Consider the following 72089-nt stretch of genomic DNA (forward strand, 5'->3'; position numbering starts at 1 on the left):
AGATTAACCAAGGGGCAACCAAACAGAAGAGAAATAACATAGTACATTAAGAACAACAATCATAAGATAAAGCTCTTGTTCCCATATCCTAGAGATCCTTTCATTTAGTCTTATCCTATATTACGTCATGTACCTAGATTTTGGGCTATTGTTTTCCTCTGTTAGGAGAGTTCTAAGTGAAGTAAGCCAGACCCAAAGGAACATAAGCTCAGTGGTTTCCCTTATTTGTAATAATTAGTACACATCAATTTTTATTTTCTAGCCAAGAAAGATTATGAAAGTATTGCTTAGCCTCTCAATTTTCTTTTTTCAGTTAGCAAGAAAATCTGTCAGTTTATTTGGCCTGTGTAGTTCTCCCTTCTCTCTTACATAAAATGAGATAAATATTACAGCATAGATCCTAAGATTTTGATGACCATGAAAGGAGCTGATAATGTAAACTTGTATCCATTATTGTTTATAATAAATATACCTCTGATTTGATTTTGGTAATCTTCAGTTTACTAGCCTGAGACATCAGCCTATGCTACCATTACTCATTTGCCAGTTTATTTAACACAAGTATTTTCTGAATATTTTTCTGAGTTAAGATATGTGTGGAATACACATGACAGGACAAGTTTCTATGAATTTTATTGAATGTCAGCACACATTTAAAATATAAAATAAAGGAAGATAATTATGGAATAAGAACACATTCAAGTATTACTTTTTAATTCATTTTAAGCTCTCAGTTTTGCTTTTACTTATTAATGTTATTTAAATTGATAAGTCATACTTGGTGACATTTATGATATACAATATATTTAATGTATCTGTATCATTTAGAATAAGTAAGCCAAGCTTTTGAACACACCCATTACTGTCCATATTTTGCTGGCCATATTTTGTGATCAATTGGCAAACCCACTCTAGGCCAACTGTCAAGCTACTAATAGCACAACTACGAGACAAAATAGTAGACAGAAGTTTATTGTTTACAGAAAGAGCGAAGGACATTGGAGGTTAAATCCGAAGCAATGTCTCTTCATGAACAAGGAAATTAAGGAGCTTTGATTATTTGTATTCATATTGGAAAACTCCTCTCATCACATGAGAATGCCCAATTTGAGTTCATGGTTCTTCAGCTATTGTCATCAAAACGTGGTAGATGGACTGTTTAGTATACTGTTATGAGAAAAGCTTGCCCTAAGTGACATAAAAGAGTGAGTTAAACTTGACCCAATGTGTTTGTCTGTTTACTTAAGGGTTCCTTTGGAGAGCCCTCTTTCCCTCTCTCCTATCTCTCTCTTCTCTGTGTCTGTCCGTTTCTCTTTCTCTCTCTCTCTCATGCATACATACATACACACATATGTTGAAGGAGTATTCACAATCACTTAAAGACTCAAGAGCTGTTCTCTCTGTAGGCACAGTGACCTATTTCTCCACTGTTAGTCATTTGAAATCATTATTAACTCTAATATGTGATTGATTTTCAAAAACATTTTTCTCCTAACTGTAACTTTGTAGCATTTGACAAATATGAATTCTTCATTCTCTCCCTCCCTACCTGTTCTCATCACCAAGTCTTCACTTCCATGAGTTTAGTTTCAACCAATCAGCATGAGTGATATCTTGTGGTATCACTTGTCTGTACCTGGTGTTCATCACAAGACTTGAAGGACCATTTAAATAAATGTGGACTTCATATTTAAAATACTTATTTTTTCTTCTCTCTTTTTATCAATGTTTATTAATTATTCAAAGGAATTTCATTGTTTTATTTCCCCACTGGATATAAGTCACTTCAATCAAATTCATCCCTCTCATTTTCTTAGCCTTGTTTCCTACCTTAAACATTTCAATGAGTTTCATTAATCTGTTGAAGTACTTATTTTTGAAAGAAAGATAGTAACATTGACTAACAAAATTTGATAAGTCTTGATCAATTGACCAATTACCTCATATTTAGATAGTGAACTTTTATAATGTTTTTGTTACATTTTCTTTTGCAGGCAATTAAAATCCTTTAGAAAATATGAAGCTAGGTTAGAAAAGAAAGCACATACCAAGTTAATCACTTCAGACAAGTAGTCATAAATTAGAGACTTATATTAATGAAGCATCACATAAAAATAAGGAATAGTACAAAAGGGACAGAAAAATCATGATTAGAGGTGATTTGAATAGAATGTTAACTGATTTGAACCACATCTTGCTTCAGCTTAATATTAAGAATGATATAATTTTCATCCTGAGATGTTTTATCTCTTAGAACTATTATCCACTGAATATTTTCCCCTAATCTACATGCTATAGTCCCAACACAATGAATATTTTAATTGTCTGCATTACCTCTTCAGTATCTGTGGTGGAAATCAGCATTCTTTGTTAGAAGAGCTTTGTGTCTACTTCAATTTTATAGTTAAATGAGTGAATATGAATGTTTATGTCACCCGTATGCTAATCAGGAAAATTTTATTCATGCATTCTCTCATGCTCTACATTTATTAAGGTTCCTGAAATCATTTCTGAGGTTAAAGCTGTTGGATCATGAGGAAGGGACACTCAAGGTCTTCAAATTCAGTCCATTCTTATCTTTAAAACTGAGTTCAGAAATTTCTCTTCAATCTTCCTATGTATACTGCAAACCATATATTTATTTTTTTAATTACACCAGCAGAACTGGTCTACTGATACCATGTTGGGGCCTAGCCTCCATCTCTGAGGCCTGATTCTGGCTCAGCTGCAATTAAAGGGCTTTGACCAGGCATTCGGTCTTTTGCATACCTCTCTTAAGGCATCTCTGTGTATGTGACTCGATTGAACCCCTCCGCAGTTTCGCGGGTCTCGCAGCAGCTCAGGTCTCCCGAGCTTTCCTGCACCTGTCCTGCCCAGTACCTGAAAGCCCCACCCAGACCCTTAGTGGTAGCACAGAGGCCCTCTTCCTATTGGCTAGCTTCCCAGTGCCCACCTTCTCCTACCCTAACAGTATATAACTAATTGTCTGACGCAATAAAGTGATGAGAGCATCAGAGAACAAGAGATCAGCAAAGAGATCTGATGCGCTTTCATGGTTAACATTGCTTCTGACTCAGCATGGTTTTTTCTTCCCCGGTAACTGGGGGAGGATTGGGTCTTCGACACTTACCATCTCGCTCGGCTCCCGGGGGACTACAGGCTGGCCTTGTGTGTCCCTCCCCGTTCCCATGTTGCTGCCCCGGAGAGGAGCAACAATACCATAGGCCTTATGGAGGAAAGCTATCTAAAAATAATTTAAATCTAGAGTAAAATCAGTCTAATAGCACTGGCAATTCTAAATAAGTTCAATAACAGCATTCTCTAGCCCCATATATTTTTTTTGTGAAGATAAATTCTCAATCATTGCTGTAATGATAGATGTTGCATATATATGCTTAAATAAGCTAATTTTAATATTTAAAATATATATACATATGAAATATACATATTAATATTGAGAACTCCCATGTAAACAATCATCTGCATAAGTCATAGCTGCATGGAATGATTTTTATCCATACTAATTCTGAATCATTTCTTAACTGAATGGTTTCAAATTCATGGGGTTTTGAAATGCTCGGGGCTATTCAAGTTTAGTTCAGGTACTTGCATATGTCTTTGGTCATTTGCTTGTATTACCAATGAAGTTTGATTCAATTACTATATGGAGTTATATTGTTAGACATGTGTATTTCTCACATTTCATGTGGTAGATCCCTAACACTTCCCTCACTGTATTGTTAACAAAGCATTTGATTTAATTTGTTGTGCTTTGACTATAACTATAAGATGTTTATTCTGTAGATTCATGCAAGTTTGAGGGAAAGAAATCATTTCTTCAATATGTCTTAATTTTGAAAACAAAATAAAATTCAATCTAGCAAAAGTAGACAAAGAATCCAGATTTGGTGAATTCAAGCTGTTATTTTAAGAATCTTATTATAAATGATCTCTTCAGAAACTGCTGGATATACTTTCAAAGATATGCAATATTTTTAAACCTCTACTCTAGAAATATTTCCAAAAAGCATGGTTCACGCTAGTAATGACTTTAAGTAAAATTCTTTAGTCTGCTTCCAAATTTCAACTTAGATTTCTGTTAAAATACATTTTGAATAGCTGTTTGTTCCAAGAAATTTGCTTTATTGAGAGAAATCACTGCTACCTACCATCTCCCACAATAATGATTTCCAAGTTTGTGGGCTAAAATTAGTGACAATTTATACAAGTTATTTGACGTGATTGATTCAGTGGAGTGAATTGAACTGTAAGATTAGCTTAAAAAATACTTGGGAACAAAATAATTCAAGTGCCAGTAGTTCAAAATTTTTGGATAACTGTCTTCTAAATAAGAAAAGTTATATTGCTGAAGAAATAGAAGCATTTTCCAATATGTTTCTAATATCACTAAGAAGTGTTAAAGCTTTATGAGTAGTGGTTTTGTCAGATAATATTTTAATTGCTTTATTTGCATTATGTTCTTTGTTCCTTATTATCAACTCCATGGACTGGGAACATTCCTGTTCTCATTTTTATGGAGCAAATTTAGAGGCTAGGATGTGAAGAACTTGCCCAAGGCAAGTTTTAAATAGTTGAGATGAATTCAGTGTCTGCCTCCAAAGCCAAGTATGGCCTGCAATCATCCTACAATAAATAGATCTTCATGGTTAACTGCTGAGATTTCCCAGGGTGATACTTCAATGAAAGAATGTTCGTTTGCTATTATTTGTATTAGAGTTATTCATCAGGGAAAAAATAGTAGTCTCTTCAAGCACTGAATAAAACTCATTAATTAGATGTCAGTACATCCAATTGTATTACATTAAAATTACAAGTCAAGATATATAATAATTCTGGGTAGCTGAAAATAATAGAAGTTACCCAGTTCTGTCTCTCTTAATATTTTGTCCAACACCACACCAAAACAATAGGAAAATGAATAAGCATGTTCAATTAAATAATAGGACTAGAGTTAGTCCTGTAAATAGAAAGGAAAGTTCATCCTAAGCATAGAGTAATATTTCTGATTAAATCCAGATTAGAATCTTATTTTGTTACAGGTAAATTTTAAATTGATCAAGAAAATAAGTGAGAAAACAAATTAAAAAGGAGAGATGCCAGCACAAAATGTTATTAGAAAAGAAAACTCCATAAAAGTTGAAAGACTGCAACAATTACACAAATAAGCTTAAGTGATGATTAAAAATAAATTGCAATTTTGTGAACACCACGCTAAAAATAGTGTCAGGCAGGAACAGTACATACAGCTTTGATGGGATAAGAATAGCAATTTATAGGCTTAAATATTTCCTAATGTTTTCCTTCTAAATCCAATGAGAAAAATGTGATTCAATACTGGAGTGGCATATACCACACCACTTCTTCAAATGATCAAAATTAATATCAGGAAAAGGCAATTTCGTGTCATGTTGGCTTTATAACAGGTACTTGTAATTGCTTTTGAGAGTAAGCACTTATTACTTAGGGAAATGAGTTAAATAAAAGCAGCATGGAAGCTTGGTATTTCCACCTCTTTCTCTGAGCCATTCTCACTGCAATCACCTAGCCATCACCTTAGAATTCAGGAAGCACATGGCCGATGATAAAATGTTTACAAGGAGGGTAGCTATTTCCTAGAAAAGCAGATTTCCTTCTCAGGTCAAACCTGTCAGCAACCAAAATTGCTCTCCTCAAATGATGATAACTCTCATAGAAGCCCTCCATAATGATCAATCAAACTATATTTTGGCCATGACTGCTTTATAATTATGTATTCCTCTTCCTGTCCCCCGTTATTTGTCTATTTAATCCTAAAGCTCATATTTATATCCCAAAGGTTATTAGAGACGGCTTGAAGTACTATCTTTCCATGGCTGTGTAGACCAGGTAATGGTTATTCAACTTAAGCTAAAAAGCTTTGTTAATGTTCAAAATGTAGGTTCTCACAAAAACAACACACTTAGTTTTGTATTTTGGAGCAATATTTATCTAAATATATTAAAATAGTTAAAACAACCTATGAAGTACTCTTTGCATATATATAAAAACTATATTTTCTATTTGGTAAAGTATATAGTTTTATTTCAGATTTTAATACAAAGAAAGAAAGGATTCAAGGATGAAAATATAATAATATACAATAACTAACTACATATGAACAGTTCAGATAAGATATAAAATTGTTTTGAAAGTAGAAAAAAAAATTACTAAGAGAATATTAACCACAGATTGCTTACTGAGGTTATTGGTTATTACCTAGGCATTTCAATTTCTTATTGAAAAACTCATATATGTAAGAGTTAAACATATATACCCATATAGCATCTTTTCATCATAAAAAAACTATCTTACATCATGTGGTTGTTTCTGTGTTTCTGTAATTTATAGGAAAAGAAAGGGTAAATTGGAAGAACAATTAAAAGTTTTAATTATTCATTTGCTTGTAAAAGAAATACAGTATAGAAGATTCATAAATTTTTCTTGAGGCAGCTGTCGCTCATGCATCTTTGTTTAAATTACCATTGTGATTTAAGAAAACAATACACTTCTGAAAATAATAGTAAATTGAGCTGCCAACTAAGGTAACAAAACATCTGAAATCTATATTTTAAAAAGTGATAATAAAGGGTTATCTCTGGCTCACAAATTATGGCATGTCAGCTTAAGCAGTTAATTATGCTAGAAAACAAAGCCTTTGTCTTGGGCACACTGACAGCCCACCTGCAGGTAGCTAAGACTATCTTCCTTTTTTTTTTTCTCTTTAGACTTAGAGGAGTGCATGACATCAACCCTAATGTAACATACTGCAATGAAGGCCTTGTGCATGAAATCCCATCACAGGATTTAAAGGTCAAGCACTTGATAAAAACAAAGATGATTTTTAAATAAACCCTTTTGTTGACATTGTTATGAACAAGGACTTTTTTCCAAAGGAGTTCAAGGAGCACAAGTATATAAAGTGAGCATCTAAAGTCTGTCTTTCCATTTCCTTACAAATGAGACAATGTCATTCTTTCTGATGGCAGCATAGTTAATATATTATGTGAGTGGGGAATGCTGAATACATAAATGACACATCATCTACCTGCACATTATGAGACTACTACCAAGATGTGAACAGGGCCACATAGAAGCACATCACCTTGGATTTTGTACATAGGAATCAAAGTTATAATTCTTTCAGTGCATAGGAGAAAACTTGTATCCAACAGTTAAGGAATATGACTCTTGCTTTCTAGAGTCTACTAACAAAATTTAATTCTAATAATATTATGAATGCTTTGACTGAGTTACATTGTAAGTATGTTTTAGAAAAGTTGGGATTATAAAAATGCATATATATAAAATATTTTTATCTGAATACTTTTAAACATGTAAAGAATGCAACAAAATTTATAAGCATATAAATCTGAGAAATAATAGTAGGTTAGTTTTTTCTTTTCATTTTTTAATTTTTTTTTTGTTTTTGAGATATTAGTTTTGAATAGGGTCTCACCCTTTCTCTTTACTCTCTTTATTACCTGAGCTACACCTACAACCCTGCAGGCTATAATTAGTGTTGTAGAGTCCTGGTGTTTCCCAGTCAGACTGGATTTTGATCCTACCATTTAATCTTTCTGGGTAGATAATATAATAGGCTCTTATCAACGTGCCTAACTTTTATTAGTTAAGATAGAGGCCTGTGAACTCTTTGTCTGGATTGACCTGGAATCATTCTCCTCTTAATCTCCTCAGTAGCTAAGAGTACATGATAGAGCTTCCACACCCAGTTTGTTCATTTTCACCATTAATTTTTTGTATGATAAAAGTGACATAATTGGCCCAGAGCTGTCTCACATCACACTGATTCAGTGAATGTCTCTTGAGGGCGTTATTATGTTAGCTTAACTATTGAAAACATACTTTTTTTTGTCAGCTTTAATTCTGGCCCTGGGTGCTGTCCCTGAGCTCTTCAGCTCAAGGCTGGTGCTCTATCACTTTGAGCCACAGTGTCACTTCCAGTTTTCTGTTGGTTAATCAGAAATAAGAGTCTCATGAACTTTTGTGCCCAGGCTGGCTTTGAACCAGGATCCTTGTATCTCAGCCTCCTAAGTAGCTAGGATTACAGGTGTGAGTCACCGAAGTATAATTTTTGTTCCTAGAATTTCCATTTTAGACAAATTAATGTTATGATCTCTGTACTGTAATGGATAATACTGAGGTACACAGTGACTCATCAGAGTTGATCTTCCAACTGTTTAACAGCCTGTTACCATTCGAGTGAGGAAAATACTGTCGATTTTATCTTATGTGACTCATAGAAAATATGTTTACTTTTTGGAGAAATTGACAACAAAATATCAGGTGCAATTGCTAATATCTGTAATGCTAGCTACTTAGAAGACTGAGGGTGATAACTCAAGACCAGCCAGAGCAAAAAGTCTGCACCAGTTTATTACATGCTTACCTAGCATGCATGAAGCCCTGGGTTCAGTTCCTCAGTATCACATAAACAGAAAGATCCAATGTGGCACTGTGCTCAACTGATAAAATACTAGCCTTGAGAAAAAGAAGCTCAGAAACAGTGTCTAGAACCTGAGTTCAGTCCACAGGACTGGCAAAAATGAAAGAAGGCAAGAAGGCAAGAAAGAAAGAAAAGAAAGAAAGAAGGAAAGAAAGAGAGAGAGAGAGAGAGAGAGAGAGAGAGAGAGAGAGAGAGAGAGAGAGAGAGAGAGAGAGAGAGAGGGGAAGGAAGGCAGGAAGGAAGGAAGGAAGGAAGGAAGAAAGAAAGAAAGAAAGAAAGAAAGAAAGAAAGAAAGAAAGAAAGAAAGATAGAAAGAAAGAAAGAAAGAAAGAGGAGAAGAGAGGGAGGGAGGGAGGAAGGAAGAAAGAGAGAGAAAGAAAGAAAGGCACTAGTAGTAAATTTGAAAATTGCTTCTAATCTAAGATGCATGTTAGATTTTTTTCCTTTTAACTTATAAATATGAAGACTTTATCCAGCCAAGGATTTACAATCACCTTTCAGGAAATCCACATGAAGAGATATCAGTAATTCAAAAGAAAACATGACAGCTCTATGTAAGGCATTTATTAGCTAATGAGAAGAAAATATATTTCCCTGATCAAATGGAGTTAATGGATGCAAAATGTAGCTAAGAGAGTATATACTATGACATTAGAAATAAGTAATACTTTGCTTTCTTATTTATTTTATTTATTCAGTCATTTTAATTTAATTTATTAATGCTATTCACTAATTAAATTTGTTTCTTTTTTGGTAAAATTCTCATAAAAAGTTGAATTAAATTTATATATGTTGATAATAATTACATAGTTAATATGAAGCCAAAACTCTTGCTAAGGCGGTCCCCTATTCTAAGTGAGTAAATAAACATGCCTCAAATGCTAATATGAAAACAATATCCTAAACTGTAGCACTTGAAAACAATGGGCTGCAGAAACTATATGAGACTCAAAAATCTCTGTAGAGGAAAGGAGCATAGAGAAAGACAGTAAAAGTTCACCACTATACATAGAGCCACCAAAGTTTTGTCCCAGGTCACTGTCTATACTCTGATCATTTCTCTTTCCTAAATATCTTCATTTCATTGCCCCAAATTGTCTAGATCTCTATGTACTTTCTCATGAGGAAGTTATTTAAACTTTGATCATCTGACCCCATCTTTGAATTTCCTACACTTGTATGATTCCTGTGCACATGTCCTTTACTTCTGTCTCTTAGAGAAGTTAGTCATGATCCTCCATGCTGGGAATGAAAAGAATCACGCTTATATTACCATCTAGGAAGTGGATATCTGTAAACTTGTCAGTTTTATGATCACTTTGAATGTAATTATTATACTCATTAAGTCCAAAGTTAGACACTGTGCTCCTATATTTGAACATTTAACTTTTTTTATCTGGTGGCCATTATGATTTAGATAAATAAAATATAAATGGATTGCCTTAGAAAATTCAAAATATTTTTTGGTCAGTGTCTGAGGTTGAACTCAGGCCCTGTGTGCTGTCACTGAGCACTTTTGTGCTCAAGCCTACTGCTCTACCACTTGAGTCACAGCACTACTTCCAAATTTACTTATTACTTTACTTATGTAACTATAACCTCTCTATATATCACCTTTAAAATAAAATACAATAAAATAATTTAAAAAGAAACAGAAGAAAAGAAAGGAAATTCGAACCAAAAAGTACTGATTTCCCTTGGACAGTTTAATATACAGTCTTAAATTGCTGAAAGTTTTATTATTCAATTTGGAAATTCTTTGAATATCTGAATCAATATTATTGCAGTTGCTTTCCCAGATAAAATATTAATATTTGCTCTGCTGTCTTGTGTCAGTTTTAATAGGAAGAGAATTATATTAAAATCTGTGTTAATAAATGGAGAAAAGATGAATGATGGGAGAGCACTGGGAATGAGGACAAAGTGATTTGTTAAACTAGTATAATAAAGGGCTAAGTAACTCATTTTATGAACTGTACATAGGATTATAAAATTCAAAGGACGTTTTCCATAATATCTACATCATTAAGAAAGAAAAAAAGGCCAGGAGTTTAGCCTAGTGGTAGAGTGCTTGCCTAGCATGCACAAAGACCGGTGTTGGATTCCTTGGTACCGCATACACAGAAAAAGCCAGATGTGGTGCTGTGGTTCAAGTGGTACAGTGCTAACCTTGAGAAAGACTAAGGACGATGCTCAGGCCCTGAGTTCAAGTCCCAGGACTGGCCAAAAAAAAAAAAGAGAGAGAGAGCCGGGGCACTGGTGGCTCATACCTGCAATCCTAGATACTCAGGAGCCTGTGTCTGAGGATCACTTGTGGATCAAGTGGTAGTATGCTAGCCTTGAGCAAAAAGAGGTGGAAGGAGGTCTGAGTCAATCTCCATGACCAACAAAAAAAATAGGAAGGGAAGAAGAAAGGAAGGGAGGAAGGGAGGAAGGAAGGAAGGGAGGAAGGGAGGGAGGGAGGGAGGGAGGGAAGGAGAAAGTCAGGGCCTTGTAGCTCATACCTGTATTTGTAGCTACTTAAAGGCTGAGATCTAAGGATTGTGGTTTAAAGACTGCATGGACAATAAAGCTCATGAGAATTTTATGTTCAAATAAGCAGCAAAATTCAGAACTAGAGGTGTGGTTTATGTAAACTATCTTTGAGTGAAAAAAAAATCCTGAGTTCAAGCCCCAGTACTAGCACACACACACACACACACATACACATACAAATGAAGGAAGGAAGGAAGAAAGGCAGGCAGGCAGGCAGGCAGGAAGGAAGGAAGGAAGGAAGGAAGGGAACAGAAAAAGAACAGAAACAACTTTTGTTTTTTTTCCCTTTTTTTCCTTAATTTTATTGTCAAGGTGATGTACAGAGGGGTTACAGTTACATAAGTAAGGTAACGTACATTTCTGTCCAACGTTGTTAAACACTTCTTCGTTTTCTCCCTATCTCTCCCCTGGACTTATGTAAAGTTAATTTTCCACCTAGTGTCTTGTGAGTATTGCTGTAACATTGGTTCACCCTTTTTCCTCTGTCTCACTACTTTGTCATTTCCCTTACCTTCCTCAATCAAATAAATGAATATACGAGACAAAGGGTAGCAAAATCTAAAACAATGACTACCAATGATAAACCAAAGGGGGGAGGGCTTAAAAAAAAAGAACTTAAATACAATTAATTGTTTAAAAAAAATCAACAAAAAACAAATAGGAACCCTCGTGTTTCCAAATGCTGGAGATCATTTCAATTAGCATCATTTAATATGGTCATTTATGCATAGCTATTGAGCTGTTGTGATCCTCTGCAAGGGCTATTCCAGACATATAATAATTATTAAAACTGAGTAAAATCTTGGAGACTATTTTTCTTTGGCTCTGGCTTACTTCACTTAATATGTTTTTTTCCAAGGCTTTCCATTTCCTTACAAATGCGGTAATGCCATTCTTTTTGATGGCAGCATAGAATTCCGTTGTGTATATACACCACATTTGGTTTGGATGTGTTCCATATATTAGCTACAGTAAGTAAGGCTGCAGTGAACATAGTTGTGCTTGTAGTATTACAGTGGCCTTGTTTATGATCACTTATATAAATAAGGAGTGGGATTGCTGGATCATAGGGGCATTGTATGTTTAGTCTTTTGAGGGATCTCCATACTGCTTTCCAGAGTGGCTGAACCAGGGAAGTAGTAGCCTTGCCTTTTGGCCACATTCTCATCAGCATCTGCTAGTATTTGTTTTCTTGATATCAGCCATTCTAACTGGGGTGAAATGGAATCTGAATGTGGTTTTGATTTGCATTTCTTTAATGGCCAGAGATGTTGGCTATTTCTTCATGTGTCTATTGGTTATTTTTATTCCCTCTTTAGAGAAGTCTCTCTTTTAATTCTTTAGCCCACTTATTAATGATGTGGCTGTTTCTTTGAGGATTTGTTATTGTGAAGTTAAATTTTTTCAGCTCTACATATATTTTTGATTTAAGGCCAGTGTCTCTTGTATGGCTAGTGAAGATCTTCTCCCAATCTATGATTTGTTGTGATTCTGGATCTTTAGGAAGTTTCTACCTTATCCTTTTCTGTAATACTTTCCAGATATCTGCTCTTACCTAGAGGTCACTGATCCATTTGGAATTAATTCTTATGCATGGTTGTATGTACAGATCTAACTTTTCTGCATATGTATAGCCAATTATACCAGTAGTATTTGTTGAAGAGGCTGTTTCTTCCATCCTACTTTTTTTACTCCCTTATTAGAGACGAGGTGGCTATAGGTCTGTGGGATTATGTCTTCAGTTCTATTCCATTGCTCCTGAGGTCTGTTCATGTGCCAGTACCAAATCATTTTTATACCTACATCTTTATAATTGAGTTTGAAGTTTGGTATTGATATTTCTCCAACAGTGTGCTTTCTGCTAAGGATTGTCAAGACTTTCTACATTGTTTTGTATTTCCCTTCCTTCTAGTTGATCAGCTTTTATAACTTAAGTTACTTTGTCAAAGTTTGTTTAGATCTTGTAAGAACTTTACTTCCTTGATTTGGTTTTCAGTGTTCACTCTTTAGTGGCTATAATTTCATTGGACTCCTTTCCTACCACTGGAATTCATTCAGCTTTCATGAATTCTTCTATAACTTCCTCTATTATCTTTGGTTAACCTCATCAGTCTTTGGCATAGCCATATACTGATTTTCATGACACCAATTAAAGGCTTCTCCAAGAAATCACTCTGATACATGGTCACATACAAAGGAAAAGGAGTTTTAATGACAAATTACTGACAGGCTACCGCTTGGGGAGAAAGTAGCAGCTGGGTAAGACTGTAAGCAGATTTATAGGGCTGGGTTCCTGTGTAATGTGAGAGCAGAAACCTACAATTTGGAAGCTGTTAACATTTAGTAGTAGCTGCACAAATAAGGGAGAGGGAAATTGCATTGTGGGGTGGGGCTACCATTTGAGATTGCAACTACCTCTGTCACCTGTTTTCAGGTAAAGGCCTGTGTCATCTGTTTTCAGGGAAAGATCCGTATCACCTGATATTAGGTAGTGTTTATAGAGCATTTTGAGAGCTATCCTCTAGGTCTTTTCCTTAACTGCTCTGTTTCCAGTTTATCATGAGTGGAAAGTGAGTTTGCTTGATTGGCCATTCTTCTTGTGTTTCTATGGCTTATTTTGTCAATTTGGAAATGAGAGCAAATCCAATTCCACACTAAAATACAGTTTTAAGACAAGCACCAACCAAGAGCTCTATAGCTGCACAGACTTTGGAAGTTCAAACTCAAAGATTATTCTTTCTTTCTTTCTTTCTTTCCTTCCTTCCTTCTTTCTTTTTATTTTTGAATATTGCACAGAGGGGTTACAGTTACATTTGTCAGGTAGTAGGTGCATTACTTCTCACACACTGATACCCCTTCTCATGATTTTGTCCACATTCCCCTACCCCCACTCCATTCCAATCAATATATAGGTGTTTCACTGTATCTCTCCTTTTTTGGACTTTTTATACTTTCCATACTTTTTCGGAACTATATCTACTTCCACATCAGAGCACTATTTTAAGACAAACACCAAATCACAGCCCTGTAGTAGTGCAGACTTTTGAGGTTCATAATCAAAGGTTGATAGTTTCACTCTGTCTCTCTTTTTTTATTTTTATTTTTTGGATATGTAATTAGATCCAATACCACCACAGAGCACAGTTTTAATACCAAATCCAACCCAGGCCCTGTATTTCTACTGATATTAGAGGTTCAAAATCATAGATAAGTATTCCTCTATCTCTGCTTTTCTGTTAGGGGAGGGGTATTATGTTTTAGGAGTGGGGATTATATTCAGTTATAATTGATGAGCAAGTCTGTCATGAGGTTTAACGTGATTTGGACCAAAAGGATAACTAAGCCACTTTGGCACAGTTTCACTGAATACAGATATGGTTTAGCTGAAGGATACACAACTAGGAATTGACAGAATAAAGAAAACAAAGAAGGAGAAAAGTATCAGAAATAAAGGAAAATGAGTTGAGGTGAAATTAGAGGAAAGATTAAGAGATATAATTTTACAAATAGGAGAAAAATCAGAAAAAAGGAACAGGAAAGAAACAGAAAGAAGAAAACTAAGCCCTAAATTCAGAGAAAGATAAAAGAAAAAGAAACAAAGAAAAAGAAATAAGAAAAGGAAAATATATAAAAATAAAGTTAAAGTAAAAAAATTATACATGTATAATAGTATTAAAATTAAAAATACTAAGTGTGCAATAGAAGATGGGTAATCAACTTATACTCTGAATTAGTATACACGGACTAGTAATCACTATAAGCTGTTTCCCCAGGAATAAACAACACAATGTGGAATAGAAAAAATAAATCGATAAAATAAACAACATGGGGAAGAAAGGAAAAAGGGGAAAAAAGAAAGAAAAAAATTAAAAGAAAATAAAAAGAAGTCTCATAATGACACCTTTGATTTCATTGTGGTGGTCAGTTCACTTTTTCTTGTGACTCTGTTGTTTTTTCAGGTCTCTTTGAGTGGGCAAAACAAAGTTGGGTGTTACCGTTTTGAGGTCTTAAGTGTCATCCTCCCAGATTGATTTAGTGGCAACACAATCTGCTTTGTGTTTAATGCAGGGAGGTGTTGGCTGGTTCTGTAGCTTGTTGCTGTGAGTGAGCCTGAGTGTGGGTGGTGTTTTGGCCTGTCTGGAATCAGCGGCTTTTCCCAGTGGGGACAGACCCTGACACTCTCCTTTGGCCTAACCTGGGGGGCTTTCACCTTTTGTAGCCTGTCCAATTCATTTTTTATTTAAAATGATTTTCCCGTGAGATTTTTACAGATTTTTAGTTTTTTAATTCCTGTAGCATGCTGAAAGCTGCTGGTTTGGCTCCGGTATAAATTGGAATGCTTTTGTTTGTTGCAGAGGAGCAGGGCTGGCACTCCCTGAGCTGGCCAGTAAAGAAAGTTGACCCTCCCTAAGAGAAGCTACTTCCTCCAGGGTGGGGCAGCCTTCCCCTGGGCAGAATTGACTCTCGCAGGTCAGATTCTTTTCACCTACTGAAAAATGGTGCCACAGTTTCTCCTTCTCTGGCCTGAGTTATCTGCGAGCAGCTCTGCAGAATCTATGCCAATATCAAAAATGGCGATTTTCTTGGGTGGCAGAGAGAGGGTTGGGGATGGAGGCTGCTACTTTCCAAATGCAAATGCTATGCTGTGGGGAAAAGTGAGGATGTCTTTTTTTTTTTTTTTCTTTTTGGTCATGGGGCTTGAACTAGGCCTGGGCGCTCTCCCAGAGCTCTTCAGCTGAAGGCTACAATCTGCGATCTGTGTGTGTCTGTGGCCAGCAATATGTGGATTTCCACTCCAGTCATCCATGTTGCACTGGAGGTGAGTGAAAAGTGTGTGCACTCTGTCTCTGGCACCTCTTCCCTGCTCTGTCTGGTCGCCATTGTGGCTGCCATTGCCACTGGCACAGATATGGGCTCAAATCTGTCATCTTAAGCAGGCTGCCTGAATTTTTCCTCTCTGGGCAGAACCTCTGTACTATTACCTCACTTGTGATTTTCTAGTGGTGGTCCTTCCACTGGAATGCATAACCTGGTTTTGTGGAGGGAGCTCAGTTAGTCCCAAGGTGCACCTCTGCCATCTTCCTAGACTCCTCCAGAGATAACCTTTAAAAAAAGATTTCTTTACTAAAATTGTGTAAGTTGAAGAATTAGGCAGTATAGGGTTTCTCTGGGGAAAGAATAGGAATGAATGTTTCTAAAAATAAAGAAAGAAAAAAGACCTAGATTCTAGGTCAACTTGTACTCTAATGTAGGTTACTAAAAAGTTTGTTGATAGTATGAGACATAAATAATAGTCTAGAGTGAGTATCAAGGCTGAGAATGAAAGAGAATCCCCTGACTTTTGTCATGATTGTAGTGTCTTTTTGCTTCCTTTATAGAATCACAGGTCCCTGTCCTACTTTTTTACTCTTTTAGGCTCAATCCTTTTAGTTCCATGCATTTTTACACCTGCCCTGCTTCTCCTCACATTAACATTATCCCATTTCCTATAACTTACAGTAGATGTCAATCTTATGCCACTATCTCTTCTCCAGTTTCTTCTAGTAATCCACTTTCAGTCAGAAACACATTACCACAGCTCCAAAAGAGAAATGTATACACACACACACACACACACACACACACACACACACACACCTGAAATTCTGTGCAAGGAATCAGGTTGCTTTACCTTCCTGAAAGCCTAGTTCATCCCTTGTTTTTAAAATGCAAACTAAGTTCCAAGGAGGGCTAATTAGAAACAGATAACATGAAAAGATGGCAGCCAACTGATGGAAAATTCTAGTACTGACTGATGAAGGGAATTAAACTCATTTTGAGGAGGTATAATGATTTAATTATAATGATTTAAAATGTTATTATCAAATAACATTTATCAAGTTAGTTTTTACTACATGTTATATTTTATCCTTGCATAAAGTTATTTTTTCCTGAGAAATGAAAGTAAAAACAATCTGGTTCTTTGCTACATATATATTTTAAATTATCTTTTGAAATAGCTTCTGCTATAATTTGATGTCTATTATTATACATTAAGCTTATTTGATGATTAAAAATGTTTTCTTACTAGAAGATTCTTAGGCTAGGGGCATGGCTCAAGTGGCAAAGTATTTGTGCAGCAAGCAAAAGCCCAGTTTCAAAATAAAATAATATTTAAAGTAAAATTATAAAATAAAATGAAATTAATCAAGCTACTATAATGTTCTTAAAATAGTAACATTCTGAGAAATTAACTATGCTGAAAGGTTATTAGTATCTATTTTATTCATATTGAAAGATTTAGATTCGTTTTCAAATTTTTTTGTGAGTCATAGGGCTTGAACTCTGGGCCTGGGCACTGTCCCTGAGCTCTTCAGCTTGAGGCTACTGATCTACCCTATAGCCACAGCACCACTTCCTGTTTTCTAGTGGTTAATTGGAAAAGAGAGCCTCATGGTCTTTAGTGCTCAATTTGGCTTTGAACGGCAGCCTAGATCTCAGCATCCTGAGTTGCTAGGGTTACAGTCATAAGCCATCATGCCCAGCTCTCTTTTTCAGTTTTAATACCTGATTTTTAATTTCAGTTTCTAATGGTATGCCTAAGTGGACTGTAGGTTATTATATTCATACATTTAAGAAATCTTCACATATATTAATTTTGTTTTTCAAGTATATTCAGGACTTGACACATAATATCTACATCATTCTTTGTTATTGAGAAGAATTCTTCAGTAATTAACTTTCCTATGTTTTAAAAGTTGTATAGGTAGGACATACGAATTGATTCTGTATGTTATAATAGAAAGCAGATTTATTAAATGGACTGCAATGTGTTTGATTTTATTTGAGGATGTGACCAATGACTTTGGCCTCTTTTGACTTTGACTTTCCTTTGAAATCTGTACAGAAGCAAGATTTTTATTTTAAGATCTACAAGAGAAATATCAAAGTTGAACCATACCAGATAAACCAATTGGGCCCAGAAGAAGTCACTTAACATTTCATCCAACATCTTCAGAACTCATATTCTTTCCATGAGCGGGTAGAATATTCTCTAGGATAAGCACAAAACAGAAGATGGTCTACAAAATTGTACTTGGGATAGGAGTCTAGACTAAAGCTTGGGATGGGCAAAAATGGTGAAAGAGATCATGCATTAGCCACTAGTGCGGATGCCAGTCTGACCTCTGGCATGGCACACAGGTGTGAGAGAGAGGAAGCAAATAGAATCACAGTAACCAGCTAATTGCAGAGGATGAAGAACAAGGCAGTCACTTAAATCATCTGATCATGTAAGAGACATTCAGACTATTCTACCTGTGTAAAAGAGATCTCTCAGAATAAAGTCACATCCCTTTTGGGAGGAATGATGGGGAAATTCTAGGAGCTTGGACTGGGATCATACTATTTTCACTTGCTGATCTTCACCAAGAAGATCAGTAGAGAACCCCAGACACCATGCACCTCACTATTCCATGCACACATTAAGGCCATACTGTCTGTCCAGAGCAACCCAGGGCTAACCCAGGGCTACAGGCTGCAGATGGCATATTGTGGGGCACTTCAAATCAAGGGTAAAAGGCCTACCTCATGGCCCACTGCTCACTTCCTGGTTTTGGAGATGTGACCTGCCTGTCTCCTGGTTGGGAGGTTTGGCCGTGGTTTGTGATGTAAAATAAGGCTACCTCGAACCCATGGATTGGACCAGCCACCCTCTCTGACCGCACCTACTTCCCCCTGTCCTGCTAATTCTACGTTAATAGATTCCTGCTTCTTACTTTAGCCCCTGGTATCTTCCCATTAAACGAGTCTGCTGTGACATTCTCCCTGGCGCGTCTGTGTCTTCCTTCTGGAGAAGGGAGGGCTGGGTGAAGGTGGCCAGCCAGCCCTATCCTTTCTCAGTCTCGTCTTAGTCGGGGCGTGTTCTCTTTGCCATTCCTGCTGGTCAGGAGGCAAAGAGTGCTAAAAACCCCGACAGCATATCTTCCATGCTTGTTTTCAAATAAATCTTTCATGAGCTTTCTTTTTTTCATATATTTTTTATTGTAATTAATAGAAGGGTTACGTGATATTTGCCAGATAGATGGTGCGTTAATTCCCATACATTGATACCCTTTCACATGTTTTGGTCCCCATTTCCCTTCGCCACACCCCCACCCTTCATCTTGTTTTCCACGTTCCCTATCCAATTTCAAATAACCAAATACAAATATATCCGATATATCAGGTAACAAAGTGAGATGCTGTAACAATATGAGATAACCAAGGGACAGCAAAAGAGATGAGAGATAACATAGTACCTTAAGAACAACAATCATTCATTATATGGCTTTTGTTTCTATATCCTGAAGGTCCTTTCATTTAGCTTCATCCTATATGGCCTTATGTACCTAAGTGTTGTTCTATTGTACATCTCTGCTAGGAGAGCCCAAGGTTTCTACTGATTAGGACAAATGAGGGAAACCATTGAACCTAAGTTCCTTTGAGTCTGGCTTACTTCACTTAGTATGATTTTTTCTAAGTCTTTCCATTTTCTTACAAATGGGGCAATGTCATTCTGACAGCAGCATAGAATTCTATTGTGTATAAATACCATATCTTGTTGATGCACTCATCAACTGAGGGGCATCAGGGATGGTTCCATATCTTGGCTGTGGTAAATAGTGCTGCAATGAACATTGTGGTAGTGGATTTAGTATGTCCTTGTTTCTGGACGATTGGGTAAATGCCAATTAGTGGAATTGCTGGGTCATAGAGGAGTTCTATGTTTAGTCTTTTGAGGAACTGCCATACTGCTATCCATAGTGGTTGAATGAGTTTGCACTCCCACCAACAGTGTAGTAGTGATCCCTCCTGGCCACATCCCCTTCAGCATCTGTTGTTATTCCTTTTCTTGATCCTGGCCATTCTAACTGGAGTGAGGTGGAATCTTAGAGTTGTTTTGATTTGCATTTCTTTTATGACCAGAGATGTTGAGCATTTCTTCATGTGTCTATAGGCCATTTTTGTTTCTTCTTCAGAGAAGACTCTCTTTAAGTCTTTGGCCCATTTTTTAATGGGATGGTTGTTACTTTGGAGATTAGTTTTGGAGTGATTCAATTTTTTGAGCTGTTGATATATTTTAGATATGAGGCCTTTGTCCGTTGTATGGTTGGTGAAGATCTTCTCCCACTATATAGGCTTTCTAATTAGTTTATTAGCTATGTCCTTTGCCATACAAAAGCTCTGCAGTTTAATGCAGTCCCACTTACCCAGCCTTTCTCTGATTTGTTGTGATTCTTGGTCCTTATTAAGAAAGTTTCTACCTGTGCCAAGGAGGTCTAGTGAATCTCCTATTCCTTCTTGTAAAGTTTTCAGTGTGTCAGCTTTTACCTCCAGGTCTTTGATCCATTTGGAGTTAGTTCTAGTGCAGGGTGACAAAGAAGGATCCAACTTGAGTTTTCTGCAGGAGCTTAACCAGGTCTGCCAGAACAACTTGTTGAAGAGGCTATCTTTCTTCCATTCTATGTTTTTGGCTTCCTTGTCAAAGATTAGGTGGCCATAGGTCTGTGGTTTAATATCTGGGTCTTCAGTTCTATTCCATTGGTCTTCAGGCCTGTTCTTGTGCCAGTACCAGGCTGTTTTGATAATTATAGCTCTGTAATAGAGTCTAAAGTTTGGTATTGAAATTCCTCCTGTTCTTTCTGCTAAGAAGTGTTTTTGCTATACGGGGTCTTTTATTATTCCATATGAAATTTTGGATTGCCTCTTCTATTTCTTTAAAGAATGCCATTGGGATATTGATGGGTATTGCATTGAGTTTGTAGATAGCCCTTGGCAAGATTGTCATTTTCACTATATTGATTCTTCCAATCCAGGAGCATGAGAGGTTTTTCCATTACCTCAGTTCTGCTTTAATTTCCTTTTTCAGGGTTTTAAAGTTTCGTATCATGAGGGAATACTTCTCAAACCTTACACCAACAAATTTGAGAATCTAGAAGAAATGGACAAATTCCTAGCCAATATTACCATCCTACACTGAATCAAGAAGAACTAACTCAACTAATCAGGCCTATTTCAAGCACTGAAATAGAAAAGACAATAAGAGAACTTCCACCTAAGAAATGCCCAGAGCCAGATTGATTCACAGCTGAATTCTATAAGGTCTTCAAAGCATAGCTCACACCAATACTCCTCAAACTCTTCAACGAAACTCATTCTATGAAGCCAGTATAACCCTCATCCCCAAACCCGACAGAGATTAATCAAAGAAAGAGAACTATAGACCTATTTCTTTGATGAACATTGATGCAAAACTTCTCAACAAAATACTGGCCAACCGTCTACAACAACACATCAAAAAAAATTATACACTATGATCAAACAGGTTTCATCCCAGGGAGCCAAAGCTGGTTGAACATATGCAAATCAATTAATATAATTCAACACATCAACAGGATCAGGGACAAAAATCACATGATTGTCTCAATAGATGCAGAAAAGGCATTTGACAAGATCCAACACCCCTTTATGTTAAAAGCTCTGGAGAAACTAGGAATCCATGGAACATTCCTCAATATAATAAAGGCTGTGTATGACAAACCCACAGGTAGTATTATACTTAATGGCGAAAAGCTAAAGCCATTCCCTCTAAAATAAGGAATGGGACAAGGATGCCCACTTTCTCCACTCCTCTTTAACATAGTATTAGAATTCCTAGCCAGTGCAACAAGGCAAGAAGCAAGCATAAAGGTGATCGAAATAGGGAAAGAGGAAGTAAAACTTTCCCTCTTTGCAGATGACATGATCCTGTGTTTAAAGAATCCTATAGACTCTACTCCCAAGCTCCTTGAGCTGATTCAAAACTTTGGAAGGGTAGCAGGGTATGAAATTAACCCTCAAAAATCAACTGCCTTCCTCACGCCAATAGTAAGAGGAATGAGGCAACAATCAGGAAAGCAACTCCTTTTGCAATAGCCTCAAAGAAAATAAAGTAGCTAGGAATTACCTTAACTTTCATGAGCTTTCATTCTCAACACCCAGGCAACTCTTGTCTAATCTGCCCTGAGTTTCTTCAGACTATAAGCATGACCTGCAAGCTACCTTACCACTGTGATACTAAACTGCTGAAAATAACCTTGATGTATGTCAGTTCCTGTTCATCATCAGCAACACCCCATCTCCTCCAAATCTGTCCTATGAGTTCTTCTCTTTCTCACTCTGACAAAAAATTCGGCTTTCACCTAGAGACACTGTTGCTCCTGTTCTCCCATCAAGGATCATTTGTATCACTTACAGGCATTTCTTTTTTTCCCTCCTCCAGGTTTAAATCCAACATCTTCTATCAGTTTGTCTTCCATCAACTTTGCTTTTCTGCCATTTATTGGCCCTCATCCTTGAGATCATTTTTAACTTCTGTCTTATTGTCTTTCAGTCCAACATTCTTTGAGATTTCAACATGCTCTGGGTGGTATTATGCAGCTTTTTTGAAGCTCTATAGACTCCTCTTGTCTGACAGATCATGTCACTTGTGTTATATTGTCTACTAATTCTCATGTCATGGTCATTCCTCACATCTTCTAAGCCTCACAATTTTGATTTCACAAACTGCACTCGACTAATCTCAGTTGCAGTTCTATTTCATCTTCACATAATAGGTCATTTAAAGATTGGTTACTCTAGCTCTCAGTTGTTATTTCCTACTTACTGAAAGTAAATCCATGACTCATGCAATTGTCAGCTCTAATTTGCCCTCATACTCAGTGGTACACTCTTCTTGGCTTGAAGTTCCTCTGTGGAAACTCATACCTATGCCCACCATGTCCACCTATTTGCTTATCTACCTGCAAATCTTTGAAGAAAAGCATAATTAGAATTACTCTCTTCATTTTGTCTTTGTGATTATGATGTAGTGATTCCTAGTTAATGGTAAATAGCCTTCATACTACATTTACCTAACATGTCATTTTCATCCTGTTTACTCACATCTCTAAACCTAACCACTCTCATTCTCCTTCAGTGATCTTGCCTCTAATTTTGCTGATAAAATTGAAATATACAGAAGAGAATTTCAACAAACACCCAAATATGTATCTACATACTGCCTGAACCTTAATATCGTATTTCATCAAAAAGCAGCTTAGCACATGCAGTTAGTGCGTCAGCCATTTTCCCTATTGTGCTCTTCTCTCCTGGGTCATAGTATGCTATCATTTCCCCCTTCTTTCACTTGAGCTGATTCTTCTTGCCATCCTTTCCCTTTATTAAAGAAACAAAAAAGTAAGAAATCCTTCAAAATCTACCTGCCCTTTATTCTCCTCATGTTTAAGTAACACATCTTCACTAAGGCTTAGCCTTATAATCTTATTTAAACCAGAATTTCCTAGTCTCAACCCAGTACTCCTGATCCCCTGTGTTTTGGTTGTTGTTTTGTTTATTCAAAGCATGAAAAGTCTTCTGACATTCTCTTTAGCACATTGTTAACAACAATTGTTACAATTAATTCCAATTTAACAACAATTGTTGTACATTTATTGTTAGAAAGTTAACCTGTAATGTTTGAAATTGTTATGTGTCCATGTCAAGCAGAATTGTACCACTCAATAACTGCTTACAAATGTATCTTAATATTTTAATGTTTCAAAAAATATGAACAGGGCCGGGAGTTTGGCCTAGTGGTTAAAGTGCTTGCCTAGCATGCACGAAGACCCGGGTTCGATTCCTTGGTACCACATACATACAAAAAAGCTGGAAGTGGTGCTGAGGCTCAAGTGGTAGAGCTCTAGCCTTGACAAAGTCCAATGACAGTGCTCAGGCCCTGAGCTCAAGCCCAGGACTGGCAAAAAAAAATGAACATATTTCCAGTCAATGCTGCAAGGCTGAATACTGCAAGGCTGCAATACTGAATTCCAGCAAGAGCAGGACAATACAAGAATGTGAAAAAAATGATGAAGTAATTTATTGAAGTGCAAGTATAACTAAATGGAAAATGCATTATGTTTTACATCAGAGGCATCTTCTTTTATCTGTGTATTAACATCAATGTAACAATAAACTGTTCATGTAAAATTTCTATATCAATTGATATTATGATAATAAAAACTGAATGAAATAAAAGTAAGAAACACTGAAAGTCAAAGATTATTCTCATTTTTCTATGTATTCTCTAGGAGTAAAACCACATCCAGGAATGTATAGAAGGCAAGTGTGAGCATGCTTAGTACTTCCAATCTGAAGTCTGCAAGCAGAAATAATAAATGAATAACACAAGGCTGCATCTTTATCAATTCTAATCAAGTCAAACACTAAAAGGACAAACTAGAGTTTCATGATGAAGCATAACATAAATTTTAAAAGATGGCTTTGACCTTTCCTCATCAATGAATTTATGTCATGTAAGTACTGTATATACATATTATTTTTTATAGGTTAGTTGGCTTTTATAAACAATAAACTTGTTCCTAATTACTGTATATAATTATAACTAAATAAGTTCATAACTAAATACCTTTTAGACATAAAAGATAGTGATGAGCCTATTGGTATTTGGATTGTAATATATATCTTCCAAATGAATTAAATTTATCATAAAATTTACCATATATTTATTATTACTTGCTGCACAATAATATTTTATATTATATACTTTAATATATAATATATTTGCCAGTCATAAATATTAAAATCAAGGATATTTTACAAATTTTAATAAATACATGCTCACTAAATATTTATATTTTGAATAAAATCTTTACAACTATGATATAAATAAATATGATTCAAATTTGGGACTTCATTGAGTAATTGGTATGCTTAGAATGCTTTTTGAATCACTGGAATATAAATTCCTAACAAAGAACATATTGTAACACCCAGTTGTCTATTGTATGAGCTTCAAAGCTGGTATTAATGAACTATATAACTTGAGGGAAGGGGGGAAATACTGGGAGAAAATGAGAGAAGGGTGTCACTGTTCAGAAAGAAATGTATTCATTACCTCTCTTTGGGGTGGTTAATTGGCAGTAACAATCTAATGGACTTTTCTTGCTTGGATATCTTTGAATTGTGAACCTCCCGAGTAGCTAGAGTTATAGGCAGGATTCATTAGTTTTCAGCTACAGATAGTGAACTCTCATAAAGGAAAAGTAACTAAAAATGTCTTATTAATGGTCTTTTATCACTCCAATTAATAGACTATGTGACTATCAAGATTATGCTTCTAAGGAAGTGAAGACTACATAAAGAATAGAAGAGACAGAATTTACAGTTCAGGAAAGTTGTAAACAAATCTGCAATCTGGATATTTTAGCAATGATATTGGTCTTGGCTACTTTTGGGCTATATGAAATAATATATGATAATATGTAATATATAATATATGAAGTAATATATCTTTAAAAAGTATTCTATTCTTCAATCATAAATACCCATGAGACTACAGTTTATTCTAGAGGTAATTGAAATGCTTGCAAGATTTTGTTTAATAAAATGATAGCTATGGGCTTAAGAAGTATGAAAAAAAAGGAAGAGCAATAGCTGGATATGGAAAAAGAGAGGTTTCATACAAAAATCCAGAGCTATAAGAATGCAGGGCTAAGGGTCAGAGAGAAAGATATTTATTGTTGAACAGAAAATCAAAAACAAAACACATCATGCTTGGATAGTTTAGAAAATAAAACCTGAGAATTAAGTTATTTGCATATTGCTTAATTGTAGATTTCTAGGAGGAAAAAAGAAAATATGTTGAAAAGATATAAAAAAATTTAAGAAACTATGAACAAAATGATGGATAACTGCACTATTTCTATCAAGAACAAAGCTGAAAACAATGTGGTCTCAAAGATAGTATCAGCTGATCTACTTAATAGGGCAAAATCTGAATAAGTTAAATTTTACATTCATGGTATTCAAGAAAAGCTAAATGAAACAACATTCTATATTTAAAAAGAAATATTTGGAAAAGCTAAGTAAGGCTCAAAATAATAAGAGAAACCTAGCTCAATAGTTCATGTCTATTATTGAAGCTACTCAGGATGCAGAAATTGAGATCAAGTTTTGATGTCATCCCAGGCAAATGAGTAAGTAAAACTCACTCCAGCAAAACTGGTTGTGGTATTTTATTTCTGTAATCCCAGGTACATGGGTGGTATAAATAGCATAAAAAATATTGAAGCCAGTATGGATAAAAAGCAGTGACCTTATTTGAAAATAACAAAATGAAAGGGCCATGGGTATACCTCAAATGGCTGTGTAGCAAATATAAGACTCTGTTCAAATTCCACTTTTACAAAAAAATAGAATAAAAGAACAAGCCTTAAATATTAAATATGTATGTGAGAATTGCTAGTAAAATTCTTGAAGTTGTATTTTAATTAGCAGTGGTCATTTATAGTCTTAGGGGTTTTTTTGTTTGGTTTTTGTAATGCATTTTAAATTAACTATCAACACAATGAAACAGGACAAATGCCACTTGAGAAAACTAGTGTTCAAATTATTAGTATTTATTGAGAATAAGAAAAACATAAAAAATAATTATTTATATAAAAATCATATATTTGAACATTGTAGAGAGTTCAAAGTATCCTTAATAACTTTACCTTTTTTTCAATCAAATCAGCATAATTTTGTAAATGGAGAAAGTGTAACTTATGAGGGAAGCTCATTCTTTGCTCTGACTTATTTAGCTGACCATCATGATCTTACCAATTTTTCTTCAATTTTCTTCCTAGATATGGGAAAGTTGGAAGTTAAACCAAGAGGGTTAATATTCATTTATACCCAGTGATAGGGATTCCAACTAATGAAAAAGATAAAGATGGCACTTACATACATACATACAGGTAACTTGGATATCAAATAATATTCTCAAATAAAAATTGATATCTCAATTTGCTTTCCATTAAAATTTTCTTCTCATGAAGACTTACTCATGTTATTTGATATATGTAATTAGTTTTCAGTGACATTTCCCCACTTGATATTTATGTAATGACATTTCAAGTATGTTGATAGATTTGACTATTGATTGCTCATATTATCTATTGTAAATAATTAAAGGACATACACAATTAATCCATTATTTATTTGATATATTTCATAAATATTTGGAATGCTTCCACATTTTCGAATCTTCTAAATGTTTGCAAGTTTCTTTAGGTAAGAGCTAAATAATGATTTGTATGCTATAAATCTTTTTTAGATTAACTAGGTAATAACAATCAAATTGCAATATTACTCTTTGCAAATTTTTTAAATTACAAGAGAAGAATGTTTATTTAAATCACAAGGCTTGTATTTGTCAATGGTTGTGCTACACAAATTTCCAATTCTGTAATTTATGGGAAAACTAAGAAATTTTCTTAACAAAAAACTAGCTTAATTTATCTCTATAAACATGTATGTAATTGACTATTAGGTTATCCATTGGGGACTATCAATCTTGAATCTTTATTATTTTTCATTAATTTTAAAGTATGTTTTATTGATATTGCAGAGGTGAGAATAAAGGGGTTGCAGTTTCATACACACATCTATTTGTTGCCTTTTCAATGTTTACTTATAATATTTTATCCATAGAAATTATATATTTTCAGAAGCAAGATGGTGCCGAAACAATAGGAACCTAGCCTAACTCTCTCCCACAAACGAGAGAATAGGGGAATCCCAGGAGCCACCGTGCGAAAAAACAGGAGTAGCAATCTTAATCTCTGACAAAATTAACTTCTCAATAAAATCAGTACATAAAGATAAAGATGGCCACTACATATTTAAAAAGGGTATAATTCATAACCATAATATTACAGTTATGACATTTATTCCCCCAACATGAGAGAACCTAAGTATGTCAAGAAAACTCTTGTAGACTTACAGAAGAAGATAAACTCAAACACAGTCATAGTAGGAGACTTCAATATACCACTCTCACCAAGAAACAGGTCAACTCAGCAAAAGATAAGCAAAGACACCTCTGACTTAAATGATACCATAGGCCAGCAGTGCTTAACAGATACACACAGTCATCCACCCAATGGCAAAACTTTATATATTTTTCTCAGCAGCACATGGAACATATTCCAAAATAGATCATATAATAGTTCACATAGAAAGCTTAAGCAGAAGGCAGAGAGTTTGGCCTAGTGCTAGAGTGCTTGCCTCGCATGCACAAAGACCAGGGTTTGATTCCTTGGTACCACATACACAGGAAAAAGCCGCAAATGGTGCTGAGGCTCAAGTGGTAGAGCTCTAACCTTGAGAAAGTCTAAGGACAGTGCTCAGGCCTTGAGCTAAAGCCCAGGACTGGCAAAAAAAAAAAAAAAGAAAGCTTAAGCAGATATAAGAGGACTGATATAATCCCCTGCATTCTGTCTAATCACAGTGGAATCAGACTAGTTCTAAACAATATAGCAAAGGGTAAAAAAATTCAAACACTTGGAAGCTGAGTAACACACTTCCGAATAACTCTTGGACTACAGAACAAATCAAAGAAGAAATTCAAAACTTTCTTGAACATAATGATAATCAAAATACATCACAAAGGAACTTATGGGACACAGTAAATGCAGTTTTAAGGGACAAATTTATCACACTCGGAGCCCACATTAAAAAGATGGAAGAAACTCATGTAAATAACCTAAAGAAGAAATTGAAAAACTGAGAGGAGCAAGAAAAAGTTAATTCTAAAACAACTAGAAGGACAGAATAACAAAAATAAAATTGGAAATATCAGAGATTGAAGTAAGATCTACTACACATAAAATTAATCAAAAAGTTGGTTCTTGGAAAGAGTCAACGAAATTGACAGACCCCTGGAAAGATTAATCAAAAAAAAAGGAGAGGTGAGACTCAAATAAACAAGATTAGAGATCGTATGGGAATAATCACGACCGATATTCAAGAAATTCAGTGCATCATGAATAAGTACTTCCAGGGCCTATATTCAAAGGAACAGGACAATTTAGTAGAAATAGATTATTTCTTAAATAAACATAGGCTACCCACATTGAACCAAGAAGAGATAAGCAAACTGAATGAAGGAATTTCATATAATGAGATAGCTGAAGCACAGGCAAAACTTCCTGAATAGAGTCCCAGGGTTACAACAGATTGGAGAGAGACTCCACAAATGGGACTACCTAAAAATAAAGAATTTCTGCACAGATAAAAGCATAGCTACTTAGGTAGAAAGACAGCCAAACAAATGGGAAAAGATATTTACCAATAATACATCAGACAAATGCTTAATATCCAGTATCTACAGGGAACTCAAACCCAGCAAACCAATCATTAAATGGGCAAGGGAACTGAAGAGAGACTTATTAAAAGAAGAGTTTAAAATGGCAAAAAAACCCATATGAGCAAAATGCTCATCATCCATGGTCATAAATGAAATGCAAATAAAAACGACTCTAAGATACCATCTTACCCCAATTAGAATGGCCAAGATTCTGAACTCAGACAATGACAAGTGCTAACAGGGTTGTGGAGAAAAAGGAACTCTACTACACTGCTAGTGGAAATGTAAACAAGTTTAGCCACTCTGGAAAGCAGTTTGGTGGATTCTTAATGAATTGAACAGACCTTCCCATTGATCCCACCATAACACTCCTGGGCATCTATCCTGAACATCATGACCAAGGATATGATAAGAACACCTGCTCAGCTATGTTCAACTCTGCAGTATTCACAATAGCCAGGCCATGGAAACAACCCAGATGTCCTACTGCAGATGAATGGATACAAAAAATGTGATATATATATATATACATATATGTATATGCACATTGGAATTTTACATTGCTATCAGACAAGATAAAATAATAGCATTTGCCGGGAAGTGGATGAAATTAGAGCAAATCATATCCTCCCTGGCTTATCTCATGTGGTTACATTATTTATATATTGTATATATGCTAATTTGGTTTTTGAAATAGGATAGGGAAGGAGGGAAAACAAGATGAGGGGCGGGAGATGGGGGAGGGAAACGGAGACCAAGACATGAGAAAGAGTATCAATATTTGTGAAGTAATGCACCCTCTATCTGGTGGATATAATGTAACCCTTCTAATAATTACAATAAAAATATATGAAAAAAAAGAAGTTAGAGCGAATCATGTTGAATGAGATAAGTCAAGACCAAAGGAACAAAAGGCATATGGTTTCCTTGATATGTAGATATTAGATGCAAACAGTAAAAGAGCAATGACTCAATATTTGGGTACCCAATGTTATGGACATGGTCTTGGAGATATAAATGTAACTACATAGACATAAAAATCTATGATGGGCTATATACTCTAAAACATAATGTTTTATTACAAAGATTAATATGTATCTATAACATACAAACCCTCAGCTTAATTTTAATTATGTTCTAAAACCTAAGTGCCAGTGATTATATATGGAGATTCCCTTTTTGAATACTTATTTGTTAAACACGACGTTTGAAATATGATGTGAAAATCTATGTTAATAAATTCTTCAATAAAATAAATAAAAATTACATATTTTCTTATTTTATTTTAAACTTTTGCTTTTTTGAGCCAGTAGTAGGGGTTTGGACTCAGGACTTTGGCACAGATCCTTTGGCTTTTGTGCTCAAGTCTAGCACTCTTCCACTTGAGCCACAGCTTCACTTCTGGCTTTTATGGTAGTTAATTAGACATGAGAGGCTCAAGGACTTTCCTGCCTGGGCTCACTTTGAACCATGATCCTAAAATCTCAGTCTCCTTAGTTGCTAGGATTAGTATCTGGCTCTGTATGTGTATGTGTATGTTTGTTGATATGTTTGTGCATGTACGTGTATGTACATATACATATTTTCCCAATCTGTATTAATAATTTCCAGCTATTTTTCTATCAAACTAAACCTGTACATTTCTATTAACCTCCTAAGTCATGTCTCACAAAACAGATATAATATGCTTTGCTCTTGGTTATGCTAATGATGCTAGAATTTGCATTCTGTTTTGAAATTCAATAAGAAAGCACTTCCTACTTTATCTTTTAAAATAGGTAGAATATTTTTAACGTTCCTATTGAGCAAGGTTAATTACGTTGTCATTAAACATCTTCTGAAAGACATCAGTATTGAAATTTGGATAGATAAAGTGATGTTACAGAATTTAATTTGAAGAAATTCTGAGTACAAGAATGGAGTGAACACTTTAATTGATGTCTTAGGCAATATTTTAAGTGCATTCTATCAATCAATTTTGTGTTTTTAACTTGTTTTTTTTCTCTTATAGCTAAATTTAGATAATTGATCCTAGACTTCTCTTCTAATGAACATATTTTTATCCTATTTTTTCTCTTTTTTTCCTCACAACTATGTTCACTCCATTAAACAAATGATCATTTGCTGTATAATTTTCCTTAGTTCTAAATATTTTGTCATTATTTCTTCCGTGTTCTTTTCCTTACTGATAAGTTATTTGGAAATGTATATTTTTTCTAATTCTGTGTTCTATATTTTTGCTTTCATTTGTTATTAAAATGTAGCCAAATTTTATTTTAGGCAAAAGTTTTCTTGAATAACCTGAATCGTTAAAACTTGTTTTATTCCTGAGGATCTATTTTATCTTATAAAATATTCTAGACATTACACATCCTATTTTCTAATGTGAATTATTATAAAAATATCAGTTAGGTCAAGCTCATGTAAAAGCATTGTTCAGACCAGATCTTGAGTATCGTTACTGATTTTCTAAATAGCTAAAGAAGTATGATATTGAAACCTCAGATTTAACCATGGCTTTGCCTCATTTTTTTAAATGATGAAATATTTGCTTCATTTATATTCATTTATTTCCTTGTGACAGACTAGACTATGCAGTGCTATCTGTCACTGCATATCAAATTATTGTATTTTTTTAAAGCTTATTACTTTCTAATGTGTGAATCTGAAGCTTATTACTGAGTAGGCTTCCTCTACCTTGGAATCTTTCATGAGTCCTCAATCAAAACCGTAATACTGTTTATGCTGCTGATGCTGGCAGAAGATGACTGCTCAAGACTCATGTCTTGAGCACAGCTACTGTTTTCTCACAGGATAAGCAAGAAAGAATTGAAACACAATCAATTCTGGCTATATGTCTTTATTCCAGAAACCAGATCAGTAAATTCAGTTCACATTCAGAGGTAATTACAAAAACACATGAATGCTAGTTGCTATGCTAGCACTGATCTATAACTTGAACCTAGCTCCCATGTTTTCTTCTCTCAGAAAGAAAAGAGCCAGTGATATCTAGACATATCATAGTATCATCCCCTTTCTCCTCCTTGGAAACTCAGTCATACTGCCTCTGTTTTCACAAGACTGGTGATAAATTCAAGCATTTCTTTTTAATAGGTTTCTAATTTAAAATGAGAGCAATGATTTATTACCTGCTATTTACTCACTGGAAGTGATATATTGTTTTTTGATTTGCATATTATTCTTTATTTCCAGAGTCTGTCCTTCCTTCCTTCCTTCCTTCCTTCCTTCCTTCCTTCCTTCCTTCCTTCCTTCCTTCCTTCTTGTCTGTCTGCCTTCCTACATTCCTTCCTTCCTTCCTTTTCACCTTCCTTCCTTCCTTCCTTCCTTCCTTCCTTCCTTCCTTCCTTCCTTCCTTCCTTCCTCCCTTCCTCCTTTTTTCCTTTCCTTCTCTCTGTCTCTTGCTCCTCATTTTAAAAATAGAGCTATAAATTGAATTGAATCCAGAATGTCACTCAAGCAAAATAGGTAATGGACACACACACACACACATTTCTCTAAAAGTCTTCCCTTTGTCTAAAAGTCAATTTATCATTCTATGAGTTTAAATATAAAATAAAAGCAAATCACATAAGTAAGTTGTATATTTTGGCCTTTTCTTACAAGCATAATTCTAATTTACACTTTAATTACTATTGTATCTGACAGAAATAGAAAATATGATTACAATACTTAAAATATGATTAAAATACTTAAAAGATGACAGTGGCATTGTCTCTGAATCTGACATACCCACCTAGTTGGAGACCATAGGCTGAAGAATTAGTTTCAGACTGGCACTAGGGAAAAAGGCTTTATGTGAAAATAATCAATGCAAGGAAGTGATGAATGGGGCTAAAATGATAGAGGGCCAACCTAGTGAGTGGATGTTCCAGAGTTCAAATCCCACTACCACTATGAGAAAAGACAAAAATAAACTATGTGACATAAGTGGGTAAAAACAGAGGGAGAAATTTTTCCAGTAGTATCTTTTTATTTAGAAACACTGAACACATAGTTCTTTTTTATACCATCTGTTTTTAAAAAGAAACATCCTGTCATCCATGATCTATTTTTAATAGGTACATTACATAACATTATCCATCTATTGTTTTTCTATTTATTTGTACATCTCTATGTCACCTATCTCTATTCATTTAATACTTATAGTCACCAATTCCTGTTACACTTAACACCTTAAAACAAGTGCTTAGTCTTGGTGTTCTATAAGTCAATACGTTTGTTTGCTGTTTCTTCAACTTATTTCCTCCTTCCTATTTTTCATGGATAATTCACACTGTATGAGTTCTAGTGTCTCCAATATATCTGCTTGACTTGCACAAGCTATAAGAAACAAAAGTCCATTCCTTAGCACTGTTGCCTCTCAATTAAATCTAGTATGAAGATAAGTCTGGCATTCAGAAGGGACTCAGCCAGTGGTATCATGTGCTGGAATAGTGAGGCAGGAGTAGCTTTCTGGTGCAGGCAGCCTCCTCATTACAGAACATGATGAAAAAGAATGTTATGTAATGGTACTTTCTCAGATCAACAGACTTTAATGATGGCTCGTAGACCCAGTCTGGTCTCAGGAAACAAAGACTAAGTCCTCGTGGTAGCCAGGACAAGGTTTAAAAGCATTTAGTGGTCTGGTTAAAAATCTCTCTTTTGGGCTGGGAGTTTGGCCTAGTGGTAGAGTGCTTGCCTAGCATGCAGGAAGACTTGGTTTTGATTCCTTCGTACCACATACACAGAAAAAAAGCCAGAGGTGGTGCTGTGGCTCAAGTGGTAGAGTTCTAGTCTTGAGGAAAGCCCAAGGACAGTGTTCAGGCCCTGAGTTCTAGACCCAGAACTGGCAAAAAAAAAAAAAAGAAAAAAAAATCTCACTCTTATGCTGGGTGCCAGTGGATCATGCCTGAAATCCTAGCTAGTTAGGAGGCTGAAATCTGAGGATCACAGTTCAAAGCAAGCACAGGAAGGAAAATCCATGCGACTCTTTTTTTTGCATTTCCTGGGGCTTGAACTCAAGGCCTGAGCACTGTTCTTGGGCTTTCCTCCAGTTTAGAGTTCTACCACAGGAGCCACAGCACCAATTCTGGCTTTTTTTCTATGTATGTACCACCAAGGAATCAAACCCTTGTCTTTGTGCATGCTAGGGCAAGCACTCTACCGCTCTGCCAAATTCCCAGCCCATGACACTTATCTCCAATTAACCACCAGAAAACTTGAAGTGGCTCTGTTTTTCAAGTGGTATTGACATTTCCTCCAGCGTGATTTTTCCACTAAGGATTATTTTATCTATATGGGTTCTTTTATCATTCCATATAAATTTTTAGATTACTTCCTCTATTTCCTTAAACAATGACATTGCTATATTCATAGGTATTGTTTTGAATTTGTAGATAGCATTTGGCAGGATTGCAATTTTCATGATGTTAATTCTTCCAATCCAGGAGCATCGGAGGTTTTTCAAAGTTCTTCAGTTCTGCTTTAATTTCTTTTCTCTGGTTTTTAAATTTTCATCATAAAGGTCTTTTATATTCTTAGTTAAGTTAATTCCTAGGCTATTGCAAAAGGAGTTGCTTTCTTGATTTCTGCACGGTGCTAATCATTGTTGGCATACAGGAAAAGCCAATGATTTTTTTTCATATATTTTTATTGTAATTAATAGAAGGGTTACATTACATTCACCAGATATAAGGTGCATTACATCACATACATTGATACCCTTTCTCATGTCTTGGTCCCCATTTCCCTCCCCCCATCCTCACCCCTCATCTTGTTTTCCTCCCTTCCCTATCCGACTTCAAATAACCAAATATGCATACATATTGCATATAAGCCAATGATTTTAACGGTTAATTTTATAACCTGCTACGTTGCCAAAGTTTCAAATCAGTTCAAGCAACTTAGGAGTGGAGTTTATAGCTTTCTTTAAATACACAAAGGGAAATAGGCTATCCCCTTTATGCTTGCTTCTTGCCTTATTGCTCTGGCTAGGAAATCTAATACTATATTAAAGAGGAATAGAGAGAATAGGCATCCTTGTCTCATTCCTGATTTTAGAGGAAATAGCTTTAGCTGTTCACCATTAAGTATAAGTATTATACTACACAGCCTTTTATATACTGAGGAATGTTCCGTGGATGACAAGTGTCCCCACAGCTTTTAGCATAAAGGGGTGTTAGATCTTGTCAAGTGCTTTTTCTCCTTCTTTTGAAATAATCACATGATTCTTGTCCTTTGTTCTGTTTATTTGATGAATTATATTAATTAACTTGCACATATTGAACCAGCTTTGCATCCCTGTGATGAACCCTGTTTGATCATAGTGTGCATTTTTTTGATGAGTTGTTGAAGACAATTGGCCAATATTTTGTGAAGAAGTTGGGGACTCCAATTCATTTAATTCTGCTTTGATTTTTAATAATTTGCTTCCTTCTACTGGGATTGGGGTTGGTTTTTTGCTCTTTTAACAAGAGTTTAAGGTACACTATTAAATTGTTGATTTGCAAATTTTCAAATTGTTAATGTAGGCACTCAGTGCTATAAATTTTCCTCTAAGTACTGCATTTACTGTGTCCCAAAGGAGCTGGTATTTTGTGTGTTGGTATTTTGTGTGTTCCTTTTTGTTAGATTTCATGAACTGTTGAATTTCTGTTTTGATCCTCTCTATGACCCATTCATTGGTGATTCTACAATATTCTATTCAATCTCAATGAATTACAGGGTTTTCATTGATGCAGAATGGTGTTCAGTTCCAATTTTATGCCATTGTGGTCTCAAAGATTTCAGGGAATACTTTCAGTGTTTTTGAATTTGCACAGATTTACTTTATGCTGTAAAATGTGGTCTATTTTAGAAAATGTGCTGTTAAAAAATGCATATTCTGTTGTTCATGCATGGAATAATCTGCAGATGTCTCTTAGGTCTAGTTGGTCTAAGCAATTGTTCAATCCTAATGTTTCATTGTTGAATTTTTGCCTAGTTTATCTATCCAGAGGTGAGAATGGTGTGTTAAAATCACCAAGAATCACTTTGTTTGAATCTATGTGTGGTTTTAGTGTAAGTAAAGTTTGTTTAATGAAGTTGGGTGCTCTGGCATTAGGTGTATAAATATTTAGGATGGTTTTAGCCTCCTTGTTGGGGCCTGACCTCCATCTCTGAGGCCTGATTCCAGCTCAGTTGCAATTAAAGGGCTTTGGCCAGGCATTCACTCCTCTTAAGGCATCTCTGTGTACATGACTCAACTCAGCCCCCCACAGCTTCGCGGGTCTCGCAGCAGTGCAGGTCTCCTGCACTTTCCTGCACTGGTACCGCCCAGTACCTGAAAGTCCCCCCCAGACCCTTAGTGGTAGCACGGTGGCCCTCTTCCTATTGGCTAGCTTCCCAGTTCCCGCCTTCTCTTACCCCAACAGTATATAACTAATTGTCTGATGCAATAAAAAGAGAACAGCAGATCAAAACAGCAGAGATCAGCAGAGAGATCTGATGCGCTTTCATGGTTTACACAGCTCCTGACTCAGTATGGTTTTTTTCTTCCCCGGTAATTGGGGGAGGTCTGAGTCATCGATACTTACCATCTCACTTGGCTGTGGGGGACTACAGGCTGGCCCTGTGTGTCCCTCCCCGTTCCTGAGTTGCTCCCCAGAGAAGCAACGCATCCTGAAGGAGAGTTCCCTAAATTTAGTTTGAAGTCTGATATGAGGATGGCAGCTCCAGCCTATTTATGGGGGCCATTGGCTTGATATATTTTTTTTCATCCTCTCACCCTCAGAATATGTTTGTCTTTTGGGGGCAAGATGTGTCTCTTGAGGCAGCAGAACAATGATCTTGATTTTTGATCCAACTAGACAGTCTATGCCATTTAATTGGAAAGATAAGACCATTGATATTGAAGGTTAGGATTAAAAAATATTTACTAGTTCCTAGCATTTCTTTTCTATTTCATTAGGGCCTGTGACTTGTCAATTCTTTCTGTAATTAGCTGGTATTCTTTTTTTTTGTTTTGTTTTTTTGGCAGTCCTGGGCTTAAGCTCAGGGCCTGAGCACTGTCCTTGGATTTTTCTCAAGGCTAGAGATCTACCACTTGAGCCTCAGCACCACTTCCAGCTTTTTTCTATGTATGTGGTACCGAGGAATCGAACCCGGGTCTTCGTGCATGTTAGGCAAGCACTTTAACCACTAGGCCAAAGTCCCGGCCCCACTGGTATTCTTTTTTATGTGTCATTTCTCTGTTAATAGCATTTTTTAATGATTTTCAATGTGTAGAACATCTTTGAGAATGTTTTATAATGCTGGATTTGTCTATACATGTGTCAATTTTTCTTTGCTATGGAACATTTTTATTTTCCCCTTAGATATGAGGGGGAAATGAGAATTTAGCTGGGTACAGTATTGTCACTCTGTTTATTATCTCCTGTGATGATTTGTTTTCCTTTGGCTTAGCTGGTTTTTCCAATCAATTTGCTTGAGTGGGAAAGAAAAGCTCTGCCTTACTGGAGATTTGTGACTGCCCACCCAGGTTAATTTACTGATAGGGCCATGAGCTTTATGTGTCACTTCCCCTTGGTTGTCAGTCACTTCTTCGATCTGCCTCTTTTCGTAGCCAGGAGGTTGAAGATTTCCACTGGTAGTCACCTGGTCTGTGCTGCAAGTAGGTGGCTGCAAGGCTCTGCGCCTTTGTCTGGAAGCAGCTGCTCTGGGTAGCGGCAACCTCTACCCCCACCAGTGCTTCAACCACTGCTGCTGCCACCACCACCACCACCACCGCAGCCTCCACCGCACCAGTATGGGCTCAAAATTGTCTGCTTAAAACTGCCTGGCTTTTTCCTCTCTGCCTGAGATCTCTGTGTTACTACAGCTTACTTGGTGTTGTTCTTTAGTTATAAACTTCTGCTACAATACTTGGCAAGAGCTCAGAAAGACACCCTAAACTGCCACCATCTTCCCACAGGGTTATTGGATTTATTGACACGGTAAACCCCTTAGCAACAAATTGCACTATTTGCATATTGTAACTGAGAAAACTATAGTTTCTAGAGCCAGAATGTTTTAAAGTCAATGTAGCAAAACTTGAAAAGATTATTTTAAAATAGAGTAACTCCAAAATTGGCATTATCAATCAATATCAAAACAACTTGTACAGACAGGCCTATGGGATTTCTACAGAGGCATCTCATATCTCTTAAGAGAAAAACCTGAAATGGGTCATTAACTACTTCACCCGATTACTTGTCTCAAACAGATTTGTAACTATTTTTTTTTTTGCCAGTCCTGGGCTTGAGCTCAGGGACTAAGCACTGTCCCTGGACTTTCTCAAGGCTAGAGCTCTACCACCTGAGCCTCAGCACCACTTCTGGCTTTTTTCTATGTATGTGGTACCAAGGAATTGAACCTGGGTCTTCATGCATGCTAGGCAAGCACTCTACCACTAGGCCAAACTCCTGGCCGATTTGTATCTATTTTATATGTTGGATCTTAACAAAGAAAAGAGTGGTATCCTCTGCAACACCTTATCAACTGGGCTTCACATTCACCTTCTACATTTGTGTTTGCAATGATAATTTTAGGAAAATCTCTGCCAGGTTCTTTTAGGAACAATTGTCCACCCTGGATACCTGATACATTTTTGCTATCTTATCATCCCCATCTACCTTTTGCAAAAGATTTTCTATTTATTTTGCCAGTCATGGGGCTTGAACTCAGGGCCTGAGCACTCTCCTTGGACTTTTCTCAAGGCTAGAGCTCTACTACTTCAGACACAGCATCACTTCCAGCTTTTTTTTTTCTTTCTCTGTGTGTGGTGCCAAGGAATCTAACCCAGGCCTTCATGGATGCTAGGCAAGCACTCTACCATGAGGCCAAACTCCTGGCCCCAAAAGATTTTCTTTTTAATTTCCCTCCATTAACTACAACCTGCCCTTTGACTATAAATCGTCCCTAGCCTCTGCTGTTTTCAGGGTAGAATTCAGCTGTACACTGCTTTATTCTTTGTTGCAATAGCTCTTTAATAAAAAAGTAATCCATCTTAACTTCTCTCAGATTCTTGTTCTCTTTAACAATTTCCTTTTATAATTGTGTAAGTGGAAAGCATATAGCTAAAATGGATATCTGTTGAATATTTCTTTTGTTTTTGCCAGTCCTGGGCTTGAGCTCAGGGGCTGAGCACTATCCTTGGACTTTCTCAAGGCTTGAGCTCTACCACTTGACCCTCAGCACCATTTCTGGCTTTTTTCTATGTATGTGGTACCGAGGAATTGAACTCAGGTCTTCGTGCATGCTAGGCAAGCACTTTAACACTAGGGCAAACTCCAAGCCCATACCCAGAATATTTCTGAGCTAAGAATATTCCTCAAATCAACCAAACTTTGCATATTAGCAATGCACTATTTTCTGGCATTTGAGTCCATCAAAGATATTACATTATAAATAACATAATCGCAAGTATTTGAGATGCCAAAACATTGTGCTGCTTAAATTCTGTCCATGTGGAAAATTCTATAAGGCTGTGTATTACAGGGTGTGGAGAACAACATAGCTAGGTGCGAAATGTTTTACATGTGCAAACAAGCCAAGGCATTGGGTTTGTTAACATAATAGATATCTGAGCTTTAAACATCTGCTTGTTAAATGGTAGCTTTTATTGCTAATTCCCTTGGAAAATAACTTTTATAAGGGGATGATATTTTTATAGCTTTGCTGTTATGAGGTAACATATCAGTAAGAATTATTGAAGCCATTAGGAGCCATAACATAATATGACTGACTTAGTATATTGAATATTTCATTAGAATTTAAGGTTTGTTTGCTTACTTAGTAGTTCATAATACATGTTGCTCTTAAGATCATTACAAACAGCCCAGCATGGTGGCTTATGCCTATAATCCTAGATTTGACGATTGTGGTTCAAAGCCAGCCAGGGCATTAAAGTCTGTGAGACTCTTATCTCCAATTAACCACTAGAAAAACAGAAGTGGGGCTGTGGCTTAAGGGATAGCTCTTCAGCTGAAGAACTTAAGGACAATGCCCAGGACCAGAGGTGGGGCAGTAGCCTTAAGCTGAAGAGCTCAGGGACAGTGCCCAGGTCCCTGAGTTCTAGCCCCACAACTGACAACAACAACAACAACAAAAATCAACACAAACAATCAAGTACCACTTAAGTTAAGAAATAAATATCACACCATTTAAGATTTTGTTGATTTGATGCAGTTATATATTAATACAAAAATATCAACATGAGATCTATTGTCTATTGATAACTTCAATATAGTATGTGGGATTTTAGTACTAAACTACTTGTAATATAAAGCTGGAGTAGGCTGTATAAGATGTCAGACTTTAGTTAAGGGCTTCACATGTCAGACTTATTTCACTAGATTCATACCAATGTCATAAAACAGAAAATTGATCTAGCTATACAGGCTGTTGAAAAAATTGTAAAATGATAAACAACAACACCCCCAAAATGGAAACTGCATAGGCTCCTCTGGAAAGTTACCTGATCATTTATTGTTCTTAATCATACCAGCCACACAGACAATTCTTCAGTGTTTGTAACACTGGAGATTGTGTGGAAAGCAATTCAAATTTCCCTGCTGTTACTTGCATCCCTGTCTGTCTCAACACAACTGGAATCATTACAGCCTGTTCTAAGGGGGTCCAGTAACAAGTCAAACATGAAATTATTTTGACTGATGGCTGTCCACTGGTAACCAAAGTTGCAACACACAAAATTAGGCTAATGTTATATACTTTTCTTTTTCTCTTTTTCCTTTTTCTTTACCTTTTTCTTTTCTTTTTTGTGTCATGGAGCTTGAACTTTGTGCCTGGGCACTGTTCCTGAGCTCTTCAGCTCAAGGTGACTGTCCTACACCTGGAGCTACAGCACTACTTCCCATTTTCTAGTGGTAAATTGGAGATGAGTCTCACGGCCTTTAATATCTGGGCTGGCTATGAACCACAGTCCTCAGATTTTAGCCTCCTGAGTAGCTAGGATTAAAGGCGTGAGTTACCATGTCCCACTGTACTTTTCATTTAAAGCCCAGTTTGGAGAACAAATGAGTGATTCAATGGATTTTATTGTTGTTAATAGTTACCCAATATTTTTTTCTTCAAACCTTTTGAGAAGAAATTGTGCCATCCATATACTTCATGATGTCTAGCCAAGGAGTTGACACAAAAGTTCTTCTTAAATATTTTCCTTTAGGTAAAGGGTTTGTCACTCAGAAGTCAAGTAGTTCCTCCATCTTGGGTCTTCTGGTGATTCTCCTGGTGTTTCTGGACAAGGGTTATAATAGTAGTGGCTGTAGCAAGAGGGGAATCCTCCAAAAACAATTATTCTTTAGTTTGTAACAACCAAGTAAAGTAAAATAGAATTGAAATAGGGTGGAATTGTTTATCTGTAAAGAATGCCAAGGGAAAGAAACTTTAAAAATATATCTATTTGTCATATTTTTACCATAGACAAAAATTATGTAATTATAATACTGTTTTAAGGTATTTCACTTTAATAAATATTAAAAATAGGTTATATGTACATGTGCATATGTATGTGTGTGTTGACAATATAAAGGAATAGATAAGAGATGTATGGTTTGTAAAATATCATTGCTTCTGTGTAAAATAAAAATAAATATTAACCAGCTGTCATAGGAAGCCAAAAGAAATCATTTGTGACATCAATGAAATACCTATGTTGGAGAGATTGCAGAGCTATGATTTGTAAATAGTGTAACTTAATATTTCATCAACTATGTACTACTAATGCCCCATCCCTCATGTTTTTGTCATTTCCTGGAATTCAGTTTTGTTTGAGGCTCCATAATATTCAGAAACATGACATGTAGATACAAAAATACTATGCTTCTGCTAGTTAAGAGAAATAATATTTCTAAACTAGGTAGTTATTTCTGACATTAACTTAAAAGTATTAGCTTAACTACTGACATCTGTAAGGAAGTAAAATATTATGAGAAGTGTAAGTTTGTATCTGTGTTATACTGTTGAGTAATGTTTGTTATTCCAGGCAAACAGTTTCTTTTATTCTGGCAGAAAAGAAAGAAAAGATAGATATAAGACAATTGAGTTTGGGTACTAACCTTGTAGGCTAAATTTGAATCACATACACACATATATACATACATACATACATATATACATACATACATACATACATACATACATATATAGCAGTATCTAAAAATCATGACGTTTTGTTTTGAAGAGAGCACAGAATACCCTGTCACACAAATAGTCTAGAAACACCTCTATCTAGTAATAATAAAAACTCATAGCTTCAAGATGTGGTATCTAAGCATAATCCTTTGCAGAGACAAGGAGAGAAAGACATACAACACAGATCCCAATAGAAACAAAAATCGTTGATTGTAGGCTTGGGGCAAGGTAATCCTGGAATAATTTGTTAGATAGAAAAAACTCAAGGGAACTATCAAAGACCATTAAATTGATGGTTTGAAAAATATCTAGCAGCTAATTGATGAGTCTTCAATAGAGTAGAAACAACTTTACAATTTAAAAGTTGAATAATATGGGCATGTTGGTGGGCCTGCAATCTCCGCTACTCTGGAGGCTTCTGTGTTAAAATGTCTTCTGCATAAGAGTTGCAGATCAGGTGGGTAATGTAGCCTGACAATCTCCCCAAAACAAGTAAAAACACAAAAATACAAAAATGGGAAAGCTGGGGACAGAGTAAAAATAGGCTGCATGGTACTGTGATTGTGAACACTTAGCATATTAAAATTGGCCAATTCTATAGAATATATAGCAAAGGAACATAGGCTCAATGGTTTCCCTCATTTATCATAATCAGTAGAAACCTTGGGCTTTCCTAGCAGAGATTTGCAATAAGCAAAACCTAGATACATAAGGCCATTTAGTATGACACTAAATGAAAGGACCTCTAGGACATAGAAACAAAAGCCATATAATGAGTGATTGTTGTCCTTAATGTACTATGTTATCTCTCATCTATTTTGCTGTACCTTGGTTATCTCATATTGTTACAGTATTTCACTTTGTTATCTGATATATTGGATATATGCGTATTTGGATATTTGAAATTGGATAGGGAAGGGGGAAACGAAGATGAGGGGTGAGGGTGAGGGGGAGCGAAATGGGGACCAAGACATGAGAAGCAGTATCAATGTATGTGAAGTAATGCACCTTCTACCTGGCAAATATAATGTAACTCTTCTATTAATCACAATAAAAATATATGAAAAAAATTGGCCAATTCTACAGAATATACAACATCAAGAGTGAATAGTAAAGTCAGTTATAAGGTTTAGATAATAGTGATAGTGTCAAGTGCAGATTTATTGGTGTTATCCTAATTTTTCTGTGAACCTACAACAGGTTTACTTTGTTGTTGTTGTTGTTGTTTCCCTTTTTTAAATGACATTTTATAGGGCAGAATACTGTGTGCCTCTAGAGGCAGTTACTTAAAGATCAGGGTCTGAGACTGTTTGTACAAAATATGAGCCATTACCTAAAAACAAACTAAAATCAAAAAAAGATTTGGAATGTGTCCCAAGTAGAAGAGCAAGTATTTGCAAGCACAAGACCTTCAGTTTGTTCACTAGTACTGAAAAGAAAAAAAAATTCAAAAAGGAAAAGAAAAAAAGTGTGCAAAGCCTGTGAAAACTATGATAGAATGAAAAGTATCATTTAAGTCAATGACTTACTAACATACTTTATTTATTTATTTTACCAGTCTTGGGACTTGAACTCAGTGCCTGGGCACTATCCTTGAGCTTTCTCAAGGCTAGTGCTCTACCATAAGAGCCACAGCACCACTTTTGGAGCTTTCTGTATATGTGGTACCAAGGTATTGAACCCAGGGTTTCATGCATGCTAGGCAAGCACTCTACCAGGAGGCCACATTCATGGCCCCAAACTACTAACATACTTTTTGTTTCTTTTTTTTATTGTGATTAATAGAATGGTTACATTATATTCACTAGATAGTAGGTGCATAACTTCACAAACATTGATACCCTTTTTTATGACATGGTCCCCATTTCCCTCCCCCCCTCCCCCCTGCTTATCTTGATTTCCCCCCTTCCCCATCCAATTTCAAATAACCAATTAAGCATGTATAAAATATATCAGATAACAATGAGAAATATTGTAACAATATGAGATAACCAAGGGATGGCAAAAGAGATGAGAGATAACATAGTACATAGTAAATGCTACACTGTGTAGCATTTATTTTACATTGTGATGTATGCTACATTCTGGCTACATCTGAACAGTCTTGCTGTTCCAAAATTTGGCTTGTTGATTTGACAAACAGCAAAGATAACAGCTCATTACTGTCTCCCTTGTTTTTCTTCTCTGAGATAGATCATAAGTCCTTTAGTGAGATAAGCTATCCTGTCTTTAATAAAAACAACAGTCCTATGCCAGAACCGAGGACCCTGAACCTGAATAGAGATTGTGCACAATGCCTCCTCCCAGCACAGCAGTTAGATTACACCTTTTTGTGCTGTCACAGATTTCCACAATTACCTGTGCTATGAATGTAGCATAAATATATTGATTTTCTTGTTAGGGGGCATTTTGATTTTCTTATGAAGGCTCTTACGTTAAAATTACTATTTGGTAACTTTTCATGTTTTCACCTCGTCAATCTGCTTTATAAGAATACCATATTTAAATGAAAAAAATGGGGACAAAAGATATGTGTTACTCCTACATAAGAAGATTTCACTGTTCCTTTTACTAAGTGATAGTTATTTTTGAAGTTACATTTGTTCATTTATTGATTGTTACTAAATCTCATTATGTAACCCAAGCCAACCTGGAACTCCATATGCAGATTAAGTTGGCCTTGAAGTTATAACTACCTGTCTCAGTGAACCAGGTTGCTGGTATTATAGGTATATTCTACCACACCCAGATGATTTTTCTTTAAAATAACATTTATTTTTAATTGATATAAAAGGCAAAACCACATGCACCTTTGGAATAAACTACAATTTTAATATATATATATGTTATATACTGTTTGAATCAAGTTAAAAACATTCTCCTCATTTATTATTTCTTTGCAATGAAAACATTCCAGGTTTTCTTCCTTTCATTGTATGTTTTACTGTTTACAATCACCCCCACTATGTCGTTGGTTACTATCAGAACTTCTCTCTTTCATTTAATGTAACTCAAAACTCATTGATCTTCCTGTCCCCATCCCTTCTTTCCTCCTAGTCTCCTGGCCTCTGATAATTACCTTTTTTTAACTTTCAACTTCTATACTAACTTCTATACTCAATTTCTATATGCACACCTTACTTCTCAACACTCATCTGCTTTCTACTTCTGCAAATTTTTATGGCACATATTTGTGACACTAAACGATGGTGTCACTAATTTGAAAAGAAAACAAAACAAATAGAGAAAGAATGGATCACGGAACCTGCCTTCTATTATGAATACTACTTCAAATTCAATACAGAATGTGGGCAGTTGCTCTTCAAGAATATATTCTCGATACATATATTTTGTTCTATAAATGAAAATGGAATGCCAAAAATAAGAATATTTATATCTCTCAATTTCTATGAAGAGATCAAAGGACCAATGGAACCAATAGTAACAAAACAGAAGACAGATTTTATATGCTTTCTGGTAGAATTTAACACATCAACGAGGATGTAGTCTTATAAAATCTCTGCTGTCTACCTCACTAAAACTGCCAAAAGAAACCTTTAACATATAGAACAGATGAAATAATACCAAGAACATCTCATAAATAACATACAGACTATGAGAAACTGTACAAAAATGCTATATTTAAAATATAACATAAAGTAATACAATAATTAAAATAGTTGAAAGCAAAAGAATAGCATCTAGAATGTCAGATAGAAACACAAAATGATATCTAAGTTAAAATAGGGATATTTTACATTTTATTTTTTTAATTGCAACATATTTTTAAAAAATTTTATTGTTGAGGTGATCTATAGAGGGGTTACAATTACATTCATCAGGTAGTGGGTACATTACTTCTACAACATTGTTACCCCTTCCCATGTTTTTCTCCCACTTTCCCTCCCTCTACCCTCTCCCAATCATTTCCCTTTTTTAAATAAACCAGTAAATGTATATATAACATACCAGGTACCACATTCTGATACAGTAACAACATGAGATAAACCATAAAGGAAAAAAAAAGAAAAGAAATAGCTTCACATAGTACATTAGAAACAACAATCACAAAGCTAAACCTCTTATTTCCATATTGTGGATTTCATTTCACTTAGTCTCATCCTATATGGACAAATATACACAGCTTTTGAGCTATTATGCTCCACTTTTAGGATAATCCTACACATATACTAATTGTTACAAATGAGGGGAAAACCATGGAGCCTGTTTCTTTGGGTCTGGCTTACTTCACTTAATATGATTTTTTTCCAATCATACTTTACATATATACTGAGGAATACAGTAAAAGTCCTGTTTTGAGAGTTCTGATTCCTTCCATCCCTCCTTCTTTCCCTCCCGACTCTCCACCTTTGTTTTCTTTTCTGTGCTAGATTTTTTTTGCCATTCCTGGGGCTTGAACTCAGGGCCTGACCTTGGGCTTTCCTCAAGGCTAGGGCTCTACCCCTTGAGCCACAGCACTACTTCCAGATTTTTTCTATGTACGTGGTACTGAGGAATCAAACCTGGGTCTTTGTGCATGCTCAGCAAGCACTGTACCATTAAGCCAAACTCCTGGCCCCTTGGTGTTGGATTTTGAATTCATTTCCTTAAGCTTGCTTTGCAAGGACTCTATACTTGGGAAATTCTCATAGCCATTTGTGCTTTTCTGTATTTTTCCCCACATTTTTATACCTAGACCACCTCAGACAACAATTGTACTACCAATGCTAAATGGCTGGGATTACAGATGTAAGCCTCTGTGCCTGTTCTGCCTTCTCATGTCATCACTGTTTTGATAAGAGGAAGACACATGCCACAGTGGCCAGCTCTTGATTGAGATGAGGTGTCTCACTTATGATGTGTCCTGGCTGGCCTTGAACTAAGAACCTTCCAATCCCTGTTTCTCCAGTAGTTGAAATTACAAGCATGGGCCATGGTACCTAACCTTATTGGAATGAATAACATAGATTCATGAACTGACTAAAAATATGTATCCATGGTATTTCTAATATGATGGTGATCAGTTTACTGTATGATTCCAGAACAAAGCCATGTAGGATATCTTACCTTTATCTGAAACTCTAACTTAATCGCTGTAGTGTAACAAAAAACATCAAAATCAAAATGGTGAACAAAATTAAAATCATGCAGAATATCACAACTCATAAATTTACTCTACATCCTTTTTCTAGGGGGAGAAATAGCTTACCTAGATGTAATGGAAATCATAATATGCATTCCATTTTAATGAATCATATTGTACATACAAAACCTACGTACATGTACTTCCTACATAGCTCCACAAACCTTTTAACATTGACAGACAATGTAGTGATGAAATATCATGAACTCTAAGAAGTCTTTTTACACATTCTTCTTTGTATTTAGTATCCTTCCTAAATTAACCAGTGTTCTGACTTCTAGGCTCAAACGCTTTTCCAGCATTCAAAATTCATATCAACAGAAGCTAATAGTTTCCTTTTCGGGGATTTAGCTTCTTTTCCTATGAGTAAATCCATTCTCATTGTTGTATTATTGTCCATTTTCTAAGTGTTCCAAAACATATTTATCCATTCAATGGTTTGTGGACATTTGCCTTCTTTCCAATTGAAGGCTACTAACAATATTTAGTTGTTTAGTTTTATACCTTTTGACGAATATAAATCTACATATCTGTTGGGAATGAAACTTTAAACAGCATGACAATATAAGATATTATCAGATACAGTAGATATTAGCAAGCCTTATTGCAAATAGAATTTGTAAATGTATATTCCACATCTCCCCCAAGCATATGAGAATATCTATAACTCATCTCACTTCTGATGCTAAGAATATTACTTTTTACTCATTTTTACCACTGTTTTGGGTATGTAGTGGGTTTTTTTAAAAAATATTTTTATTGTAATTATAGAAGGGTACATGTTATTTTCCAGATAGATGCATTAATTCCCATACATTGATACCCTTTCACGTCTTGGTCCCCATTTCCCTCCCCCCAACCCCAGCCCTCACCTTGTTTTCCCCCATTCCCTATTCAATTTCAAATAACCAAATACAAATATATCCAATATATCAGGTAACAAAGTGAGATACTGTAACAATATGAGATAACGAAGGGACAGCAAAGGAGATAAGAGATAACATAGTACCTTAAGAACAACTATCATTCATTACATGCCTTATGTTTCTATATCCTAGAGATCCTTTCATTCAGCGTCCTACTATATGGCCTTTTGTATCAAGGTTTTGCTCTATTGCAAATCTCTGCTAGGAGAGCCCAAGGTTTCTACTGATTATGACAAATGAGGAAAACCATTGAGCCTAAGTTCCTTTGACTCTGGCTTACTTCACTTAACATGATCTTTTAGAAGTCTTTCCATTTCCTAACAAATGGGGCAATGTCATTCTTTCTGACAGCAGCATAGAATTCCATTGTGTACAAATACCACATATTGTTGATCTACTCATCAACTGAGGGACATCTAGGTGGGTTTCTTATCTTTGCTATGGTAAATAGTGCTGCAGTGAACATTGTTGTGATGGTGGATTTAGTATGTCCTTGTTTATGGACAATTGGGTAAATGCCAATTAGTGGAATTGCTGGGTTGTAGGGGAGCTCTAGGTTTAGTCTTTTGAGGAACTGCCATACTGCTTTCCATAGTGGTTGAACAAGTTTGCACTCCCACCAACAGAGTAGTAGTGATTCCTCCTGGCCACATCCCCTCCAGCATCTGTTGTTATTAGTTTTCTTGATCCTGGCCATTCTAACTGGAGTGAGGTGGAATCTTAGAGTTGTTTTGATTTGCATTTCTTTTATGACCAGAGATGTTGAACATTTCTTCATGTGTCTATAGACCATTTTTGTTTCTTCTTCAGAGAAGACTCTCTTTAAGTCTTTGGCCCATCTTTTAATGGGATGGTAGTTACTTCAGAGATTAGTTTTGGATTGATTCAATTTTTTGAGCTGTTGATATATTTTAGATATGCGGCCTTGGTCTGTTGTATGGTTGGTAAAGAACTTCTCCCACTCTGTAGGCTTTCTAATTAGTTTATTAGCTACGTCCTTTGCCATACAAAAGCTCTGCAGTTTAATGCAGTCCCACTTATCCAGCCTTTCTCTGATTTGTTGTGATTCTTGGTCCTTATTAACAAAGTTTCTACCTGTGCCAAGGAGGTCTACTGAATCTCCTGTTACTTCTTGTAAAGTTTTCAGAGTGTCGGCTTTTACCTCCAGGTCTTTGATCCATTTGGAGTGCATTCTAGTGCAGGGTGACAAAGAAGGATCCAACTTGAGTTTTCTGCAGGAGCTTAACCAGTTCTGCCAGCACCACTTGTTGAAGAGGCTACCTTTCTTCAATTCTATGTTTTTGGCTCCCTTGTCAAAGATTAGGTGGCCATAGGTCTGTGGTTTAATACCTGAGTCTTCAGTTCTATTTCCTTGGTCTTCAGGGCTGTTCTTGTGCCAGTACCAAGCTGTTTTGATAATTATAGCTCTGTAATAGAGTCTAAAGCTTGGTATTGAAATTCCTCCTGCACTGTTCTTTCTGCTAAGAAGTGTTTTTGCTATATGGAGCCTTTTATAATTCCATATGAAATTTTGGATTGCCTCTTCTATTTCTTTAAAGAATGACATTGGGTATTGATGGGTATTGTGTTGAATTTATAGATAGCCCTTGGCAAGATTGTCATTTTCACGATATTGATTCTTCCAATCCAGGAGTATGGGAGGTTTTTCCATTACCTCAGTTCTGCTTTAATTTCCTTTTTCAGGGTTTTAAAGTTTTCATCAAAAGGTCCTTTACATTCTTAGTTAATGTAATTCCTAGGTACTTTATTTTCTTTGAGGCTATTACGAAAGGAATTGCTTTCCTGATTGTTACCTCATTCCTCTCACTGTTGGCTTAGAGGAAGGCAGTTGATTTTTGAGGGTTAATTTTATACCCTGCTACCCTTCCAAAGTTTTGAATCAGCTCAAGGAGCTTGGGAGTAGAGTCTATAGGATTCTTTTAATACAGGATCATGTCATCTGCAAAGAGGGAAAGTTTTACTTCCTGTTTCCCTATTTGAATCCTCTTTATGCTTGCTTCTTGCCTTATTGCACTGGCTAGGAATTCTAGTACTATGTTAAAGAGGAGTGGAGAGAGTGGGCATCCTTGTCTCGTTCCTGATTTTAGAGGGAATGGCTTTAGCTTTTTGCCATTAAGGATAATACTAGCTGTGGGTTTGTCATACACAGCCTGTATTATACTGAGGAATGTTCCATGGATTCCTAGTTTCCTCACAGATTTTAACATAAAGGGGTGTTGGATCTTGTCAAATGCCTTTTCTGCATCTATTAAGACAATCATATGATTTTTGTCTTTGATCCTGTTGATGTGTTGAATTATATTAATTGATTTGTATATGTTCAACCAGCTTTGCCTCCCTGAGATGAAACCTGTTTGATCATAGTGTATAATTTTTTTGATAAGTTGTTGTAGACAGTTGGCCAGTATTTTGTTGAGAAGTTTTGCATCGATGTTCATCAAAGAAATAGGTCTATAGCTCTCATTCTTTGATGAATCTCTGTCTGGTTTGGGGATGAGGGTTATACTGGCTTCATAGAATGAGTTTGGTAAAGAACCTTCATTTTCAATTTCATTGAAGAGCTTGAAGAGTATTGGTGAGAGCTCTGCTTTGCAAACCTTATAGATTTCAGCTGTGAATCCATCTGGCCCTGGGCATTTCTTAGGTGGAAGGTTTCTTATTGTCTTTTCTATTTCAGTGCTGAAATAGGCCTGTTTAGTTGAATTAGTTCTTCTTGGTTCAGTGTGGGTATGTTAATATTGGCTAGGAATTTGTCCATTTCTTCTAGATTCTCAAATTCATTGGCATAAAGGTTTGAGAAGTATTCCCTCATGATACTCTGGATCTTGGTAATTTCTGTCGTGATATTACCATTTTTGTCTGTGATTTTGGTTGTTTTGGGATGGTCCCTTATTTTTTTGGTAAGATTTGCTAAGGGTTTGTCAATTTTGTTAATTCTTTCAAAGAACCAACTCCTTGTTTTTTTGATTATTTCTATAGTTTTTTTTGGACTCCAATTCCTTTAATTCTGCTTTGATTTTAATAATTTGCTTCCTTCCAGTGGGATTAGGGTTGGTTTGTTGCTCTTTTTCCAGGAGCTTAAGGTGACACATTAAATTGTTGTTTTGAGATTTTTCCAGTTTGTTATTGAAGGCACTCAGAGCTATAAATTTTCCTCTGAGTACTGCCTTTGCCAGTCCCAAAGGAGCTGGTAATTTGTGTGCTCCTTTTTGTTAAATTTCATAAACTGTTGGATTTCTGTTCTGATCTCTTCGATGACCCATTGGTGATTCAACAATGTGTTGTTCAATCTCCATGAGTAACAGGGTTTTTGTTGCTGGCGATGGATGTTCAGTTCCAATTTGATGCCCTTGTGGTCTGAGAGAGTGCAGGGAATAATTTCAGTGTTTCTGAATCTGTCCAGGTTTGTTTTATGGCCTAAGATGTGGTCTATTTTGGAAAATGTTCCATGTGCTGCTGAGAAAAACGTATATTATGTTGTTGCTGGGTGGAATAATCTGCAGATGTCTGTTAGATCTACTTGGTCTATATAGTTGTTCAGTTCTATGGTTTCTCTGTTGAGTTTTTGCCTTGTTAATCTGTCCAAAGGTGAGAGTGGTGTGTTAAAGTCACCGACAATCACTGTATTTCGATCTATGTATGGTTTCAGTGAAAGTAAAGTTTGCTTGATGAAGTTCGGAGCTCCGGGATTGGGTGTGTAGATATTTAGGATCGTTATTTCTTCCTGGAGGAAAGATCCCTTTAGTATTATGTAGTAACCATGTTTGTCTTGTCTCACTAATTTTAGTTTGAAGTCTATTTTATCTGATATGAGGGTGACAACTCCATCCTGTTTATGGGGGCTGTTAGCTTGATAGAGTTTATTCCAACCTCTCATTTTCGAAAGGTGTTTGTGTTTTTGGATAAGATGTGTCTCTTGAAGACAGCAGAACCATGAATCCTGTTTTTTGATCCAAGTAGATAATCTATGCCGTTTACTTGAAGAGTTTAGACCATTGATATTGAGAGTCAGGATTGAGAAATATTTATTAGTTCCTGCCATTTTTACATGCTTTCATTAGGGCCTGTGTCTTGATAGTTTTTGTGGTCCTTAGATGTTATGAGTTTTAGGTGCCATGTCTTTCTCAGTATTACATTTGTGTTCATTTTCTATGTGTAGAACATCTTTGAGAATTTTCTGTAATGTTGGTTTGGTTGCTACATAATGTTGCAGCATTTCCCTGGAATGGAATGTTTTTATTGTTCCTTCAATTATGAATGAGAGCTTAGCTGGGTACAGTATTCTTGGCTGGTAGTTTTGACTTCAGGGCATGGTATATATCATTCCAATCTCTTCTTGCTTGCATGGTCTCTGCTGAGAAATCTGGGGTTATTCTGATTGGTTTTCCTTAATACGTGATTGTTCTCTTCTCCCTGACTGCTTTTAGGATCCTATCTTTGGCCTCTATTGATCCAGTTCAGATTATAATGTGGTGGTGGGATGTCCTTTTCTGGTCAGGTCTGTTTGGAGTTCTAAAAGCTTCTTGTATCTGGATGGGCCTGCCCTTCTGGATATTTGGGACGTTCTCTGAGATGATTCCCTGAAATATATTTCCAATACCATTGAACCTCTTTCTACAGACCCTCCTCAATATCAATTAGCCTTAAATTAGGGTTCCTAATTGTATCTTGGACCTCCTGTAGCATTTTCTCATATTTCCTAGATTTGAATTGACTCATTTTATGTTCTTTTTCTATAACAACTAAATCATCTTCAATCCTGGAAATTCTCTCTTCTGCATTGTCTAACCTGCTATCAAAGCTATCTACTTTATTCATATCTCCCTTGCTTCTAATTGCTCATTGTTGATGCCTTGCATCTCTTGTTTTAGATCATGTATGGATTTCTTTAGCTCCTTGATTTCCATTTGAGTGGTTAGCTCAGCAGCTTTATTCTCTTTGGACATTTGTTGGAGTTCAGTCACCTTTTTGTTTGTGGATTCTATGAATTCATCCATTTTTCTTTGAAAAACCTTTATTATGGCCTCCTTTATGGCTTCCCGTTTTTCACATATCACCTTGTTTATGGTTTCCTCTTTTTAGCTGTGGCTTCCTCCCTTATCTCTTTCTTTATGTTTTCACATTTTTCATTAATGATGTTTATCAATTGCATTTATATAGCACTTGGAAGGCTTTCCCCTTGATTTGCCACTCACTGCTCCATTGCCTCTTTATGTTGGGTGGGAGATGCTATTCCTTGATTTGACATTTTTCTTGAGTTTCTTCTTCTGCCCATTTGAGGATGAGAGCAAGATTAATACTAAACAAGATTATAATTTTTGAGATATAACCAACCTAGACCTTTTTAGTTGGCTGACAGTAGATATTAGCCCTTTTAGATTGGTAATAACACTCTCTCTTTCTTTTTGTACACTTACATACAAATCTAATACAATCACAGATGACCAATTTATGACTAAAACAATAAGCCCCTCAATGCAATCTCTATTGTATTTAAGTCCCTCTGGACCTAAAGTATAATGGATCACCTAGATACACAGCATTGCTCAACAACCATCAAATATAAATCCATGCATTATAAGAATTGAAGGATGAAGAGAGGACCAGAGATAGAAAAATAATATGAAAGACGACAAGGGAGGTACGAAAAGAATGATACAGGAGTGTAAGAATATTATAGTAATGAAGAAAGGGTATTGTGTAAGGATAACTGACCTAAGGAGATAGACAGGTAAAGTATTTGTGTAGGAAGTTTAGATGAACTTAGATAAAACTTATCAAAATAAGAGTAATAAGAAGAATATATAGACAAAAGAGATTGGTTGATATAGGAGATTTCAGTGATACCAATTTAAGAAAGAAAAGAAAAAAACAAAGAAAAAAGAAACAAAATAGCAACAAAATAAAAGAAAAGAACAACACACACACACACAGACACACACACACACACACACAAACAAAGAAAAGAAAAAAGAGGTGTGAGGAGATTCCTCACTGTTCTGAATTCTTACCCAAGTGATACTAGGATTGAGAACCCGGAGTTTAAAAAGCAGGTGACTGTATCAATATGGATATCGTTTTTGTTCAAACTGTACCCAGAGCTGTCACTGTGTTTCTAGGAATGACCACAGTGACAGCAGGATTGTGGGAAAAGAGAGGAGAAAAAAAGAAAAAAAGAAAAAAAAGGAATGAATCATAACATTAGAAAAAAAGGTGTAGGTTAAATGGCAAAGAGAAAAATAAGAACATTTAAAAATGCAAATGAAATGGGGTAAAAAAAAAGATAAAAAAAAGGTATTCTTCAGTTTTGTTTTGTTTGTTTGTTTGTTTGTTTTTGGTGGGGGGAGAGGTTAGGAAACTTGTGTCTCCACTAAATTCGGTATCTAAACACTTCACAAAGTCTTTTTCTCTTGTGATTTGGCTTTGCGGTTTTTCAGATGAGATTGCTTGTTTGGTAAAAAAAAAAAAAAGCTGACAGATCCACAGGCGGCTTTGTTTACCAGGTCTGTGGGCGGCACAGGGGGATGGACTTCAGCAATACTGGGAACAGATTTCTGGTGAAGGAATCTCTGGGAACTCCTTTGCCAGTTAAGTGGCGGTGTCAGCAACACCTCTCAGGCTTCAATTGCTTTGGCCTTGGTCTTTGCCAGCAGTCAAGATGGAGCTGCTCTCAGCTGGTGGGGGAGGGGCTCCCTCCCAATGCTGTTCACGAAGCAGAAATGGAAACTGCTCTAAGGTACTCACAATTTGCTGGATTCTTTGGTTCGGTTAAGCTGGCAGGTCCGTGCACAGCCGGTGTTGGCTCTGGGCTTGCTCAGGCTCTGTGTGGCTCTGTCTGCAGCCAGCAAGACTACGCTGCTGTGGAGCACTTTCTCTGCTCTGACTCAGAAGAGCCTTTGTCTCCCCGGCCACTCCATGGTGGAGCTCCATGCTCTCTTTTTGCGCTGGTATTCTGCCTTTTTTTCCTCTCTGCCTGACTTTTCTGTGGTCCTAAAGCTTACTTAGGATCAATTTCTGTTAGAGGACTGTCTCCTGCACTGCCAGTACATGAATCTTGGCAGGAGCTCAGTATGTCTCACCCTGAACAGCCGCCATCTTCCGCCGAATCTGATATTTTACATTTTAAACACCCATGGTGAAATACGCGTGGGTGAACTAAAAGGAGGCCTGGGATGTACTGCAGAATGACTCAGGGGATGGAAGAACAGAGGGTGCCAACAGTGGTGGGGGTATCCTTGATATAAAATGACTGCATGATGATTCTTTACACTGTTTGGTTTTAAACTTCCTATAATTAAAAGCTTCTTTTTCTTGTTGTTTTTTAAGGAAGAGAGTGGGAAGAAATTGAATCAACCTGGGAATCCTATAGAAAGTGATGATTGAACCGGTGTTTAACATTTTGTTCTTGTGTGCTGAACATACAAGAACACAAAATTCTGCCTTGGATGAAGAGTTGAACCAATAACAAAGGAAAACTAGCCAACATGCCTCCGAGAGAGAGAAAAAAACTTATTTACAAATGTAACATGGCCAAGTTACATTCTGTGTCTGTTCCAAATAGCTGTCATATACCCTATCCATCTGCTTAGATTCTACAGCCAATAGTCTTCACATTTGGACAAAACTGAATTTCTGTTCTTAAAAATTATTTGATGGGTGGTGATAAAGCAACTTAGAGTGGATGATTCAGGGAAAGTTATGGATGTGGGTGTGGATCCGTTGTGACTGAATTAAGCAGATAGCATAGGAACTGAAAAACTTTCTTCAAATAACAGGAACACTTTATTTTTTCCCCACAAAATGCAGAAGAAGGTAGTCCAAGAGACAGGATGACTAATCTACCAGTTACTAGTTTCCAAAAATGCTTTACCTTTCTCATCCAGCTGTCATATCCACATGCCAAGCAGGAGGAAGAGGGGTATTTATGGAAAGTTCCAGTTTATTTGCCTAATGCTTATGAAACTGTCTGGATGTTCCAGAAAATTATCTATTAACATCACCTTAGCTACATGATCTGCAAAGCAGCTGAATGTAATAAGCATTGCTTATTAGGTGAACACATGGCTACTCCTAGCAGAAGTTCATTAATTGTTGAACAAGGGATTAGATCATTGATAGTCTTTTTGAGATCAATATTCATTGAAACTACAGGAGGGAGAGTCAATGTTTTTACAAACACAAAGATTCAGAAGCCTTTGAAAAAATCTTGATGATGTCAAGACGGTAGAGATGTCATTTTAATTCCAAAGGATGTAATTATGACTTAGCAACTAAAATCTCCATTGGAGGCATTTGATCTCATTATACTCTTTTTAAGGGAAAATCATGCAAGTATCAGAAGTGTATTTAAAGAAGAGTAGATTAGTAGTGCTTTCAGTAAAGATGGGCAAAGTCTCTTGGTTGCACCAAGGGCCAGCTGCACACTTTTGAATGACTTTATGACCAGGCTCTTTAATGATTTTGAAGAGCTGTCACTTCACTGGTAGAAAACTGATTGCAATGCAAATGTTATCTGTGCCTGCGCATGGCTTTGCAGGTGATTCAGTTACTCTTGGCAAAGCAATTTAAGTTTGTCTATTAAAGAATTTGAGTTGCTAAAATTGTCCTTTGAACTAGAGTTGACATCTCATTGAGCCTCTTACTAGTTAATGAGTTAAATGAAACTTATGACAGGTGATTTTTATACTTGAATGATGGTCTGAATTTATTTCTTTGAAAGTTTTTCTTGAATAGTTTGAGAGTTTCCAGGGAGAGGCTCACAAGGAATACCTTGTCAGATCAGAAGAAAATGTCATGCTGGGAAATTTTAAACTCTATAAAGTATTGAAGACACGTATTCATTCACCAACTAACTAACCCTAAGTCATGGTAGAATTTTAACTTTTCTGATTCTTTATTCTTTCTCCTTCTATCCTTCAGATTTTTTTTCATATATTTTTATTTTAATTAATAGAAGAGTTACATTATATTCACCAGATAGAAGGTGCATTAATTCACATACATTGATACCATTTAAAATGAATTTCAAAATGTCTTTCAAGTTATTATCTTCCATAGTGGGAAATGTTTAATGTCTTTCAATAAAGATATTTTGGTTCTTTCCTGCCTTTACCCAGGAAGTGTGTTTGAATAATGTAAAGAACACTCACATTAAAATTGATTTAATTTACATCACATTTTCTAGAGATTAGAAATTAACATCAAAGGAGAAATCTGAGTCCTTTTTATGTATCATAACATCCAAAAGGATAAACAAATGTATCATTAGCATTTACCCCTCCTTACCATGTAAAGCATCTTATTATTGCTAACAATTATAAAAGTTACTTCTTGTACCAGAAGAGAGGAAATATTCAGGACAGCATTTTACAGTTTCTTTTTATCATTATTCATTTCATCATTCATTCATTGAATGACCAACTCAGGCCTTGCAGGTGAGAATTTACATGCAATATATGTTGTGGTTGGTATATTCATGGAAATAGGCATGAGGAATGTTTAAGAATCCTGATTTTGTGGAGGAGGGAGGGGGTGGTGCGTGTATGTGTGTGTGTGTGTGTGTGTGTGTGTGTGTGTGTGTGTGTGTGTACAGTATTGGGACTTGAACTAGGTAAAAGTCTCTTAGCTTTTTTCACTCTAGGGTGACACTCTACCACTTGAGTCATAGCTCCACTTCTGGATTTTTGGTGATTAATTGAAGACAAGAATCCCACAGGGGCTGGGACTGTGGCTTAGTGGTAGAGTCCTTGTCTACAATGCATGAAGCCTTCATTCAATCCCCATACACAGAAAAGGCCAAAAGTGGCACTGTGCTCAAGCGGTAGTGTGCTAGGCTTGAGCAAAAGAAGGTCAGGGACAGATCCCAAGCTCCGAGGACTGATGGAAAAAAATATCTCATAAACTTTTCTCTCTGAGCTGGCTTATACTGTGATACTTAGATCTCACCATCCTTAATAGTTAGGATAACAGACATGAGGCACCAGCACCTAGCTGTGTGTGTGTGTGTGTGTGTGTGTGTGTGTGTGTGTGTGTGTGTGTGTACATACATGAACATGAATACCAGTTCTGGGGTTTTAATTCAGTGTCTGGGCACAATCTCTGAGCTTTTGTGCTCAAAGCTAACACTCCACCATTTGAGCACAGCTCCATTTCCAGCTTTTTTTTGTCAGTTAATTGAAGATAAGTGTCACATAGTATTTCCTGCCTTGGCTTGCTTCAAACTATGATTCTCAGATCTCAGCCTCCTGAGTAGCTAGGATTACAATTGTTAGCCACCAGTGCCTGGACTAGCTACTTACTTATTTGTGATTGTATGTCTTCATTTAGTAGTCTAGGTGTTACCAGAATTTGTAACAATGAGTTTAAAGACAACATATGTTTCTTGCACAAAAAACATCTGGAGTACAATCTTTAATAACATCCAACTTCTTAATATTTTATTTATGCTTAAACATGTTAAGACCCATTGCCATAAATAATTTAAAGGCCAGTTCTAAAATACAAAGGAGTTAGGAACTAAATTTACGAACTTGGTGAAGAGTGAAGAAAATGAATTTTTGAGGGTAGGAAGTCTAAGTTGAAAATCCCAGGTCACCATCATTTTTTCTTCTGGCTTTGTCTTCCTAAACAAAATTATTCGCAATGTTGCTAAAAGTTTGAAAATTATCTTTTTTCTTTCTATTCACTTAAGCAATAGGTGTGAGAGTAGTAGCTCTTACTAACCTTGTCTGACAACAGAGAGAAGTTGATATAATTTGGGTCTGAAATATCATGAGAAGCTCATTAGTTAAAGTGTGGATCCTAAATACAGCGTTGTTCAGAGGTGTGGGATTGAACATAATTAGCTCGCAAGGGTTCTGACATCATCAGTGGATTATTCCATGGTTGGATTCATGGTTTAAAAACCAATGGAGAGGTTATGGAAACTTGAAGAGGGAGGTCTTAAGCTGAAGTAAATAGGTCATTAAGATCCTGGCCTTAATGGGTAGATTGTTCTCCAGCCTCTCCCTCTCTCTTCATCTCTCTGTGTCTCTCTGTCTGTCTCTCTCTGTCTCTGTCTGCCTCTCTCTGTCTCTGTCTCTCTCTGTCTCTGTGTGTCTCTGTCTCTGTCTCTGTCTCTGTCTCTGTCTCTCTCTCTCTCTCTCTTTCCTCTCTCTCTCTCTCTCTCTCTCTCTCTCTCTCTCTCTCTCTCTCTCTCTCTCTCTCTCTCTCTCTCCTCCTGGAACTTGAACTCAGGGCCTATATACTGTCCTTGGATACTTTTTGCTCAAGGCTAGCACTCTGCCACTTGAGCCACAGCGCCACTTCTGACTTTTTCTGAGTATGTGGTACCAAGGAATTGAACCCAAGGCTCCATGCATACTAGGCAAGCACTCTACCACTAGGCTATGCTCCTGGCCCCCTTCTCTTTTTTGCTTCTTAATGCTATGAAATGGGTAGGCTGATTTTAAACATGTACTCCCTTTACCCCCCTCATAATGTTCAGCCTCAACTTCTCCAGATATAATAAAGCACGTGATAATGAACTGAATATACTTACACAATAGTGGGAAATGAACTTCTCCTTTTAAATGTCCTTATACCTTCCTATTGCCTTACCTCCTCCTACCTCCATTGTGTTGGGTTTTTCTCCCTACTGTCCTTTTGTTATAATTTTGACTAAGTGTAACAAGAATTTGAAAAACTGCAGGTGAATAAACAAAGAAATGTTCATTAAAATTCACATATACATTCAGATATATTCATATTCCATTCCCATTGGTAAGTATCTCTTTAATCATATTTTATTTTCAGAGTAATCACTATAAGTAAGTATAAGTAAGTATAAGTAAGTATAAGTAAGTATATAGTTGAATGGATTGTCAATATTGAAAGAAAGAGAAATGCAGCCTGGAATAGTAGTTTACTCCTGTAATCCCAGCAATTAGGAAGCATACTCAAGTAGAGGTGTCAAGACTATCTGAGCTAAATAGCCAGAACTTGATTCAAAATGGGAAAAATATAAAGGAGCAAGGTTATAAAGAATAAGTTGAAACATGCAAATATATTTATTAACAAATCTATGTAAACTATAATATATTTTTTGATCTGAGAATGTTAAATTTTTAGCAATCATTCTTCACCTTAAAATAGATTTTCTTATCTTTGAGAAGTTGCCCAAAGTGTTGTGATCTAACAAAGCAGTTTATGAATATAATGCATCTTGACCAATGTCATTCCTTTCAATATTGTCACATATCCCTTTCCCTATTCACCCCTTCTCTTTCTCTTCTTAATTTTGTAGGTTATACATTGAATTCTTCATTGCATTTCCCATTTTTTTCCTCTTCATTCATCTGCCCCTTTCCCCTTGAACCTACACCAACCCTTTCAAGGACCTGGTGCTTATTTTGTGGAACTTTGTCTTTGCCTTTCCAAAGATTACACTATTTGAGTTTTCCCATGAATCTACTATATTTCAGTTAATGTATTTGTATACTTGCAACTTGCATGCCACCCAATACGTTTACTTATATGTTCATAAGCTAAATCTATTTTCCACATATAAAGGAAAACATTCGTCCTTTGTCTCCCTGGTGCTGACTTACTTTACAAATATTAGATGTTTAAAATTTAATTGCATGTATTTACATATGTGTATTTATGTATGTATATGTATATATACCACATTTTCTTGATCTATTTTGCATTGAGGAGAATCTGAGCTGAATTCATACCTTAGCTATGATGAATAGTGCTGCAATGAAAGATAAGTATTAGTAAGACTGATAGTGATTCATGCGTAGCATTGTAAAATCATAAACAAGAAATAAGACCTCTATTACCTAATGTCACACTAATATACCATTATTATAAGGAATATAATAAGATTGGTCTGACTAGACAAAAATGAACAAACATGAAAATTATGAACAAGAAGATTGATCTGTAACTATTTGAATGTTAGGTGATTATAAACAAAAATAGAAAATCTGTAACATTATCAAAATGTGCTATATTTAATACATAGTAGAGAATAATATTACCATAGGACATAAAGATTTAACAGGGAAAATTTTTCATGGATCTTTGATAATAATCATATTGAGCCATATTGACAACTTTCTGAAGATGCTTAAAAATAATCACAATAGCGTCATACTATATGGCCTTATGTATCTAGGTTTTGCTCTATTGCAAATCTCTGCTAGGATAGCCCAAGGTTTCTACTGGTTATGACAAATGAGGGACCTCTAGGATATAGAAACAAAAGCCATATAATGAGTGATTGTTGTCCTTAATGTACTATGTTATCTCTCATCTCTTTTGCTGTCCCTTGGTTATCTCATATTGTTACAGTATCTCACTTCGTTATCTGATATATTGGATATATTTGTATTTGCTTATTTTAAATTGGATAGGGAAGGGGGAAAACAAGATGAGGGATGGGGGAAGGGGGGAGGGAAATGGGGACCAAGACATGAGAAAGGGTATCACTGTATGTGAATTAATACACCTCCTATCTGGCAAATATAATGTAACCCTTCTTTTAATTACAATAAAAAATATATGAAGAAGATCACAATAAATAGAAACAACAGGAACCAAAATTACTATCTTCTTGATGTACAATAATAATCTTGACTTGTCCTCAATGAATATACTGATTATGAACCACATAAATAAATTCCATATGGATTTTTAAGTCCATTTTTAAAAAAAACAGTTGGAGAGAATTTTCTTAACGTTATTTACTCTATGTATAAAATTAAATCATGTAAACTATGAAGAGACAGACATTGAGAAAGTTGCCCAAACAAGTTAAATCTAATATGCAAAGATGTAGTTGGCAGATGTGGGAAGATAAACTTGTACTCACATTTGCACAATTATTAGGTAATACCTGGTGTGTGTGTGTGTGTGTGTGTGTGTGTGTGTGTGTGTGTGTGTAATAAGACATCAAGCTGAAGAAAACATAGATTTCCTTTTCCTTTGTTATTTCCTAGTGTGGAAGGATAATATTCTGGGTAAAATTAAGAATATGAAAATAAAACATACTAGAAACCCAAAGGCCCTGGAAAAATTAACCCTTATCCAAAGGTAAGACTCAATTGGGAAACTACCTAGAACACCTAATATTTCCCACGAGGACTGCTATTATATGAAGGAAAGACACAATTAAGTAAAAACAGAAAAAAGCAGGCAAAGAGGCTAGTCTCTAAAAGTGGAGATCTCGGTCATATTAAAACTACAATGCTATGACTCTTCAACCCATCAGACTAATAAAACATAAGCTCAATAAACCATAGATCGGGTAGACTTATGAGCAGAGAGAGAGAGAGTGAGTGTGCTCTTTTGGGTTATTTATTCTTACTGCAGCTTTAGGACTCCTCAATGTTTAACTCCAGTGCTTTTGGAAGGTCCTCGCCTGGTTTTCAGATAATACTGTAGAAGTGTGAAAGTCTAAAAATGCACATTCCTGACAGTAATATTTATTCTATAGTTCCTTGCTCATACATACACAAGTACATGTGCGAAATCACTTGTGCACATGATTGGGGGGTTGTTTGTTTTGTTTTTGTTTTAGTGGCACTGCGTTTGTACTCACGACTGTGCAATTGCTATAGTTTGAGCCATGCCTCAGTCCTTTTGACCTTAAGGTTATTTATTAGATAGAGTCTTGTCTTACATTTTTGCTTGGATCAGACCATTATCTGGTCGCCTGCAAACCTGGGACCACAGGCACACACTAGTATGACCAATTTATTTCTTGAGATGTGATCTTATTAATCTTTGGCTTGGACTGGCTTGGACCCACAATCCTGATAAGCTCTGCCACATGGGTAGCTGGGATTACATATATGATCCACCATGCCCAGACATACAAGTTGTTTATTAATGTAGAATCATGTCACTTTTTCCCACTTTGTTATAAACACTAATTACTTGTGCAAGGGGGCTTAGTTTGACATGTTTGTTTCACACATAATGTACTTTCATCTAGCTCAGTCCCTCCATCACTTTCCTTTATGCACCCACTCCTCCTCCCCAAACTAATTTCAACAAGCTTCCTCATTCCAATTTCACTAAGGTACATAAAGCATTTTGATCATGGCAGCCTCCTTCACCCTCTCTTAATATCCTCGCCCACCCAGTAAGATCCCACCCTAGCAACTGATTTACATCCCTCTCGTTATTTCCTTTAATGTACATTAATTATTCAAAGAGGTTTCATTGTGATATGTTCAGTATAGAAATCAGATCCTTTCCCTAACTTATTCACATTTTTCATCACTTGTACCCCTTTTTTCAACATCTTTCAGTGTGTTTCATTATGCCAGCTTCATTCACTGATACAAATTATTTTAGTATAGTTTTCTTTTTAGCACTTGGTTTTCCTCCACCTTTAAATAGTTTCAAAAATTAAATAAAAATTTATATGTGCTGGTCCTAAGGCTTGACCTCAGGGCCAACACTATCCCTGAGATTTTCCACTCAGGTACTCTACAGCTTGAGCCACAGCTCCACTTCCAGATTTTGTTTGTTAATTAGTGGTAAGAGTCTTAAAGTCTCTGGTTTTGAACTTTAGTCCTCAGATCTCAGCTTCCTCTACAGTTAGTGTTACAGTCATGAGCCACTGGCACATTGCTAAAAATTATATGTATATTATAATAAAACTATATTGCAAATATTAACATGTGATGCTTCATATGTATCACACATAATAGATAATATATGTATGCACATGCATGTATATGCATAAATATATGTATATGTATACAGGTATGATCTCATATGTATACGGACACACATTTATGTTTGTCTTTTAAGTCTTGAATCTACATGTAAGAAAACAAAATGTAACCTTTGTCCTTGGCTTACTTCACTTAACAGTTCCACTTATTGCTTTACAAATGAATTCTTTTTATTCTTGTTTATGATTCCATTGTGTATATAATATCAAAACCTTAGTGCTAGTTAAGCATCATATGGCAAAACTAGTTGTTACAAGTAAAGGAACAAATTAACTTTTGTTTTGCTATTAAAAAAAGGGAAATGCATTAAATTGAAAAATGACAATGTGATTTGTAGTATGTCTGCTCTCTTACATAAAAATGTAACAAAACATTCATAAAACAGATTATCTTCTGATAAACTTGTGACAGGAAAGAACAAATCAGTGAATAATAACAGTAGATGTGATCTATAGAGAGAAGGGGCAATCTAAGTGTATGGCAAACAAGGTTGTGAGGGAATCAAAATGAGTTTCTGTGGCTATAACAGAACAGTTTGGACTGGTTGAAATACTACAATCCACGTGTTTCTCATAGTTTTGGAATCTGGAAGTCCAGGACCATGGCACCTGTAGATTGTGAATGGAGAGGCCCCTTCAATTTTCCAGAGGACCATCTTCTCATTGTATCATTTCACAGAAAAGGCACATGGAAAGAAAAGAGCACCTTCATTCTCATAAAAGGCAGGAGATGAGTGCCTCCAACTGGATTGCCTTCCAGAGCCCCATCTCCAGCTCACATTGTGGTGAGGCCTGAGGCAGAAGAATATGGAGGAAACACAAAACTCTTTAGCTTGGACCAGAAAGAAACCTTTCATTATGAACTTATTAATACTTTTTGAATACTCAGAACTTTAAAATGCAAAAAAACTTATCCAAGAATGAAAAAGATTGGCAGGAATCTCCTTGAGGATCAAGACTTGAAGGAATAGTAACATATTTAATTAGTTTTTCAGAGAAGAGAAGCAAGGATTTATCAGCATCAGTGGGCTGTCACAGCCTCCTCTCAACATTTAATTCTGTTGCCCTTGTGTCTTTAGTATCATTCAGAAGAGTTAGACTTTGCTTTTGGATCATCATCTGTCTCTGAAATCCTAGGGATGATTTCAATGATCCCAAGATTTACATTCAATTAATGTCTAAATTATGAGTTGATTATCTGCAGCATTTCAGAAATGTATAAAATACAAATAAATGATGGATAAATTATGAAACCAAAATTTCCCTCAGAAAGTAGCAGGATGTTGTATTCTCCATAAGGCTGTGACCCCAGATGGTTGTGCATTCTGGATGAGGAGATAACAAGGAAGAGTAGGAGTTGACTGGTATTCTGAGAACATTGAGATGAGGAAAAACTCTACATCATTTCTCTCCTGGTATTTCTTATGTATGTGTATATAGATAATCTATTCAGTGAAAGCAGAGAGGAAAATGAGAGTAATATTTATTTCTAGGTTTTTCCATGATAGAGATACTCATAGCATTTTCCTTCTCTTGCAAAATGGAGAAACCTTGAGATATGTGAGTACCTAATATAAACTTGAAAGCACACAGTAGAAAAATAAAAAGTAGCAGAATTGAGTCAATTATTTCTGAAAAATGTAATGAAATACCAGTCACATAAGCAAAAGTGGACTTATCAATTAAATACCTAAATAAGTTGACCAAATCTCAAATATTTGAAAACTATCATCCTCAAAGAAAAGATAAAAGGTCCCATATTAGATCGACAGTCCTAAAATGAAGCCAGTTTTCTTCAGGCCCAATTCTTTCTCTACTTAACCTGAAAGCTTGTACTTATAGCCTGAAAATGGGGTGAAATGCTAGTCCTTCCTCTTTTTGAGGCACTAGGACATTAATAAATTAAGAATTTTTGACTACTTTTTATTTTCTGTAATGAGCTAAGTTGGAAGCCCCAGTGCTCAGTATGTAAATCTTTCATGTCCCATGGCTTAACATTGAAATTTGATATCTTTGTTCAAAGATAGCCCTTAGAAAATAACCTAAAATGCAAGGCAGAAACTTCTACAATTCAATTGGATATGTAAGCAATATTCAAAATTTTATACCTATATAAAATTACCTCCCTTACAATGTAACATCTCTCTTTCTCGTCCCCATCTCAGTAAAGATCAACTACATCTGGTAGTCATGGAGTGCAAAATTGTTAGAGATATCCTTGATTATTTGCTCACATTCCAAATCTAATTTTTTAATATAACAAACAGGCACAAGAGTTTCTGCAGTGCCTCACAGCCCCACTATCTCCTTTGACTCCAAGGCTTTTCCTCCTCTAGAGTTTTACTTCCTTTGGCTATTTTAGTCATATCATTGCTCAAGTGTCACAGTATTAGGGTTTTGTCCTGGACGATTGGTGCATACATATATCTCTTTTCATAGCCTCTGTCGATACTCACCCAGGTTCTCTTGCTTCTTCTTTTTTCCCTTTCTTCCTGGAAAATGCAGAATAAAAGTGATATAGTACTAATTAGGTACCAGAAATAAGTCTCAAAACAACAAAGGAAAACATTAGCCAGATTTTAGTGGTATATGCCTGTAATCCTAGCTACTCAAGGATGATGAGATCTAAAAACAGAGATTTGATGCCAGCCCAAGCAGGAGACTTATTTTCAATTACCAACAGAAAGCCGGAGATGGATCTGTGGCTCAAGTGGTAGAGCACCTGCTTTGATTGAAAAAAAACTAAGGGATAATATCGAGGCCCTGAATTCAAACACTAATGCCACCACGTAAAGATTAATAATGATGGTAATACAGAGGAATTTTATAGGGTTTGGTTTTCCTAATCTGGTATTTTGAAGAAATCCTACGTAATTTCAAAGCTCAGTGAAGATCCAATTAACGTATGAGCAGCAGCTGTAAAATATATTTTTGTTTCTTTTTTTGTCTTGTTCATTCATTTATCTGTCCTTGGAAAGGTAAGGGGGCACAGATATAGAGAGTCACAGTGTGAGAAAATGCAACAGAAGACATTATGTTGAAAATGAACTATACAACTTGTGGGCGGGGATGGGAGAGAGAAATTGGGAGAGAGCAAAAGAAGAGTTGACACTGCTGTAAACGAAATGTACTCATTATCTGACTTATGAAATGCTAACACCTCAGTATATCACAGTAATAATAACAATGAAAACATCACATTTTCTGTGTTGTATGTGTTTTTCTTTCTTTTTATGTCCCAGCTTGAGTGCTCCACATCCTAGAATATCACTCCACTGTTTACTCTGCCTTTCATTGTTATTCTGCTTTATCTTTCCTCTCTGCTTTTATTTCTTCCTCTCCATCCTCAGTATCAAGTGCACAAAGCAAATTGAAATGAATTGCACTTCCTGAGAGTTAGTCTTGATAGTGTTTCAAGCAGATGAGGTTGTAGAAAATGCCTACGGTTGTAAAACTTACATGAAATATCCTTCAGAGAGAACCATAAACTAGATATTAACCTTGGCCAGACATCTTGTTTCTGAGCTCTTGGCATACTGGCAAGTAATCATGAACGATTCAAACAAAAATCTCTGTCCTTAAAAGGAAATGTTGTCTTTCCCATAGTAACAAGTATAAAAAGAGTAATTTTTGATTACCTGGGAAATAAGTAATTCTCCACAACACAGCACATCTTACACCATATTTCTTAATGGATTGACACATTCTAATAATCTTGCAAATAGGAGATGAAATGATTTATGGGTTTCTTTCACTTTCTCCTTTTTGTAGCAGTATAGGTAGAAGTTAAGCTTTATTAGACAAGGCTGTGGCAAAAATATCTTGTTGCACCCTGAGTTTCCTCTGGTACCATCCACGATGACACGTTAAAGTGCTGAAGGACCATAGCTGTGAAGTTAAGGTTCCATTGCTCATTTTGATACTTGCTGGTAAGCCAACAAAAATGTATCTATATTCACAATAAAATATTTTAATTTCCTTCTTGCAGACAAGTTTCTTTTTAAATAAAATGACATTATCATTTTAAATAGGATATATTATGGGCACAATTTCTTTTGCCAAAGAAGTGAGTCACTAGGGATTGTCACCTCTCCCACTTCTCATGCGCTGCTAAAGAAAGAGTCACTTCCTGACATACACATAATTTTTATAGAAGCGACCTTTCAAACACTCCAAAAGAATTATCTGTGTCCCTTTCATTGGTTAATTATATTGCCTGAATAATGTATCATACTTGAACCCAAATCAAATATAATTTGTAAAAATATCAAATCCTCCACAGCCCAGTGAGCACATATAGAGCAGAGCAGTGTTTCTGCTGTATGTCAACTACCAGCTGTTCTATTCTGGTTTCTATTATAAAATATTTCATCTCTGAAATTTATGTGGCAGAAATTGGAAAGGAAATTTTGCAAGAGAATCTATCCCATTTATTTGCTAAAAGGAAAATTCAATTTAAGCAAAATATATAAATTTTAAAAAAGGGTTTGAGACATTACAGCCTTCGGCTGTAATCTGTCTGGTGTGACAACACTTACTGAGGAGTTAGCCCATCATGAATTGTGTGTTTCAGCTGTGCTCTACAAAGTAACAGCTTAGTGAGATAGGATGTGTAATTAGGAAGAAGTGAAGGAAAGAATTGCAGTAATGTTCTTTGGATTGGCAATTTGTTCTGAGGAAATGATATTGGAAGTAGGTGAAAAATCTTTGGTTAATCAAAATTAAAGAACCAAGTACTTTCAAATATCATCCTTTCACCTTTCTTTAGAAGCCTATTCCTCAGATATTTTTCCAAATCCCACAGTTATTTGGAATAGTTTTTTGAAAATATATCTTCATTTTTGTTTTCCCCATGTACTGGTGGTGCTGTGGCTACTTTTTGCCAGTGATTTCTTGAAGACATGACTTTAGACTGACTCTGCAATATATATGTGGTAAACAAGATTGGACTCAATTTGAAAACATCAAATAATGTTTTATGGCTATGAGCTTTGAAGAACTCAAAACAAATTTAATATTTATTAGATGCCAGTTGCTCACATCTGTTATCCTAACTACTAAAGAGGCTGAAATCTGAGGATCCTAATTTTAAGTCAGCCTATGCAGAAGTCTCCAGGGACTCGTATATTCAATTAACCAAAAAAAAAAGCCAAAACTAGAAGTATGATAATGTGGTAGATTTAATAAGAGAAGCTAAACAAGAGAGGTAGGCCCTGATTTCAAACCCTAGTACTAGCAAAAAAAAAGAAAAATTTTGTGATCAATATATTACATTGCTCATAGAATCTTTACATATGAATTTATGAACTATTATAAGTATTTTATTAGGTAAGAGTACATGCTTTCCATATTTTATGGTATTTAAACATATAATGACCTACTTCTCATTAGCATCATACAATATTCAAATAATGTGATTGTATAGTTTTTTTGTAATTTACAATTCCTTTTTTGTAAATTATGTTTTCTGATATTCAGAAGAACTTGAGAGATAGATATAAGACGATGACTAGCACAAAGACATATGGGATTTCTAGAGTGATAGGTAATTTTGTTGAAAACTATTTAGAAAGTGTTTTCTCTGATTTCATCATATATTTGATCAGCTCTAAGACTGACAAACTGAAAACACATACATTGCTTTGAAAAATCACTTTTATTAAGAAGAGCCTCTATGTCTTGGACAGAAACAAAGTTAAGGACAATTTAAGAACCATTATTTGTGTAATAAATAAACTGTAGAAAAAATTGCAAATGTCAAAAAAGTATTACATTGGGCATCATTAGGCATACAATTATTAGGTATCCATTAAAGGTAATATGCATTTAAAAAATTGAAACATTGTCTACTTAATGTACAAGCTAACAAATGAAAGACTAAAGCAAATAGTATGAAGTCATTTACAAAATTGTGAGGGGAGGCAACAGCCCATGTTCCTCTTAGCTTTTCACACAGACCACTTTCACAACTGGGCTTTGTCCTGCAGGATCAAATGAGCTGGCCAGGCATGTGAAACAGTGTCAGAGTCAGACTCTGTGTATTCTCTGCTTCTCATTCCTGTCTTCAAATATTTATTAGTCAGTAGCTTATCTAAAGCAAAGGGTTTATTCCTCATTTTAAAATTCCCTCCTTGGATCCTTGCAGACATAATATAGAATTGATATGCTAGATTCTTGTGGTTGTTTCTTGTGTGGTTGTGACTCCTTGCTAGTTATCTTCATGTCTACATTTTCAGCAGTGTTATGGTCTGCTTATGTCCCTACAGCCTCTGCAGTATATCTGAATCTTTAAGAAAAATATATCACAATCCATTCTCAAGTTGTGAGGTAGCATTATAGAAGATGATTCGAGTCCTGACACTAAATAATGTCTAATTCTGAGCTGTGCTGAAGTATCACTTTTGAAAGAAAATGTAATCATACAAATTTAGCAGTTGAATGTAATTTTAGTAAAATGACAGTGTCACTGATGCAATGCCATTACTAAATTGGTCTGTCCTTAACCTGCTGCATAGCACTCTATTAAATTACACACTTATTAACAATATGCTTGAAGACATGGTTGTGGGCAGAGTCCTTCTAGAATTTAATTGCAAACCACATTTTAACCACACAGTCAAATGCTTAGACTTTCACAGGAAAACTGTTACTCTCACTCATGCATGTCCTCACCCTGGTCTTGACCTTCACCTAGCGAATTACACCCTAAACGAATTTAAGCTCTTTCTTTGAAAGTCACTCAAAATTCACCCACCCCAAAGAAGTTATGTAACACACACCCTCTGTGTTCACTCTCTCCATTCCTCTTCAATATAATTTTGAATTTCTTACCCAGAGCAAAGAGAAAAGAAAAGGACATTAAATGGATTCACATAGGGAAACAAGAAATTAAATTATCCCTATTTGCAGATGACATCATCTTATACCTAAAGGATGCAAAAAACTCTATCCCCAAACTCCTAGAGCTAATCAACCACTTTGGTGAAGTAGCAGGATACAAAGTTGACCCACAAAAATCAGTAGCCTATGGGGCAAAAAAAGCAAAACCCCTAGGAATTAACCTAACCAAAGAGGTTAAAGAATTTTTTTTGGCCAGTCCTGAGCGTGGGCTCAGGACCTGTACACTGTCCTTAGGTTTTTCTCAAGACTAGAGCTCTACCACTTGAGCCATTGCACAACTTTTGGCTTTCTTCTATGCATGTGGTACTGAGAAATTGAATCCAGGTCTATGTGCATGCAAGGTAAACATTCTACCACTAGGCCAAACCCAGGGCCTCAGTAAAAGATCTTTATAGAAGAATAAAAAAGTATAAGAACGAAAAAGTATAAAAAACGAAAAGTATAAAAAAACGAAAAGTATAAAAAAGTATAAGAATAAAAAAGTATAAGAAGAATAAAAGTATAAGAACGAAAACAAAGCATCAAAGAGAACACCAGAAAATGGAAAGATTGTCTATATTCATGAGTAGGTTGAATCAATATTGTAAAAATGGCCATACTGCCGAAAATGGTATACAAATTCATTGTAAAACCCACCAAAATACCAATAGCACCCTTTATTTACATAGAGAAAAACAACCTATAAAGTCATATGGCACAGGAAAAGACCTAAAAAAGCAAAAGAAATTCTAAGCAAAGAAAACAAATAAAACAAACAAAACCCCACAAAGAAACAATGAGGGTGGTTTCACAATACCAGATTCCAAGCTACTAACAGAGCCATAATAACAGAAACAGCTTGGCATTGGCACAAAAATAGACCCAAAGATTAACGGAACAGATTAGAATTCTCATAAAGAAAAGCACATACTTTCAATCAGCTGATATGTGACAAAGGAGCCAAAGGCGTTTAAAAAAAAAAAAACAGT

At 35.8% G+C, this 72089-nt stretch overlaps 1 long non-coding RNA gene across 1 annotated transcript; it reads left to right on the plus strand.

Annotated features, from left to right (window-relative positions):
* The first annotated feature begins 5845 nt into the window (after positions 1-5845).
* On the plus strand, positions 5846-56092 carry LOC150055442 (uncharacterized). Its single transcript, XR_016537428.1, has 5 exons — positions 5846-5886; positions 24166-24390; positions 26028-26073; positions 26725-26835; positions 55815-56092. It is a non-coding gene; the product is annotated as an uncharacterized LOC150055442 (long non-coding RNA).
* Positions 56093-72089: the final 15997 nt, after the last annotated feature.

Source organism: Megascapheus bottae, chromosome 13 (assembly GCF_031878675.1).
Source record: "Megascapheus bottae isolate mThoBot1 chromosome 13, mThoBot2.hap1, whole genome shotgun sequence".
Lineage (NCBI taxonomy): Eukaryota > Metazoa > Chordata > Mammalia > Rodentia > Geomyidae > Megascapheus > Megascapheus bottae.